The sequence below is a fragment of the Lampetra planeri genome, chromosome 4 (genome assembly GCF_965212315.1).
Source record: "Lampetra planeri chromosome 4, kcLamPlan1.2.h2, whole genome shotgun sequence".
NCBI classification, from domain to species: domain Eukaryota; kingdom Metazoa; phylum Chordata; class Hyperoartia; order Petromyzontiformes; family Petromyzontidae; genus Lampetra; species Lampetra planeri.
The window spans coordinates 6,336,840-6,408,928 of NC_136110.1; the positions used below are offsets into that span (position 1 = coordinate 6,336,840).

At 45.6% G+C, this 72,089-nt stretch overlaps 1 protein-coding gene across 2 annotated transcripts; it reads left to right on the forward strand.

Annotated features, from left to right (window-relative positions):
- The first annotated feature begins 12,230 nt into the window (after positions 1 to 12,230).
- Positions 12,231 to 59,159, forward strand: ERGIC1 (endoplasmic reticulum-golgi intermediate compartment 1). Of its 2 annotated transcripts, none has more exons than XM_078593136.1 (10): positions 12,231 to 12,559; positions 19,736 to 19,797; positions 38,450 to 38,522; positions 39,359 to 39,453; positions 43,743 to 43,867; positions 44,714 to 44,818; positions 45,730 to 45,790; positions 46,696 to 46,796; positions 50,975 to 51,097; positions 51,731 to 53,034. In XM_078593136.1, exons 1-10 carry the CDS (start codon positions 12,540 to 12,542, stop codon positions 51,854 to 51,856), a joined length of 891 nt encoding a protein of 296 aa, XP_078449262.1. In that variant the 5' UTR covers positions 12,231 to 12,539; the 3' UTR covers positions 51,857 to 53,034. The 2 variants fall into 2 exon arrangements, with proteins under 2 accessions (XP_078449262.1, XP_078449263.1); XM_078593137.1 differs by lacking the exon at positions 51,731 to 53,034 and adding an exon at positions 56,839 to 59,159 and having other exon boundaries at positions 12,236 to 12,559.
- Positions 59,160 to 72,089: the final 12,930 nt, after the last annotated feature.

Sequence of the window (72,089 nt, forward strand, 5' to 3'; positions counted from 1 at the left end):
ACATTCCTGAATCAGCGTTCTCTTCGTTATGTGGCACACAAAGACAAAGATCCCCTGTATAGTCATAACAGACTGTTGGGCTAAGTGCTATTAGCGAGCACCTATGAAGGCCGGCACGACACACGGAAGAGGTGGGTGATCAACACCAGGCCCGGCCGCTTTTGTCTTCCCAGTGCTGATATTTACACATTGCGCCAGGTATTGATTTCAGGCTGAGTCGACTTATGGGAAGCCCAGGACGGGTTGGAATATTATCGTGATGGGTCGCTAGCGGGAATCGAATGCGGGTCGGCGGGTTCGTAGCGCAGCGCGCTAATCACTGCGCTACCACTCCCCACATGTGGCACACAAAGACAAAGACCCCCTGTATAACCTTAACAGACTGTAGGGGCAAGTGCTGTTAGCGAGCACCTATAAAGGCCGGAACGGTACACGAGGTGGTGGCCAGCACCACGCCCGACCGCCTTTGTCTCCCCAGTGGCGATGTTTACACACCGCACCAGGTACTCATTTGAGGCTGAGTCGACCTAGGGGAGGCCCAGGACCGGTTCAGATAATGGCCGTGAGCGGGAATCGCCGGGTTCATAGCGCAGCGCGCTAACCGCTACACCACCGCTCCCCCTGTGGCACACGCGCATACACACACACACGAGCTCTATCTGAATTTGAATCATCGTTCTCTCTACGTCACGTGGAACGTGCTTGTCAATCATCAGGCGCGTGGCGTGTGCAACGACTAAACGTGTAATTGATTAGAGAACAACTGGTGAACGTGGAAACACGAACCGCGGTGAGTCTCGAGGACTGGATGCAGTGTTTGGGAAGCCAACCTTCAAGCGTCATCTAAAATTTTGAACGAATTGACCGCGTGTTTTTTTTTTGACACAGTGAGACCATGCGGGTGCAATTAAGCGCGTTAACGAGACAACAAGAAAAAAAACACCAAGCAGGTGCAACATTCGGATGAGAAGGTAACGCGAAGGCCGACATCTGTACTCGCATATCCACTCACACGCACGTGCCAAGGTGTCACGAGCCCTTCGGTCTTGCAGCGGGTACATTATGAGCATCCTCGCCCTCGCGTGCACGCCTTCTGTGCTTGCAAAGAATTTGGCGAGGGTGAGAGGTGTCAGTCAGGTTTTGTGTTTTGTGGGAGGGCTTCTTTATATGCGTGCCGTGTGATGGAGCGCAGTGTTGAGCGCACTGCTTTACCAACCCGACCGGCTGAGTTCGATTCCCAACCATGGCTAACATCGGCAGCGAGTGATATCTGAACCGGTCCTGAACCTTCCCCGAGATCGACTCGGCTTCAACTGAGTACCTGGTGCGGAGTGTCTGAATCAGAATCTTGTATTTATACTGGAGGAATCCGATGAGCTATGAAGTTATGTTTCACAGATGTCCAGTAAGGGTGTAAACGCCAGCACCGAGGAGACGAAACTTCCCACGGGCGTGGTGCTGGCCACCCACCCATTCGTGCGCCGCGCCTGCTGTTGTCAGAGACGCTCTCGCTAAAAACAATACTGGCCCCAACGATCAAAGTATAGGCGATGTTTGGGGTTGGTAACGGTGGCAATCCACCTGGCCCAGTTACGTGATTTGTAATGTTAACAGGAAAGGCTTGCCTCGTATGTAGCAACGCACGTAACTCCCTTGCACGCACTTATTTCCCGAGGGATGTGCAACCTCCGTCCTTCTTTATACGAGGAAGGACACGTGTTAAGCCAAGTGTGGCTAATTTAACGGCTATTCGACTCCTGGAAAGAGCCTAGAAAATGTGCTCTGCCCGCCCTTCCTCCTCGAGCGAGAACATCGGGGCAGAATATTATGGCCAAGAGATGGGCGCATATATGGAGTCAGGGAATGTTGAACACGATTAGAATCCATTGGCGAACGGCTCACGTCCGCGCGGCTATTGTTGGCGTTCGGTGCGGTTGGTATCAATTTGTTCTGGCTTCAAGTGATTATTCTGTGAGATGTTTTTTTTCCTTCTAACTTGGCAAGGTCAGGCGTGATCGTGTTTAACATTCGCGGTGAAAGAGAATGCCTTCTCCGCTCGAGCGAATATATATGGTGCAAAGATGCGTACTAGCGTGGCTATTGCGTCGTTACGTGCCGGACACGTGCTATACGTCACGTGCCGGACACGTGCTATACACACGGCCCTACTTAAACCACGCTGGCTGGTGCGGATTGGTGAAAGTGGTGCCTAGCGCCAGTCGACGTATCACTCGCCACTGATAGCATTCGTTGTTCGGGAATCGAACTCAGGTTTATGGCATGGTGGGCTGACCACAGCGCCACCGCTTCGAGTTCCACCGGCCTACTCTGGTTTCCTCCCACACGAAGCCAATCAGCCAGACATTAATGGCATTGGCGAAACATTCCAATGGAGCAGGATCCTACTGAAAAACATTCTTAAGACTTTTACGAGGCTTTCCTGGATAAACAAAGGGCATTATTATCACAACCGTTATTGTTCCCGATAAATGCCAATCAACAGACGTTGTAAATTGTTTCGGTCTTGTTTTACAAAGTTGAGCGGATGGAGTAGATCGGTTGATATGGAAACATGGAATGCCTCTTGCCTCGAGGCCTGGAGTTGCCAATTATGTCCCTGTGCCCAAATGCAATTACTGTCACTGGAGAGCATCTTCGAGTACAATGGGGCAGACGCTTGCACTATAAAAGCAAAGCGATTTGTAAGTGCTCCACGATGGGATGGAAACTCCAGTTTGCGTCCCTCCAAAATAAATACAAGTATGTATACGTCCATCAGGATTTATGCTCTCCAGACCAATACTATCATGCACAGCATTCGTCAAAGCAAGCGAATTCTGGAATGGTTTCGACATTATGGGTCTCATCGGCAGTCACTTGTTTAAATAAACGCTCCTGGGTTATCAGCTGTTATTGGCATGAGTGCTCTATATGAACGTAAAAAAACAAAACTGTACGTTGTCCTGTAAAGTCCGAATTTGCTTACTTGGAAAATGTTTCTGTTCGATATTATAAATCTGAGAAGCCAATAGGTTAAATCATGTTGGATTTTTTTTGTCTGTGTGGGGGCGCAGAACGGAGTTTTGGTTATATTTGTATTTTAATCCTTCCACTCATTGATGTGTTGTCCATGCTACACCACAGCAGTGCGTGATGAGAGTTTGTGCTGACGAAGAGGTGGCATGAGGAAGAAGAGGAAACTCCGACGCGTTTGTTTACCCGCTGGTAGCCGGGAGTTCGTTCCTTCCGTGTTACGAATTGAAGCTCTTCGAGCGACCCATGGCCATAGGTTTTTGCACATCCAACGCCAACCATCAATCTGTGAATGGCCAGAAAACCCAAAACGATAACAGAAGACTCCTCCTATACTACACGGCCGCCCTTTGCCCTTCCACAAATTTCAACGACAGATTAGAAGACCCTGAATTACAGATTAAATTAAGTGCGTTTAGCTTCGAGTGGATATCTGTGGCATCAAAGGGGGCTTTCAAAGCACAAAGCTGGGCGCCAATGGACCCCCTCCCCGCCCCCCTGTTAAAACTACAGTCCCCTCTTGTCGACCAGTAAACACGGCGCACGAGCGTGCGGTCCGGCCCCATATCAGCCGAGTAAACACGTGGCCAAATGGCGAGTAGACGTGTGTCTGTGTGTAATTAGGGGTTAGGAGAGACAGGAGGTCGTCACGGGGTGGTGGGTTTGAAAGTTTTACTTCTTCCCCCCCCCACCTCCACCCACACCATCAACCTCCTCTTCACGAAACCTCTCACTTTTATGTCCCCCCCCCCTTTCCCATCATCAACACCAACACTCGACCATCATTGGTTCTGCGGGCTCGAGTCAACCTCGGGCTAACTTGGAGTATCCACCAACCACCCCAGGATCGCCCAGACGTGTTGAGGGGGTCAGATTGGTCCGGGATTCACGAGTGTGTGTGTGTGTGTATTGTGACAAGTTAATATATTTGATGGAATACGTGTTTTTTCTTTGCTGTCGAAAGACATCGAGATGTGGGTTTGAACACCGTGGATGGTGGAATAAGGAATTCTGACCCCGGGGGCCCTCCAGCAAACCTCTGGGCGGCCCTGTTCATCGCAATCACCGCTCGACCATCATTGCTTTCGCGTGCTCGCATCCGCCCCGGACAACATCTAACACTCGACTCTGCATGACCACCCAAACTCCACCTCCACAGGCCATCGGGCTTGACTGCTTGAAATCCCCCCCCCCTCCGCCCCCATCGCATCAAAGGGAAACGCCAAATAAAAGGGAACAGATAACGAAGGTTCGACGCCTACGACAAACAGATGGTGACTGGAAGAGCAAGGCGAGAGAGAGAGAGAGACACAAACACAGAGAGAGAGAAAGAAAAGGAATCCCCCACAAAACCTTCCAGGCTATTGCACCATGCTTCGCTAGACAGGGGGAAAAAAGGGAACAGTGCACGTGTGGGCAGGGCGGATTCACGGACGATGCAATAGGGGGGGGGGCAACTGGCTGGCACGCTCGCAGTGATGTGTGTGTGGGCGCCCCCCCCCCCCCCCGTCTGTTGTGCGAGCGGCGTTTTTGAGAGGAGACGGGACCCACTTGAGTGCCACCAATTGCTGACTGAAAGAATCTACTCCCCAAACGGAAGTGGGGGGGGTGGAAAGCCCCAATTTAGCCTGGCGCGGCTTTATCTCGCAGGCTCTCTCACAGTCGTAGTTTCCACACTTCGCGGTCATGCTTCTCGATCGCACACCGGTACATGCTCATGCAAAGACAAAGACCCCCCCCCCCCCCCGTATATTCATAACAAACCGTTGGGGCAAGTGCTGTTAGCGAGCAGCACCAATGAATTGTCGGCACGGCACATTCGAGTGGGTGGGTGACCAGTAACCACGCCCGACCGCCTTTGTCTCCCTAGTGGCGATGTTCTACAACATCGCGCCAGGTACTCATTTGAGGCTGAGTCGACCTAGGGAAGGCCCCAGAACCGGTTCAGATAATCGTCACCGGTGTTGGCCGTGAGCGGAGATTCGAACTCAGGTGGCCGGGTTCGTAGCGCAGCGCGCTAACCGCTACACCACCGCTCCCCATATAGACAAAGACACAAACACGATAAAGTTCACATTTACGCACAATGGTGGAGCGTGTATCTGCTTAAGTTGCCAACAATGCAGCGAGGTATGCGTGTGTGGAGGAGGCGGGGGTGGATAGTTTTGTGCACAGTTCAATGAAAATCCCAGTAGTCCGCCTTCTATACGCCTGTGACAGATAGCCAAGCGAAGTCATCATGGTCGGGCATGCTCAATTCACTGTTGGATGAAGGCCTCCCCAACCAGTGCCAAACTCTTGCACGGGCCTGTAATGCAATCACTCGTGTCGTTCCTGCTGCACGTGGCCTGCCTTTATTGATTCATTTCCGTGGCTGGACGTAGGCCTGCTCTCTCGTGCGTTCACTGATTTGGCTGCCACTCCTTCATTAGTCTCGACCACCAACCATCATCCCTTCTCGCGACGCGTCCTGCAAGCCCAAGCAGTCGAAATGACTCATTAAAATTTTCATAAGTTCTCGAATCCACGTGTTCCTCAATATAATTCCAAGCGTGCATCAATCCATGTTTTTTCGCACACATTTCGGCGAATTGGCATGTTTGAAACAAGCAATTTGATATTCATTATGACTACTATGATGGAGGGAGCTATAGGTTTGATCCTCGGCCATAATCAAAGTCGGTGGGTACGGTGTAGTGATATCCGAACCCGTTCTTGGGTCTGGTAACTTCACCAAGACAGCACTGACCAGCGAGGTGAAAGCGTGGTCAAATAACCCTTTGCTTCCCTTTCCTATACTTTACTTTGCACTCCCATCGTATAAACAAAAAATAGTTAATTGTAACGTTCTGACCCGCCCCTATTGTATATTTGTGAAAGAATAAAGAGCTCCGTAGCTCATCGGATTTCTCCAGGGTAAATAAAGATTCTGAACCCTCCGAGTGACAACAATGAATAAATAGAAACACGGATGCTGTGACCCAAATCCCTTTGCATAATGCACTGTATAATGATTCATATTCCAATCCGTTATCTCTGTGTATTAATGGAGGGCCGGGCTACTCGTGTGCGTACGTTACGACCTCGTCTTTCTAAAATGCACGTGCCAATAAACTGAGAACCACTTTTGTGCGGGCAAATCAACAGTAGATGGAATACACCGTCATGGGAATGTGGAGTTAACCACCAGTGGCGAAGACAAATAGACCCCTTGGAGCCTTTTTATCAGACTGCTAAAGCAAGTCATTGGCGGCAAGCGCCTATTGAGGCCGAACCCAGCGCACGAGGTCATATGCACACAGTAAAGACCAAAGATTCGCCACAATTATAGCCCCAATAGATTACAATTGGGGCAAGTGCTCTTAGGGCGCACCACGCCCGGCCTCCTTTGTCTCCCTCGTGCTATTTTAAAGCGAAGTCGACATGCGCGCGCGCGAACACACGAGGACGAAGACAAGGATCCCCCCGTATAGCAAGTATAGCAAGTGCTGTTAGCAAGCACCTATGAAGGTCGGAACGGTACACGAGGGGGTGGGTGGCCAGCACCACGCCGGACCGCCTTTGTCTCCCCAGTGGCGATGTTTACACACCGCACCAAATACGCATTTAAGGCTGAGTCGACCTAGGGGAGGCCCAGGACCGGTTCAGATAATCGTCACTGGTGTTAGCCGTGAGCGGGAATCGAACCCGGGTCGCCAGGTTCATAGCGCAGCGCGCTAACCGCTACACTACCGCTCCCCACGAGGACAAGCACACACACATACACACACACACACCAAATGCACTTCTGAGAACAGCACCACACAATGAATAATACAAATACAATAATAATGATGAACACAATTTCCATAGCCATGCTGACTCCTTGACGAACGACAATGTCAAACAAATAAAGCACTAAAAGGGGAATCAATAACGGAGACTTATGTTTTAGGGGACTGTTACAATGTATATATATAATGAGAATTGGACTGGACTTTGAATAATCAGTTCGTGTTATCGCTGCACGCCATCGTGAAGATTGTTTTTTTTCCTCTCCGTAGAGAGAAAACGCTGACTCACACACGCTTACAATGAAAATACCATCAAAAAAATCCTTACAAATATTGATTTTCTTCAATGCATGCCCCGCTTTTGTGTGCTTCCTGCAATGACGTCACACACGGGTTTCAGTGTCCCGTGTAGTCTCGGATATGCACACCGGCACAGCCGTGTCAAGTAGACAACAGCAAAGCGGTGGAGTGGAATCGTGAGCAAATTACTTTTACCCAAACGCATTGTGCCACACCTTCCAAGGTCACGAATTGTAAGAAGAACAAACAGATATAACGTCGCAATGGCCTCGAGCCTGGTTCTAAATTCATTCAAGAATATAATTTATGCGCACAAGCCGAAGCATCCCATTTGTGTTTAGGCTGTTGACGTGTAATAATTAATTAAGTTAATCGTAATCATTAATTCATCCTAATTATAATTTGAAGCGCATCCCATTGTTGGCTGTGTTTTAGGGGACTGTTACAATGGATATTTAATGAGATTTGAACTGGACTTTCGCCCATGGATTACCCATCTTGTCTCCTTATCGTGGGGTTGATTGACCATCGAATTGATTGACCAACTTTGGTGACCAGGTTCACCCACTATGCCAGAGGTAGGAGGTGATTCAGTTATCACTCATCACTGTTGTTAGCCTTGGCCAGTTATCGAACTTTGGTTGCCAGGTTTAAAGCCCAGTGAGCGATCCGCTGCACCACCACTTCCCCAAGCTAAAACTGTGACTTGTGCAGTTCAAACAGTTGTATGTGTGTGTGTACGTTGAACGTCTTCGCAGTTCAGACGTAATTAACGACAATGAAGTGCTCAGAATTGTAGGTGAATACATATATTTTTTCAGAATAATCACAGAAGACTCGTTGTGACAGGCCACGTAATAAGGGCATCCCAGGTGTTGTAGGTTTCGGCTGCTAGGTGACTTGGAAATGACAGAGCAGTAACAGACTGAACCCATCTGTGCATAAATTGTAGTATTATACCTTCATATGTCTGGGGTCTACTCCAGATACGCTGGTTGCCTTCCGTACACCAAACTCTCATAATTTGATTGCCAAAACCTCCCAAGGCAGAATCCTCCTGCAGAATAGCTGTGCGACTTAGCGTGGCTTTTACGGTTAAAGAGCACGATTATTATTCAGTAACATTGCCAATTGGGAATGTGATGTGTTTGGTGATTTTGACAAGACTTCGACTTGGGTGCATCTGGGACATGAATGCACTGAAAAATAGAACGTTTCAAGTTTTTGGTCCCCAAAAGCAAACAGAAATAGATATTTTAAGGATCTCCTAGACAAAAGACGGCATTACAATTTTGAGGGCATGATTGAGAGAAATATGGTTAGATGAAGGTGAAAGAATGTCAAAGGCAAGGGCAATAGTGCGTCGGCCAAAGTAGAAATTGGCACCAAATAATATAGCAAATATTTATTCGCATTGATTAATTTATATGGCGAATAAGAGTTCATTATTTCAAATCCCACTCATTTCAGATGGTTATCAAGGATGTGAATGTTAGAGACTCTACTGACGTGAAGACCTATGTAAACTATACACACTACTGTAATGGCAAACACCAGGCATGAAGGCTGTGGTGTGATAGTGAACATTCAAATGAAAGGCAACACATGATGGTGATGACAGTGGGGTGATGATAACGATGGTAATATGCCACTGATGACGATGATAACAATGACGATGATAGGGATGTGAACACAATATTGCATAATGTTCCACAAAGCATTGCTCTCTGAACTTCCCAAACGAATAGGAGATTTCTCCTCTCCGCTGGCATTCTTGCCAAGTAGGGTCTACGGTTCTTATACGCGCCATATAAACTCCTAACACCCAGTGGGGGGGGGTTATTGCTGAAACCTGACGTGCACCATATGGGGAGCAGTTAAACTATCGCAGCATGACTGCAGTGGACAGCATGTGGCCAGCTCTGCAAACACAAGTACCAGTCGGTGGCCTCGCATCGTTTCATAGCATAGCACCTCCTCCCCTGCATTCGTTTGTACAGCTTTGTACAAACACACACGTCTGCTGGACTGCTATATCCACACACACACACGCACAATGGGACACGTGTGTGCTTTCCAACTTGGGTGACGTATCACTAAATACGTGGCCTGACATATAAACCCGCTTTTAAGAGCTATAGCAATTTTGGAGACTGGTAAAAACAATAGGCCACATATGGCCACCACAATTCAACGCCATAAAAATGTAGGTCAGGGGAGGCAGATATCTTCAGCATTTAATGCCCCATTTTCGGACCTCCCTTGCCGGTATCAAAATATAAGAATTGGTTTTACCCTTTCTGGCAGTAAAACTGGTGTTAAGATGTTAAAACACTTAACTGAAACCTTTTGCAAGGAATCATGTTTGCATTATCATCTACTTGTGGTGAACATGCAAACAAAAAAACATGCTCTGATCGCATATGCATTGTCTGGTGTGGACCAATCAGTTTCAGTTAGGTGTTTTAACATCTTAACACAACTGTTGTATTGCCAGAAAGGGTAAAAGCCTGTTCTTATATTTTGATACTGACAAGAGAGGTCCCATCATATAGCTGCTCACGCCGAGCTCTCAATGTCCTGATAGTGGCATTGTCTTTGTGCTGGTCGCCTTTTTGCGTCCTCTTAAGACTAGGCTCTCACGAAAGCTGTCTCTGGTGTGGACTAATCAGTTTCAAGGAATGCATATGCTATCAGAGCATGTTTTTTGTTTGCATGTTTATCACAAGTATATTTGGCATATGCAGACATGATTCCTTGCAAAAGGTTTCAGTTAGGTGTTTTAACATCTTAGCACAACTGTTTTAATTCCAGAAAGGGTAAAACCTATTCTTATATTTAATGCCCCATTGTTAAGGGCCGTCATCCGTTAGCCTTACATACAAACTTTGTAAGTGGAGACAAAATAACTGGGGCTTTGATGTCTTGCTAATCTCAGATATTTTGAACATAGTAGGTCTATTAGACTTTTTAAAAAAACACTGCATACTTGTTCTCATGTTGCCCTACCATTTGCATTTATTGCAGACATGTGTGTGCCTCAAGCTATCAGGCACCAAATTATTATAAAACGAACTTCATTCGAACTTTAACATATATTGATGTCATTATGTTAAGGAGAAAAATCTCACCGATGTAAATACTTATTTTAGGATGGTTCTGCATTGGTATGTTGGGACCACTCCTTTTAAAAATAATTGTTGCATATATGGGATAAATCCAATCCATATGAAGAGATACCATTTAAATATCCCTAAATACGAGTTCACAAACGACTTTTCTGTACCGTCATCTCCTGACTATCACATAGTCAACAAACATCACCAAATACCATGTACCAAAAACTCTGTTTAAAAAGAAAATATTATAATAGGTTAACAATGCGGTAAAGGAGCGCCATGTTGGCAAGATGTTAACTACATTACCAGGAGGTCGTGGGTTCGATCCCGACCCTGACACCTGTATATTTGGAGTTTGCATGTTCTCCCCGTGGTCGCGTGGATTTTTCACCAGGTCCTCCGATTTTTCCCTTCACATTTAGAATCAACATGCGTTTATAGTATTTTGCTACTATACATTTACACATGATAAGCCACTTCGTTGAGCTATAATTAATGGCCAAGTTGCTTCTGAAAAAGAGCTGTATAGTTCAGTGGGCCTTACCTGGTAAAATAAAAATAGTTATGTATCGTTTTTTGTTGTTAAATGACCCTTCTTCATTAGAGGGCAGAGATTGCTATAATGTAGTAACTATCATCCAATATATCAACTATCTTATAACATCTAAATACTGTAACATTTTAAGCACAGCGGGGTCACTATATGTCTAAGTTCTTAAGGCACCAACATATAAATTGTGTCTTCTCTGGTGAAGTATGTTCAAACAACCTCCACAGCTGAAACGGCGTGGGGACGTTCTTCATCCAGAAGTGGACAAATGTGCTCGCAAAAAACATCTACAACACCTCACCACCAAACGCACTGATCGTATATGGAAACATTTAATAACAATCCCTTCACTTCACTATGGCAAAGCTGTGATGCATGTTTAAGAATCAGCTGCGCATATTGCAACACATATAATGAAGACATTACAGAGAGGACATTTTATTTCAAAGCATCTTCATGTCTCCCACCAATTTCAATACAATTATTGCATCTCTCAGCACCCTCTTGTGTAACATATGGAGCCATCGCTGACACAATTTAATTCATTCGCATGTTGAGAATAAAAATAAAAAGTTCAGAGCAGGATTTCATTTCAGCCGGAGCTGTCCGGGCCAGATCTGCTGAATGAAAAACATATATTTCATAGCCCCAATCAATTATCGGTGGTTGTGGGGGGCGGGTTGGTGAAGTGTGGTGGGAGGGGCCCTGAAAAATATTCCACGAGAAATGAAGCTTCTTGGCAAGACTGTGATCATTTACAAGTCAGTGGGGTATCTAAAAGGAAATTTGTAATTTTTATAATTATTAATTTATTTCGATTTAAAGCTTTCGTGACTGCAGGGATTCATCGAGGCGACAGCGTCATTGAGACAGACCTGGTTTTCACCTGAGGACGGCTGCTTGCGTTGTGGCCGAAACGTCGTGAGAATTGTTTTATGTTTATTATTTTATTACTTCCCTTCTACGTGACTTTACCGAAAGAACCAAGAAGATATTTATTTATTTTTTACCTACGTGACTTTACCGAAATAACCTAAGCGTATGAATCCTTGCAGTCACTACAACTTCAAATCTAGAATCTATAAAGGGAAATCACCACCCTACTACAGTTTCGCTGCTGCTACTGCTGCGGCGTGTTCACGAGGAAGCGAACACGTGGCCCGTGGCACCCTCAACGTAATGCCGTGAACGCGGAAGACGTCGCCTGCCTTGGCTTGGTCAAACTCCCCCCACCCACAACTTTAAACGTAGTACTTTCCAAAGCCACCCCAAGTTGCAACGGAGGCAGGGCAATCCAAAGCGAACATGGGGGTGGGGGGGGTTGCTGAAAAACTGCAAATCGCACACGGAATAAGTGGTAAGAGGCAGCAGCTCAGAGCGTGGGGATTGGACGAACCGACTCAACCCCCCCCCTACCAACACACACACCCCCCTGAATAGCCAGCACGAATCTCCGTGTGTGTGTAACACCCCAGCTCTGCCCAATGAGGGTTTTTGGAGTGTGCACAGCGCCTTATGTGCATTGGCAAATCCACTCGCCCGTGCCGGGAACGCCGGGTTGCGAACGCGCCGACAACGCTTGTAGTACACGCAAGTTTCAAAGTTACACGTCGCTTTTGACGCTTCACGAGTCTAACGCCGCCTTCGCCATCATCATCATCATCGTCAGCGTCGTCTCTCTACGTAAACGTCGTTGTAGGAGTTAAATCGCCGAGCCGCTAGTTGTTTTGTGTGTGTGGTGTGTGCGACTTTTTTTTTATCAACATGCCTTTTGACGTACGAAGGTCAGTCTGAGTATAAGATACACGCTGGTAGACACACATACACACACGCGCGCTACCAGATATATTCGTGCTGCGATGTTTGTAACAATAGTGCGTTCGGCTGATGTTAATTGTCGCAGCGATTTGCATCCCCGCCGCCACCACCACCACCACCCTGTTCACTTTAAATTGGGGGGCAACTTTTGGTTGGAACGAGCGATGGGCATGTGTGTGTGGGTGTGTGTGTGGGGTGGTGGTGGTGGAAGGTGAATGAAGACCCGCATGGTTATTTGAGGATCATTAACCCACTTTAATGGCCCGCTTTAATCTCCGCAGAAGGTGTTTCAGCTGTTTGAGACTGGTTCAGCTGCCTTCTGAGAGGGCCCTCTTAGGCCAAAAGTTGTGGTGGTGGCGTTTTCAATTAGCGTTGAGTGGATTTCTGGCAGGGCCCTCTTCATAGTTCGCCCGATTGCCTCTTTTGCACCGCTTGAGTGTTGGAATGGCTGAGAGTTGTCGACCCACACGGTTTCACCCAGTATTCATGTACAGGTACATAGAGTTTCAATACGGGCAAAAAAAACGTGGCTTTATGTTTGTGTGTCTGCCTTGTGATGGGACTTTTTTAGGATGGACGTTGAGATTTATAGGGCCACGGGGTGGCCAGTAATGCCTGAATTGGTCTGTAATAAGGTAGGGTACTGATAAGGGGTTGACAGGTTTGTGATGCGTTTATGAGAGGGTTTTTTTATTGCGGTGGGGGGAGTGTTAGCTCACGTAAATATAAATGTGTCGTGCTAAACCCGTCACCACCCGACACAGACAAGGGTTTGCCAATTCGTTTGTACTAAGTTCAGCACGCCCGGTGTGTTGGAGAGTAAAACCCACGAACATTTACAATTCGAGTGCGACGTTTCGCCGGTAATTGCAACCAGCCTAATCAGGCGACAGCCAGAAATAAATGTTGTGGGTTTATTCTCCAACACACCGGGGGTGCTGAACTAGTAACTAATTGGCATGTTACGTTCACGTGACAAACCTTACGAATTGGCTGTGTCGGGTGGTGACGGGTTTAACGACACATTCATATGTACGTGATCTAACGCCCCAAAAACACATCTTCTGGATAATATTGGTCGCGAAAGCCTACGTCTTAATCTGTGTGATACGTTGTTGATGAATGAAACATTGTTTACTTTATGACTGCTTGCTTTACAACTCGTAACTCTTGTGTAACTTCATGATGATACCATGACCGTCATCAGGAAACAATAACGCAAAATTAGTCAATATAATCAATTTACTATTATTTGGGTCTTTCGGTAAAGTCACATAGATAGGTTGAAAGAAAATAACAAAAAAGAATATGAATTCCTGCAGTCACGAAAGTTTTAAGTCAATATTATACTGTGGCGACTTGAGAAATACCTTGATCCAACGGTAGATTGACCATGACAATTAGCAATATCCTTGTGAACTACATGGCATCAAGTATGGTGGTTATAAGACGAAAGATCTGTACATTTCGTGAATAATAATCTCGACTTCTACAAAGGAGCATTGCGCTTGTGTTGTACAACAAAACTCCCCGGTCTCTTTAATCACACCTATGTCTTAAACACAATACCGCATTGTTAGACGTCAATTATAATTGCTCCTAAGAGGGTGACCCCGGTGCCTGGCATCTATAATTAATACACTCAAACAGCTTTATGACCCCTGGCCTCTGTTTTGTGTGTCTGGAAGATCCGTGTCTACTCCGCAGACTTAAAAGCAAAATCGTGACTGCCGACACGCATACAAAACCCAATATGCGTGCCCTGTTCTAAACGTTCCTATCAACGTCCAACCCTGTGGGTAACAGCATACAGGACTTTGTCTCGAATTGCTATAAGTAATTCTAGATTTGAAGCTTTCGTGACTGCAAGGATTCATACTCTTAGTTCTTTCGGTAAAGTCACGTAGGTAAAAAATGAAATTAAAATTAATAAAAATAAAACAATAAAAAATAAAAAATCACGACGTTTCGGAGGCAACACAAGTCTCCGTCATCAGGTGGGACCGTCACAGCCAGATTTGACTTTACCGAAAGAACTAAGAGTATGCTATAATTAATTCCGATTATCATAATCACTGTGCCAAATTATCCGATCACACTCGCCAATTCGATAATTTCCCGTGGTATTTACATTGCTTTAGGAGGGCATGTGTGTTTACAGTACCTGGAACTAAATCAGCGTTAAATCAACACGAAATGCAGGTATTTGTAGCATTTAAACAAACTTATAATACAGTAACTGCAGCAAATATCTCACTTGTACAACCGGTAGATTTGGTGTGTTTATGCAATTGCAGTGCTTGTGTTTGCCCAGTGCTGTGTGGCACTTGGTGATTGGCTAACAACTGAACGTGTACCCCTCCCTTTGGGCAGGCAGAGAGTACAGTAATATGCAATTCTTTCACTTGTCTGACCTATAGGGATGTTGGCGTTGTCGTGTCTTCTTGTTTCATAGTTTATACCCAAAGCCCCCTTTTCTTCAATCCACTGCGAGACGAGGGCCTCCTCACGCCGTGTCAGTCATGGGGGATTGTTTCCACCACGAGGTTTTTTTTTCTTCTTCTAGCAATCACTTGCCACTGATGCGAGCCGTAGCAGGGAATTGAACCCCGGTTGTGGGAATTCATAATGCAGTGTGCACTCAACCACGGAGCCGCCAATGGCTTTTACACACAGAGGGCTTAGCTTGAAGTAAACTTGTGTCATCAATATGGCGACAACTGGCTTTCTGTTTTGTCTCATTTGCAACGTACAACCAACCCCCTGCGTCCCCATATTCCTTTTGGCACATGCCAGAGACGCATACTTCGCTCCAGACTCAGCTGGTGAAACAACCAGGGTCACGGTAAACTTCTGGGTCATAGCAAACTCGCAAGACTGTTATCGCAACTGCTGAACAAGAAATACATTGTATTTATTTGTATATACTCCTCTCCACATTATTTCCGGATGGGTTGCGGATGGGTTTGTACAAATCAAATCGGACGGCTGTTTGACTGGAATTCACTGTTCAGAAGAAAAAAAACACATGAGAGCACTCATTTGTTTACATGCTTATGCAAATACATTATTTGTAAATGCACATCCATTTTTTTCAATCCACTGCTAGACCACCAGGGCCTTTCCATGCTGTGTGGGTCATTGAGGTTATTGGACCGTACTTCACTCTGCTAGTCAGTGCAGTTTAGCGAATGCAGGGAGCGTAGACGTGAGGACATAGAAGGACAGTACAAGAATATATTTTGCTGCACGGTGGTCACCCATCCAGGCACCACTATCCAAGCCCCAATTTCACTTGGCTTCCGCGATCTGATGAGATCGGGTACGTTGTGGGTGATTTGGTCATAGGCATGCTCAATTGCCGTATAGGATTTTGTAAATGCAGTGCCTTCTATCAGATGCTATCTTCAGTGTCTTATCACACTGGCACAGAGCCTGTATGTTCAAGGATAAGACTTTTTGCTCTGATAAGAAACTAGTGTGTGCGAGAAAGTGCGGCTCCATGATACTGTGTTTGGAATATGTTTTTTTCCCCCCCATTACATTTCCAGGTAGTGATTGCCATTTAACTTGATTAAAGGGTTTCTCTTTATCACTTGCATACAAATGTAGCTTCTGTATAAATTAAACGGTGAATGCAACCTCCAGCGAATGTAATTTTTTACTAAGATGGTTTTCTCTCTTTCCAAATTTAACACCTTGGGCTGGAGCAATGGGTGCACAGTGGGTCGCGAAATGTGCAATGAACTTGGCAACCTGAGTTGGATTCCTGGCCACAGCTAACATCAGTCAGTGGCAAGTGATATTTGAACTAGTCCTGGCACCAAACATCACCATTCTGCACTGACCAGCTTGGTGAGGTATGATCAAACAACTCCCATGATTGACATCGTGCCTACATTATTTTATCCACCAATGGGTTGACAAAAGGCTGCATATAAATAAGCTAATAAATAGCTAAATACCATCTGCAGCAGCTAGCAAACACCAGCAGCAACCAGCAACTTTCTATAGTTGCTGGAGAAATGCGAGCTGCTCCATGCGGTTCCTGAAGAAGCTCCCAGCTCATAGAGCGAAACGTCAGACATCGTGCCGAACGATACGCGGTACAGCCCAAAAACATACCGGAGAGCAATATATATTTTTCGTATTAGTATGGTCTCATAATTCAGGATAACCACTTGCTTTTATTAAACAAGCTGAGCATGTTTACACAAAGCGTCACCCCTGGCATCACATTATAGCCAACACATAAAGAAGTAACCACGAGACCAAAATTTTCGTGCATGTATAGGAATGCAACATGGCAAGAGGTACATTTCCATGCATGTCCTGCAGTATTTGGCTGCTAGAAATTTCCACGTGATAAGCCACTTCGTTGATCTATCATTTGTGGCCAGGTTGCTTCTGAAAAAAGACCTACAGAAATATAGCTCAGTGGGCCTGAGTTCGTAAAATAAAACTAGTAGTTTACATTGTTAGTTTACATGCCACCATCACTAAATAATAGTGATACATTATGTAACGGCCCCTTGTCAATCTACTGCAATGGGAAGGCCTCCAACTGGCCGTGTGCACCGTGGGGGTTTTCTGATCATCCTTCACCACGCTGATCAGCGCAGGTTGGTGAAGTGGGGGTCCAGAACCGGTTCAGATGTCGCTCGCCACGTGTGCTAGCCATGACAGGGAACGAACTCTGGTAGAAAGGTTTACATCGCAGTGTGCTAACCAATGTGCCACGGTTTTTACCTTCAATCGTCAATACCGGACACAAGCAACCCTTTGTATCCTGGTTCTGTGTTTCTGTGTTTGCGTTGTTTAATGTATAAAGTAAACACTGTAGGTATGTATGTTGAACTTCTTTCGCACCATACGTGGCCAACCCAACTAGCGCTCCAGCACAAAACTAGTTGAATAATTGTTAATTTCTACATTCGTCTTGTGCAAACACGCACAAGACAACTTGCTTTTTTTTATATGGAGACTGACAGTGCCAGAGGATTGAGAAATGAGAGGGCACAACATCATTGTTTGGGATTTGATTTATTTAGTTTGTGATTTATTGATTTAAAATATTTAGCAAGGATGCCCAGTCAAGATGCGACAGTGCAGCGCGCTTCTGTTGATGCCGTGGTGCCACGTGCCATTTACTGATTTATGTTCAATCGGGCGGTGAAAAATACTCATTTCAGAAAACTGTAAATAACTTTTACGGTGGCCAAAATTAAATCCCATCTTCTCTGCTCCTGATATATTGTACCCGTGACTTTTTAGATAACCATTCTTCCCCATAAAATGTCAAACGTGAAAATAAAACGGAAATAACTTTACCGTATATTGACGCCAAGGTTTTTTTTTCTTCTTGCACCATGATTGTTGTACGTACCATCTCGCGACCTCCGATCTGCCTCAAGTGACCTCCTTAAGCCTCGTCTTTCGCGCCCAGACGAGGCAACGTCGTCGCTTCTCTGTTGCCACTCTGGTCGCCTGGAATTCACTCCCTCCTCTCACCGCCTGGTACATCGGCGCCGCACATCGGCATCAGTGCCACCACACGTGTCGGAAATCTGAAGACTTTTTTTCTCCAATCCAGTCTCTCGCCGCTCCCCTGTCCATTTCAAGTGCAATTTTCGCACGTTGTAGATTTAAGGATTAATTAATTTGTTTCGTTTTGCGATATGGCCACGCGAAGGTGTCCCATTGAACAACTATCCATGTTGTCCACGTCTCTAACGGAAAACACAATACAGTACACATGTACCTGTACAACCACTTGTCAATCCACTGCTGGATGAGGGCCTACCCATGACGTGTGGGCTTTGTTGAGGTGGTTATTCGCCCATACTTCACCACGCTGGTCAGCGCCGGTTAGTGAGGAGCATAGATTTAGAATTGGGTGCATACAAATACAGTAAACGATGGATTTTGCTCCACTGCCTTCTACTGCTCCACATGGAGCTCCACAGCAGCCTACAATAATGTTAAGCGTGGTGGATGCCCATCCAAGTACTATCCAGACTCGGCCCTGCTTTGCTTCCGAGGTCTCACGCGATCAGGCGCATTCCAGATGATCTGGTCATCAGCCGAAATGTTGGGTAAGAGAATAAATACATATTTAGATGGAGTGTTAAAAATATCCCCTTAATTGCTAGTCGACATCTATTTTTGCCGTTAGAAGTATGATGAATGCAATTAATTGGGGATCTCTATAAAATGAAAAAAAACATTAGTTTGTGACATCGTACTTTAGTCCGTCTGGTGTGTCATCAGTGGTGATGGTTACTGGCGTGATTTCAGTTTGTGTCATGGCACAACTCACGTTTGGCAACGGTCCTGACTGTGCGTTCGGTTGGGAGTCGGTATCTTGTTTTGGTAAACACGTTAGGCAAATGGCCTTGCTCGCGTGCAATGTGTTGTGACTGCTAACGTGACATTTCCACGCTCGCGAAAAAACAAACTGTGCTTCCCTGGCTGTGCACGTCTGCTCTGATTGCGTTGATATCATTAACGCACTTTGCACTTGCGCATAAATGGGCCAGCACAACAGGTGGGCAGTTCATTTACTTAATTCCTTGGACACATAATGAGAAGGGGTTCATTTATGCAATGAAAATCGCACTGACTCGCCCATTTATCACAAAATACCGTACCCTCCGAATGATAAGATTCTCCAGGAAGAAATGTCGATCCCAAACTTCTAATTCATAAAAAGAAACCTTGAAAATACGACGCTCTGGCAAAGTTTTCAACAAGGTTGTAAAATATAAAGTAATAAAATAGATAGGGTGGACGCTTGTAAAAACAATCTGGAGAATATGGCAACAGGAGAAGTTTGTAGTGGCAATACATTTGTTGACTGTACTTGGTGCCACCAAAGTTATTAAAATCTGGCCGAACGTGTGCTACAACTGATTGACGTGGACTGGGTGGCAACAAATATTTTGCACGTATTGCTTCTGTCCTTCCCCCACACCTCAGATGAGCACGGTTGGCTACGTACGGCGCGAAAGAAGTTCAACATACAATATCCAGGAAGAACATGTCTTATAATCTGGGGAACATGGTAACACATAAGCGTGTTTAGTGCTATCGTTGTTCTGTATTTCGATTACAATTCCATTCTCACCCCCACTCTCTTTTAGGTTGGACATTTACCGTAAGGTTCCAAAGGATCTGACTCAGCCAACCTACACAGGGGCACTGGGTGAGTCACTTCCACGTTTCATCCTTATCTGGTTTTCATGGACCACTCAGACGAAGCAGACACATCCGGATATGGCTGGTTGTCACACAGTCCTATCACAAGTGCAAATGATTCATTTAAAATATATATTTTTAATCACATTCTTGTTGCGGTTGCCATATTAATTTGCAATTCCGTGTCGATGTTCGTTCATCGGTGAATTGCAGGGGGGGAGGGGCAATTGCCGCCTTGTGGGAAGTTGAGTAAAATTGTTGTGGTTATGTTACGCTTGTTCATGTGATTCCATCGTCACGTTCACCAAGTATAATCATCAAACTAATAAGTTTATTTTTTTTAAAAGCCCATTCCAGGTACGGTGCTCTTCTATAACATGCAGTCTCTTTTTCATCTCAGCCTGGACACCTGTGAAAAAGAGCTTCATAGCTCATCGGATTTCTCCAGGATAAATAAAGATTCTAATTCTGAAACCAAATGTCCCACTCATGCGTGGGGGGGGTCAGCTGTTTTGATTTTCTTCCTCTGTGTACTTGCATATTCTATGCCTTAAATTTCGATTTAAAGCTTTCGTGACTGCAGGGATTCATCTTCTTGGTTCTTTCGGTAAAGTCACGTAGAAGGGAAGTAATAAAATAATAAAAATAAAACATAATAAAACAATTCTCACGACGTTTCGGCCACAACGCAAGCAGCCGTCCTCTTCGCCTGAGGACGGCTGCTTGCGTTGTGGCCGAAACGTCGTGAGAATTGTTTTATTATGTTTTATTTTTATTATTTTATTACTTCTATTCTATGCCTCTTCTCTGGTAATTTAATATTCTGTGCCTCTTTCTATAGTTGGATAGCAACCAAATGGCACATTTCGGATTGACCTTTTAACGTGTTGAAATCCCACATTTTAAGAATCCATTTCACTCCTGGCACCCATCCACCCAAACAAAATTATGGCATTTTAATGCCACAGAGTAATTTTGACAGTCGCTCGGCTTGATTACTTTGACCCGTGCACACTGACTGACAACTGATGTGACCACTAAGCTCTCGCAAGGTAAGTATTTAGTGGTTCATTTAAAATTTGCCAGTGCTGAGCTTGTTCTCGCTCGTCCCTAGCAGCACTATGAGCCATAGCTGCAGCCCACGAATTGGCTACTCTGGCTGCTGCAATATACCGTGATGGTATGATACTATATTTTATTTCGTGCTTAGAGGATCATTGCACTATTGGTATTCACGTAACATTTTTATCGTCGCGTTTTTTTGTGCTTTGCTCTGCACTTCCACTGCAATAAATGTTACTTCGAAGTTTGTCAACTGCAGGTCGCTCAACTAAAAGCTTGCGGAACACCTTTCTAATCGTTGCAATTTGCGGGGCTCATAACCCACACGTTTAACATTGTTTTGTAATAATGCATTGGCGGTAGTGCATGAGCACAGATATTGCAAAACCCGACACAATCGTCAATTACGTGCCTGTCAAATATATACATATGACGGGCACAGTTGGCTACATATAGTGCAAAATAAGTTCAACATGCATACATAGTTTAACACGTAGGCTTTCGCGACCAATGTTATCCATAATAGAGGTTTTTTTTGGGTTAGATCGTGATCTAACCCAAAAAAACAAACCACTTATGGATACATAATTCGTATATATATATATTATGTCTACACACACGTATATATAATAGGTGTCGTTTTGGGCAATGGCTCATTTTTATATGACTTGGATGATGTGGTCATTTGCACTGAAACTAAATGAAATAATCCTGCGGGGAGTCCGAGAGGCAGGCCCAGACAGAGGTGCCATGCAGCGGTGAGTCAGATGATGAAGGACAGTGGCGTGGATGTGGAGAATTGGCCCAGGACAGGAATGTTGTGGAGAAAGAGGAGCGAGGAAGCAGGCCCCCATGTGAGTGGGGGTAATCTCAGGAAGAAGACTGGTGATCGGGGATGCGCATTCACCCTTTCCCGTTCCGAGGCGACTGCAAGGTGCAGGGTCGGTGCCGTTCACCGCTGAATCTTAGAGCATGCAAACGGTCCGGCGTTAATTTTATTTAGAGAGGCGTAGCGCCGTTGTTTTTAAAGACATTGCACTCAACAATGAGAATCGTAGCGACACGACCACACTCTACTATAGCTGGCACCAAACTGTGCCACAAGCCCTCCCACATGGCCTTGTGGGAACCTCGCTACCGATAAAGTTATACTTATGTTATATTCTTTGGGTCTTTCGGTAAAGCCACGTAGATGACGATTGCTTGCGTTGCGATCGAAACGCCGTGATATGTTTATTATTTTTTCTATCTTCGTGGCTTTACCGAAAGACCCAAAGAATATTAATTCCTGCAGTCACGAAAGCTTTAAGTCAAAATTGATTTTATCTTAGTTTTTCTTCCGGTTCCATACATCATCAGAATGGATTTGGAAGAAAAACTGATGACATACACGTACATCATCGGAACGGGAAAGGGTTAATATGCTTTATAAACTGCATGCGAATGAAGCGTGCGCACGTGTAATATTGATGGTGTACTCGTGGTTGGCACTACACAGAGGATGCAGGTCTGGTAGTGCACCTGCCGTGTGCATTACAGCCACGGTGTGACGGCTTTTGCTTCACTTTATTGCGTGCGGTTGTGGCAGAGATGACTCGGTTGGGTGGAAGGCAGCGGCTTAACACGTGTGCCGTGTGTCACGCGGAATGGCGTTGCACTTTTGCCAAATAGAGTTCGCAAGACCCATCGCTGCCCGTCACCGTAGTTCTACGGGTAATTCTGGCATCTTCATACCTGCCCCGCCCGTTTTGGACGATGGTGGGAGCAAACCACGAAAGCCAAGTTACGTTAGATAATAACGTGTGAAAAAAGTGACAGTAACCCACGAAGCTTATAATAATTCATGCCCACGGCTGGACTGCAGCGTTCATTCCTGTAATAGTTAAATTTGTATTATCTCGTATGTGTTTGCACGGTTGTGTATGCTCTGATTGCCTAAGTTGACACATGAGGATATATTCAGCATATAATTTGCGTATATTGTAGGTAATCAACATTAGCATGCTTGATTCAATGAATATACGAGATCACAACATACTGTGTTAAATGATCAATTAATGCATCATAACATGCCTAATGCCCACAACCCAAAATTTGGGATGTGTTCCCGATATTCAGATTAATCCGACAAATAAAAAAAAAATATCCATAATTGTCCTTAAAAATCCCAAATCCAAATTTTGGTGAAGACCTGTGAAGGTTGGCCAAGCGCGCTGGTGGGCAATTCAGACAGAAAAACGACTGCCTTTGTCTCCCTAGTGCTGTTGTTTACAGGTACTCATTTCGGTCGCAATTGATGTGTGGTTATCAGTGGCCGGGAATCGAATTCAGATGGTTCGTCGCGCATCACTAACCACCACGCCACATAGACACAAGGCACAGAGACAGCTATGATTCAAGCATTTGCGCACACATTCAAATAGTCAAGAAAGACCACGAAGGCATTTCAAGTGGGTATGGTGTGACCATGCATGTAATTTAATACTCTCGCTTGATTTATTCAGAATTCCTGATTCTTGTGGTTGTGAGTCAGGTGTTGTTTTTCTCCTCCACATGAGAGTGCGTTTCAGCAGAATGGTTATTCTCATGGTAGTAATGGGAAATAACTGCTTATTCCAAATAATTGTTTTGGCACGGTTGTTGAGCAAAGCCCCAAAATTACAAGTGCCGATCAACAAACAGCCCTATTTAAGTACGGTGTATAATAACAGATAAGGGTTAACATGTTTCTTGAAAGGAGCGAGGTTCAAAGAGCTTTGAACAAGAGACGATGGGAGGGGATTCCAAAGTGGAGCAGTTTGAGGGAAGAAGCAGAAAGAGGATCGTTGTGACCTGCAGCGTTGATGGTGGTGGTCGAACACCGCGTGGATAAGACAAAACAGTCTGGTAGATAGGAGCTCTCAACGTGGGTGGAGGAATCAATGAGTGATGCTCATGGGAGAAATAACCTTGGTAGGAGCAAAAGGAGAGTGATAGGGAGGTGATGGACCGCAGGTGAATCATTGGCTGGAGTGAATCAAGAAGTGCTGGATTATCAGTCATTGCTTCATTTGAAATTATATCAAGTAGTGTATTCCAACCTCAACCTAATTTGTGTTGTATACTTTACGCATTTTAACTCGGCGGTTTCAGCCGTGGGCAAAGAGAAGCTTAATTAAAACAAATGGACTCGCAGTGCAATACTTAGATCAGCTCTGTGTTTACATAATTTGTACTTTGGAACAAATCAAATACACGTCACGAGACTAGCTGCATTATTTCTAGATTATGTTAATGTTGCTGTACAGCCATTTGCCTACCCACTGCTGAACGAGGGCCTACCCACGCCATGCGGGGGCTCGGGGGCTTATTTGACCAGACTTCGCCGCATGGTCTCTGTGGGTCGGTGAAAATGTGGAGCATAGGTGTGGGAGCAAAGAAGTACAGTACGATTATGGATTTTCGTTTCTCCACTGCCCACTGCCGCTCATTAGAAATCCCCCTGGTGCTGTACTTGGCAGAACATCCCAATGATTATGCCGCAGCTGCTTATTGTTATTAACGCATGCTTCCGATTTACTGCATCAACTTCTCAGTAGTACAAGCCCACTCCTTGGCGAGTCCTTGACTGGAAGACACGCCCATGACCATCTCAGCTGATCTCATCAGGTCTCGCAAGCTAAGCATGTTTGAGCCATGTTAGTGCTTGGATGAGAGCCTGCTTGGGCTGTGAAGTGCATGACCGGGAGATGGCAGTCGAGCAACGGATTTTTTAAATCTATCTGTGCAGAACTTTAGAGTGTTTTCCCATCATATGCATGAGTTTTTTTTCTTTCCGGTACTCCGGTTTCATCCCGTATTCTATGCACATGTACAGCCCTTTTGTCAATCCACTGCTGGATGAGGGCCTTTCCAAGCCATGCAGTTGTTGGGGGTCATCTGATTTAAATCACTATACAGGTCCGTACAGGTTGATGAAATTGGGTGGGCATAGAAGTATAGTACAACATTTTTCTGCACTGTCCCATAAGCAGTGTCTTCTTATTTCTATGTTGGTGCACTTGTAAACATTTCAGGCAAGGGTTTGGTGCTAAAACTTTACGAGTGCATGGCTTCTGGGTACTGGGTAAGTTTTTGTACGCAAATGCCATGCACTCATAAATGAAATTGGCCAAACATCCTTTTGTAGGATGCTGATTAAGTCGTCTTAAAACTCGGTGAGACTTTCCTGGGTTAAGGGCATTCGAATAATGTGAATGGTGAAACCTTGCAATGTACTTTATTGCTAGCTTTGACAGAGGTTGACCTAGATGCCTTTGGGATACGATACAGCAATCATCATAATAATAATAATAATTTACAGCCCTTTGACAATCAAATGCTGGATGGAGGCCTCCCATTGTCCTATCATTTATGGGGTTGTCGACCATACTGCACCACGCTAGTCAACGGGGGAGGGGGGGTTATGGTGAAGGTGGGGAGCAGAGACGTGGAAGGAGTGGTTAAAATGTCCCTTGGCAATGATGTCAGCCGTGGCTGCGTATATCGGACTCGGGTCGCCGAGTTCATAGCGCAGTGCGCCAACCGCTGCACCACCACTCCTCCCCCGCGACTTAGATGTCACTTACCGAGTTAGTCGTTGATAGTGAGCAGAACCCGGAGCCTGTGTCTTGGTGAAAACGCGCAGTGGCTTGTGGATATCCAATGCGATATTTGGCTCAGCTTGTTCATGGCGCATGCTCGTATACTGGGGAATGTCGTCCGGGTTTCTGGTGAGTGCATGTCAGTAAACCAACCGGCAAGGCTCCCAGTACAAAAAAAAACCCATCGCAACCCCAGTGAGTATTGTTGATGCATTTTTACCTGCTTAAATTTTACTGCTTTCATTCATTTTGGCAGCAACACAGGAGCACCTGAATGTCAAACTGGAAAACATCATTGCGAGCGGTGGGAAACTGGCACAAACGTTGCCAGACAATCTCAGAGTAGACACCAGGATGTTACCTGTAAACGTGTAAATGGGCTCCGTGTTTGCGCTCAGGAGAGTGTGTGTGTTTGTGTGCCGGACACATCTGTGCAAAAGATAATTTAATAGCTCACTATTTCTCCAGTATGAATACATATTCTGCTTCTGAAAAATATTTTGATGTGTGCTTTTTAAGCTTACCGGTGTTATTTTGTAATAAGTTCTGTAATTTGGTTATTGCTCAGTTTATTGTGCAGCAATACCTGCCACTTATAATACTATCACTCGCCGCTGATGTTAGCTGTGACCATGAATCAAACTTGGGAGTGCCTGGGTCATAAGCGCGCTGCGCTTACCACCACGCCACCGCTGCACGCAAAACAACACATTTGTCGGCAACGCTGCCCTAAATATAAATATAATAGATGGGGAACATTTCAAGGTAATGGGCATTCTTCACAGCAAGAGATATCTCTTTTAGAGGAATGTTTTTGTTTTCTTTGATGGATGTGTGATATTTTAATCGTACAAAATTACAAACTGGGAATTTTTATTGCAAAAGGTATACGAGCAGAAGACAGTTGCCCTGGCCGGCTTAAAGAGATCCAGAGAACGGCCGATTTTTTGATGCGACTGCTGAGGATTTGTACAGTTGGCTTGAATGTTCAGTTCATCCTGCTAAATCGCCTCCCACACAACTCAAGAAAGACCAAGATCTCCCGTATAGCCTGGATCGGACTTTTGGGGCAAGTGCTGTTAGCGAGCACATATGAAGGTCAGCACGGCACACGAGGCGGTGAGCGGCCAGCACCACGCATGGCCGCCTTTGTCTCCCTCGTGGCGATGTTTACACACCAGAGGTCGCAAACGGGTTTTGATTCCCTACCCGTACCCGTACCCGGCCGCACCAGGGTCGCAAACGGGTACCCGTACCCGGCCGTACCCGTACCCTACCCGTACCCAGCCGGGTACGGGTAGGGTACGGGTATCGGGTACCTGATTGCGACCTCTGGGATGAAGCCATATTGCAGGCGCGGGTGGGTTGATTCTAGGAACTTGAATTGTGAGAAGAGACAAGACGTTGGGAAATGAGTGACAAACAGTTACTCACCAGTGACTCATGGCCTACCCGTACCCATACCCGGCCGCACCAGGGTCGCAAATGGGTACCCGTACCCGGCCGGGTACGGGTAGCCGGGTATCGGGTAGGGTACGGGTATCGGGTACCCGGTTGCGACCTCTGTTACACACCGCACCAGGTACTCATTTGAGGCTGAGTCGACCTAGGGGGAAGCCCAGGAACGGTTCAGATAATCGTCACTGGTGTTGGCCATGTGCGTGATTCGAGCTCGGGTCACAGGGTTCGTAGCGCTCGCTGCAACCACTTTCCCTTCCCTACCAACACACTCGCACATTGAGTCACCCACACCCCCACCGTCTCATCAAGCCAACTCTCTTGTCACTTCACTAATCACCGCGCTCCTCAAAATTCCAGGGAGAAAACTTCCCGGCGCGACAGCCCGTTAGGCGGAATGCCACCACCCCCCCCGTCAGACACGGGCGGCCGCCGTCTTCCGTAAGGTTTTTGCCCGATGCTTTACAAAAAGACGTCCTTGGTGTAAAGACCCGGGCTCCGCCTGGACTCGTCGTAAATTAAGTCTGAGACGCGGCGAGGGCAATTGTGCACCCCACCACCACCACCACCACCTTGCCAATGGGGTGGGTGCGGCAGGGCAAGCATCTCGTCTCCTGGAGGCAAATGATTAAAAATTGATGGCTGAGCTATAAACAACACGGCGAAGGTGCCTTCGCCAAGACAATTCGTTTTAACACGTAATGTACGTGGGAAGCGCTGGCGTGTGTTACATGCGATTCTCTCAATTTACAGTTCTATATTTATTCGTGTGATTATGTATATGTTGCTGTTGTTGTTGTAAAGTGGGTTTGGTGTGTGTAAAAAAATATTTGTTTTATTTAGTATTTGTTTGGTTTTTAAATATCACAACAACTATAAATAGGCACAATTGTAATTTCTCATCCATCTTGATGTAGTTATTATCAGTGTTCTCACAAAATATTGGATTCCATTGTATGTTTATATGTTGAACTTCTTTCACACCGTACGTAGCCAAACGTGCCATTTCGAGGTGCAGAGGGGAAAGACAACAAACAAACCATTTCAGATATGACTTATGGGTTGGATAGTTATGTATAAACAATTCATAATTACATTTTTCCTTCATACCAAAACATTTATCTGAAAATAAATGTGTACGGTTGTTCCGTATACGTTGTAAAAATATTATATTGCTGCCATAATAATGAGAAGAAATGGAGAAGCGGTGGTGCCGTGGTGAGCACGCCACGCTATGAACCTGGCTATTTGAGCTCAATTCCCGGCTAGATATCAATTCCCAGCTTGCATCAGTGGAAAAGTGATATCTGAAGCAATCCCGGGCTCCCCATTCACCATCCCGCTCTGTCCGTCAAGGTGAGGTACGGTCAAACATCCCCCGCAACCGACGCAACCTTTGGAGGCTTTCTTCCAGCCACTGGACTGGCAAATAGCTATGAGTGGTGAGTAATTTAATAATTAAATACGCTCATGTGCAGTTGCTCGGTGGGTTATTACGTCGGAGGAGGATTGCGCGAGATGGCCACAAACTTGGGGAGGCCCTCTCTCCAGCAGTGGATTGATCATGGCTGTTAATGCTGATGAATGCTAAAACAAATCTAAAATGTATTCTTCACCGCAGTGCAATTGCTACGATGGACCTGGTTGTACCCAGCTTCACCGTTAGTGCTCAGGAGCGTATACCTTTTAAATTGTACCTCCACGTCGGTGGTTGCATATTTTGAAGATCAGAGTGAGCAAAGGCGGGTGGCCATAAGGCATACCTAAAACATGAGCTTCGGTCTGTGTGGGCGAATGTGGTAAAAAAAAAAGGGGGTAAGTGGACAAACATTAATTTGTTCTCCGTTGTATCATCGCTCCCACTTACTCATGGGCCTGCGAGGATGCGTCACGCACGCAGCGTATGAGAAAGGCGTGTGCAAATATATATAACGCGTTACGAACGAGGCAAATGGCGCATGCTCGCCTGTGCTCTATCGACAACACTGTGGTACAGATGTAATGTTTTGTGGAGCCTTGTGCAGGAACATCTGCGGTGTGTGCGTCCACATCCCTATGTCCATCAGTACCCAAGCACCAGCTTACAATGAGTAATGCGCCACCCTGTAAATGCACGTGTTACACGCCTCCCACGCTAAACACATGCATTCTAAAGTTGTGTACTCACAAGCCACAAGCATGCTTATGGCCTCCACAATCCCAGGCAATGCGGGTGAGTGATATGTGCCAACTCTTGTCCCCGGGCAAATTCCGATTGATGAATCTTACGAAGAAGCTGGCCCACACACAGGCCCGTCTCACATACTCTTTAGGTGTTGAGCGTGAACGGGAACCATAAATATGCCGGCCGCATCTTCGAAGGGTTGACTCCCAAAGTCTCAGAGCTCTCCGCAGCAACGCATGCGGTTTTGATGGTCCCGAGCCAATTAACTCGAAGGCGCAGGGATGCCACAGATGGGCATGTTCTCCCATGGATGGAATGCATCGTCAGTTTCCTGTCCAGTTGTGGCAGTTTTGATCTGCAGATGATCGCTTTGCAAGAGGGCAGTTGAATAATTTTGGACGTGCAACCAGAGACAGCCACATTTCTGGCATTGTCCCACTCGTGCTAGACCAATATCTTAAAACTCTCATTCAATATCTTCATTTTGGCAAAGGGGTCCTATAGTTACGTGGGTAATCGTTAGAAGAAGTTAAATAGTCAAGTAAATATTTAACTGCGGTTTAGTTTGTCAAGCAGTTAGGACTGTCATTCAGATTGAAATAATTTGACCACCGTTTTTTGCTAAGAAAGTAACGCTCGTAAAATGTCACTGTGTCGCACGTACTCGGATGAAGATTTTCATCCACGCTGCGATGGTGCAAATGGTGCTTTCATTTTCACGTGTCAAACCTTTCCGCTTATTCCATAAATAAAGCCAGTTTCTAAAACTGGCAATAATTACTTTCGTAATTGCACACCTTATGTATGACTATATTAGGATTATTTTGAAATTCTTACTCTTGAGGTTGCTTAATTTATGGAAATTGCCCAGGAGTTACCTACTACAGACTGCCAGTGCCATACCTATATTAACCATCCACTTTTTACAACTATTTGTTTCCCCTTCCACAGTCGGTGGGTAGCTTTTTGTAAGTGGGTAAACTGCTTAATGGTGCCGGGTTTAAAAAATGTTCGTTAAATCAAACAGAGACTCCTTTCAAACAAGCGATGTGAGATTGCAGTGACCTAAACTTTGAAGATATTGTTTAATCACTGTTATAAAAAAAAACTTCGGATTGCATTGAGAAAAAAAAAAGTCATAAGGATTTTGGTGGTGGGTGGGACCAATGGTGCAATGGTTAGCACATTTATTGTATGAACTCGGTGACTTGATATTGATTCAAGGCCATGGATATCAATGATGAGTGCTATCTGAACTGGGCTCGAATCACCTCCACCTTATTCACTAACCCAGGCTGGTGAAGTATGGTCAAGCAACCCCCATGACGGACTCGATGTGCAGAGAGATCTTCATCCAGCAGTGCATTGACATAGGGATGAAACTAATTTAAGGACAATATCGTAGATCCGCCCATAACATATCCACCTTTACCGTTAACCACCCGCACCCAGTGCAGCATTTGTGCTTGGTCTCACCATCATTTTCTATAGATGATCACAAATCCAATCTCTTCTCACTCAGCAATGTATTCTTAATCTCGTGTACATTTGCATACTTCTAAAGTGCAGTGAAGCCTTGTGCCATTTATCCAGTGGCGTAACTTTCAATATCCCGGTCTTTACATATCCGACCTTTTCATATCCGCCTATACCTTAGTCCCCAGAGAGTCGGATATGCGACATTGTACTATATTACAAATATTCTTTGGTTCTTTCGGTAAAGTCACATAGGTATAAAACAAAAATCACGACGTTTCGATCGCAACACAAGCGGTCGTCCTCAGGCGGAAAAAATATAATCCAGCAGTGGAACTGCTGAACTGATAATAAACAAAACTTCAACTTTTTATATGAGCCAGAACCTGATTTTGTCTTGTACTTCTTTGAACAAGAGCTGGCCAGGAAGGTGAATGATTTCACCGTGCCCAGCATGAGACGTCGATATTCTGGCAAGCACTCCACAACCAGGCGTCGGTCAACTCGATGTGTTTGAATCACACGAAGCAATGTGTGGTTGTGCCACATGTGGTCCTGCCTCGCCAGGCAAACGGTACGCACCAGAGGTCGCAACCGGGTACCCGATAACCGTACCCTACCCGATACCCGGCTACCCGTACCCAGCCGGGTACGGGTACGGGTACCCGTTTGCGACCCTGGTGCGGCCGGGTACGGGTACGGGTAGGCCGTGAGTCTCACTGGTGAGTAACCGTCTGTCACTCATTTCGGGTAGGGTACGGGTAGGGAACGGGTACCCATACCCGGGTACGGGTACCCATTTGCGACCCTGGTGCGGCTGGGTACGGGTAAGGAATCAAAACCCGTTTGCGACCTCTGGTATGCACTGACATCCTTCACCAAGGTCAGCTCCCTTCTCAATAAATCTACAGCTGCAGTACGGAATCCATTGGCTGTTCGTTCCGTGTCTTTCATTTGTATTTTTCCATACTTATTTTTGTTTCATAGCTCTCCCACGTGTTGTTCGGCTTGTTACTTTGTTTGACCGGCACGATATCTTGACGTTTGACTCCACGTGCCGAGGCGCTTCTTTCAGGAATTGAATAGTTCCTGAAATAATCGTGGTTAACATTTGCTGAAGAAGCCACCCCCCCTACCACGAAAACCTACGCGGTAAGCGAGACAGGTGACGTGAACAAAGAAGTGCAGGTAAATAATTTTCCTCTCGTCTGTGGCGCTCATTATTATTTAAAGCACGTGGACAGCATCGCCTTGAAGTGAGCACTTCTGCGCGACTCCATTAGCCGTGCCCTGGCCTCTCTGCGCCCGCCGATGACTCTGCCGTGGGAAGCCGTTCCGCGCAGCCTTTGCTGCCCCACCTCTCTCCAGTGGCTCGCTTAGTCACTCATCCTCCCTCCCTCCCTCTCTCCTCCTCCTCCTCCGCTTTATCCTGGAAGCGTGTTCCAACAATGAAGCGCTCACTCACTGCAGCCAGCGCCCTGGGATGCAGGGACGTGTGGTCAGGGGAGGCAGGGGAGGCACAGCCTCACCTGACATACTCCAATGAAAATAGCTGTTACCAAATGTTTAAAATAATAATTAAAAAAAATTACGATTTTTCCACTGATCTGTGTTATAAATGTAATTTCTGTACGATTCCAATCATTTTTATAGTCAAAATCGCCAAATTTGCGGAGCTTCGCTGCAAACACAGGGAGAGATGAGAGGTGAGGCAGCGACGAGCTCAGCCTCCCCTCTGATTGCGCAACCCCTCAGAAACCAGATGGAGCGTGCCTGTTACTATTCATGTCTTCGCTTTCCATACTCCAGGTAACTTATTTCACGTATGTGTATAAACATATTTAGGCTCGCTGGTCTCGTCATGAAACTGCAATGAAAAAACACCCGGGGAGGCAGCTATCACATCTGCCTCACTGAGGGGGGACGTGTCTAACACGCCCCCCTCAGTGAGGACACGCCCCCCTCAGAGAGGACACGCCCCCCTCAGTGTGTGAATCTGGCTCTGACACGAGCCAGTGCCTCCCCAGCCATTGACCTCATCGCACGTCACTGCTGGGATGGTAGATGCAGGGAAGGAGATAAAAGTGCCGTAGTCTGCTACGGACCCGTGCGCTCGTTTCAATAATTCGGGGCCCGCTGTCCGCACGCACGTCCGCAGGATATGTTTGTGAAAGCCGCGGGTGGTTTTCATGTCGCCCAGAGTGTTGTGTGCGTGTGCGCAGACCGGCGTTGAGCGGCAAGTGCAGCGGTTAGCGCTACGCTGCGGCTACGAACCCGGTGACCTGGCTTCGATTCCCACTCGCGGCCAACACCGGTGACGATTATTTGAACCGTTCCTGGGCCTCCCCTAGGTTGACTCAGCCTCAAATGAGTACCTGGTGCGATGCATAAACATCGCCACTGGGGAGACAAAGGTGGCCGGGCTTGGTGCTGGCCACCCACCCATTCGTGTACCGTGCCAGCCTTTATAGGTGCTTGCTTAACAGCACTTGCCCCAACAGTCTGTTACAGGCTATACGGGGGATCTTTGTCTTTATTAGCGTTTCAGATTGTGCCAACCACACCTTTTGGGAGTTAATAATTGTTGACACTACCGTGTCTCTCTGATTATATCTTGCAGTAGAGTATTGGGCAATCGATACTTAAATTAAATGTCCAAAATATCACTGCTGGATCACGTGAGATGTTTGCAAAGTGATTTTTTTTACAACAGCTTATTCTCCCCTCGCTGGAAATACCCTCACGTCACGGTGTTCTATCTTATTCACACCTCACCCATAGGCTCATTAATGATTGGCTTTGAATGTCATGCTCATCCCCATTGGTGTAAAATGCAGTCTCCAACTGTTATCAACCTGATCTCGCTGGCCTCTCCATGTGCTTTAAAGAAGGCCCATTGCCCGAAACGTTGCCTATTATATTCTTAGGTTTTTGTTCGGTAAAGTCACGTAGGTAAAACATCAAAATTAATGAAAATAAAATAAAACAAAAATCACGACGTTTCGGAGGCAACACAAGTCTCCGTCATCAGGTGGGACCGTCACAGCCAGATTAGCTGCATCAAGTGAGGCAATGATTCAAGATGTAATCCCTTATTAGCAAGTTTGGAGGGGGGAGGAGAGGGGGGGGGCTCATCAGAATGTGGTAGCCAATGAATGGAACGTATCGGGAGGGAGGGCCAAAAAAATGGGCGACGGCTTGGACGCGGTTGCTGCACACGCCAACACAATGGACAGAGAGGGGGAGGGGAGGTCTGATACACATGATAGAACAAAGGGACGAAAATGCCCATGTTTATACCAATGCTGGCTGAACAATGAAGAGAGTACTGTTAAAAATAACTGGGGATGTTAACACTCGGTAAAGTAAAGTAAAATAGTGCCTGTCAGATAAGATGGCCCAAAAAAGTGTAATTAAGTCTTTTTTGCGTGGTTGATAACATCTTTCCAATGATTACTCAGTTTGTACCCATCATCACGGTTGAAATTATGTCTGTGTTTGTATATTTGTATGGCTTCGTGTACAAACCTTTGATGGTAGCCGGGAGGTTTGCAGAGAACCTTGGTCTGGGAAAAGACAATTTCATGAGAGCCCACCGAGTTGTAGCAATGATCGGCAACGGCAGAAGAATCAGTTCTGCCGTGTTTCAGATCTGACTTGTGCTCGCGGACACGATCAGAAACATGACGTTTCGTTTCTCTAATGTAGCAATCACCACAAATGCAACTCAATTATTTTATTTTATTTTCATTAATTTTGATGTTTTACCTACGTGACTTTACCGAAAAAACCTAAGAATATGATTCCTTGCAGTCACGAAAGCTTCAAATCTAGAATTGTTGCCTATTATATACATTTTCCTTTGAAGGACACGGTGCTATTGACAAAGGTGTTGAGTTTCACGTACAATAGAACGCCTGTTAACGATCACCCTTGTTAACGACTCATCGCTTAACGACGGGCCTCCATAGAGCCCAATGTGTAGTGTATATTGTATTGTATAGTAGTGTAGTGTATATTGTAGTGTTTAGTAGTGTAGTGCCTCCATAGAGCCCAATGTGTAGTGTATAGTTGTGTAGTGTATATTGTAGTGTATAGTAGTGTAGTGTATAGTAGTGTAGTGTATATTGTAGTGTATAGTGGTGTAGTGTATAGTGTAGTGTAGTGCCTCCATAGAGCCCAATGTGTTCGTTTACCGACCATTCCCCTGTTAACGACAGGCTGTTGTAGGTAAATATTATTAAATGCATTGATTAACCATGTTTCTTTTAATATTATGTGTTTATAATGTTGTTGGTATCTTTATGTATTGTTTATAAATATTATAAAGTACGTTTTTTGGGTGAATAGGGTAACTTTCGATGCTATCGGAACGAATTAAGCCTTTAACGTGTATTTCCTATACTCGCTTAACGACCAAATCACTTAACGCCCGGTTTCATGGAACCAATAGCCATCGTTAAGATGAGTTCTATTGTACAGTACCTTATATATTTTTTTATTTGTCGCCAGTTATCTTTTTGTGGAGAGGTGGCATTGTGGTTAACGCATTGCTCTCTGAACCTGGCCTGTGTAATTCCTTCACACCCATACGTGGCCATAATGGTGAAGTATGACCAACCACTCCCATGGATGACGTGGCACGGGGGATGCCTTTATCCAGCAATGGATTGACGAAGGTCTGTGAAAAATGCCTTACGATATATTTAGTTTAATATTCTATGTTTTGCCATGTCAAAGACCGAGGTTAACTTAAGCATAACCTTGAATCAATAAGCACCTGTTATTTGTTTTCGATGCCACTGAACAATTTAAATCAAAACATGAACCTAAAGAAATATTGTTTGCCATTTCCGAACCATCAAAATGTATTGCCGAACAATGAGTTGAGCTCTTCCAAAAGCTGGCTTCAACCTTTTGAAATAACACAACTTAATGCACGCACATATGCAGCTGAGTAATATAATTCATATGGGCACCAACACAGCCACCAACAGTGAGTGAGTCACCAATTATTCAGTTGTGCTCTGTGGGTGTAATCAACAGGCCCGGGCATGCTGCGAAACAGCTGCCTCTGCCCACAGAAAGGTGAAATGTGAATCAGTAGAAAATATGCTAATATATATATAAAAAAGGGAAATTTGTGAATGTGTGTCTGTTGAAAATGTTTAGCGTACTTCCCGACATGCAACAAACTTGAAATTTGCCATGTGGGTACTTTCCAGACTGTACACCATGTAAAAATTATGAAAATAGACTTTTGTCTTTTTTTGAGGGGGGGGGGGGGGGCGCAATAATGCATATATTTTGCACGGCAAGTGAGCTGTGACGTCACATCTCTGTCATGTCACCCGCATGCGGAAGGGTCACGCAGTGTGCCTGCTGACGTCACGCATCCTCCCCCCCCAACCCTCCGCGAGTAAAGTGCCATACAAATGTGTTGCAGGTCTAAGGCGTTCTTCGCTCAGCATTGCTGCTTTATTATTTCAGTCGTTTACTGCCGTACGCACCCTGAAAGTTGTGTGTGTCTGCATCAAGCGCGTGTATGTGTACCTATGGACACGCGCACGTGTGTGTGTGTGGGGGGAGCGGTAGTGTAGTGGTTAGCGCGCTGCGCTACGAACCCAGCGACCCGAGTTCGATTCCCGCTCACGGCCACCACCGGTGACGATTATTTGGACCGGTCCTGGGCCTCCCCTAGGTCGACTCAGCCTCAAATGGGTATCTTGTGTGGTGTGTAAACATCGCCACTGGTGGGACAAATGCGGCCGGGGATGGTGAATCCAAGTCCCGGGCGAAGCCGGGTAGTACATTATTATAATATATATAATAATATAATAGTAATATATATAACGGTACAGGAGCTGCAATCATAATTTACAGACGTTTGTCAATCTTCTGTTGTATTAAGGCCTCCCCCCGCAGGGGTCGTGTTAGTCACGGGAGTCGTTTGACCATACTTCACCACGCTGGTCAGTGTGGCTTGGTGAAGGTGATGGTGAGGGCCGCTATAACCGGTTCAGATATCACTTGCTACTGATGGCCGGAAATGAAACTCAGATCGCTGGGCTCATAGTGAAGTGCATTGCCTGTTGTGCCACTTGTTCCACCCCAGATAATATACGCATCATTATTATATGTAATCCTCAGTTCAATGATTAAACTGAGAATACAGGAATAAAATTTCGTGTCTAAGAATCAATGGATTCGTATCACCTCTTGCAGCCACTAGATGCGTCACCATTCACCACAATTTTAAAACAAGAATAAAATTTTTTTTTGAATAATGATCCTAAATTCATTGAATTGCTGGTTGGATGGGGATGTGTGGTGCGGTGGGTGGGGGAGAGTGGGGAGGGCACAGTCAGAGGTTAATCCTACCACCCCAAGTATACAATGTCTAATATCACTTCAACATGATCTAGCATGTATTCGGTGTGACAAATAACATTGCATTGCCAGCAACTCTTATATAACCAATGTGACAGGAGAGCTGAGGGCTACCGCATATTGCGATGGAGACATAGCTTAGTTGGTAGGGCCAGCAGGGGACCCCAACCATGAAAGCACAAGTTCAGATTTTGTCCACGTGGAATCACAATCCCTCAATGTGATATTTTGCGCTGGCTTTGACAATTTGTTATTGATGCTGATGAACAACTGAACTTCTCTTCTCGATCACTTAGCTCCATGCGTTGAGGTCTAAAAAGTGCTGTACTGTTGTCACTCGCTGACAAAATGTCAGCGAGTGGGGACTGTACCACCCCATCACGGAGATGGAGCAATGTGATTAGCTCGTGACCAGGGGATGGACTTGTCATCGCGAGTAATATCTACAATGAAAGGAAGAGGGATACACGAGTTAGACAACATACACAAGTCGAAGGCCATCACATGGACTGAAGACTTTATTGAACAGTGGATAGATCAAGGCTTCCTATTCTTGGGTTTTTTTCGGTAAAGTCACGTAGGTAAAAAATTAAAATTAATAAAAGTAAAATAAAAATAAAATAAAAATCACGACGTTTCGGAGGCAACACAAGCTTCCGTCTTCAGGTGGAAGCTTGTGTTGCCTCTGAAACGTCGTGAGTTTTTATTTTATTTTTATTTTACTTTTATTAATTTTTTACCTACGTGACTTTACCGAAAAAAACCAACAACATGAATCCTTGCAGTCACGAAAGCTTCAAATCTAGAATAGATCAAGGCTGTTGCTGCTGATGATGATGATGATAATGATTGCAATAGGCATCCTGTCTGTCAATCCGCTCACCTCTTCTCCTCGATGTGCGAGACGGAACTGGGTCTGGCAGAGCAGGCTGACCGGAACTCTGTGTGCCGGTCCACGTCCCGTCTCCACATACGCGGACGCTGAAAAAAAACACGTTCATCCTGCTGCATTCACCGTTTGCACTAACAAGTCGAGTGTCCTATTACTCGAAGAGGATTTCAGTAAAAGAAGAAAAAAAATATCCGAGCGTGTTTGCATCGCGAGTAATTAAAGCGACGGAGATGTACTTGCCGGGATGCGATGTTTGCCTTTGGGTTTTCCTGCAACTGTGCCATAGATGTATGCACTTTATCCCTAACTGTGACATGACGCAGATTGTCCACTCGTGCTACAAATGCCATTATCAACAACAGGCAGACGCCGCCGCCGTCGCCGCCGCCCCTGCGAAAGCTCTCGGGGAGCTTGGTGGCAGCGCGTTTGTGGCTGTGAAAATTGCCGTTTGTGAACTGTGATGGGTGGTTTTATTTTCATGCCAGAAAATCGCTGGTACACGGGTAATCAATATTGGAGAAAATAAGTCTAAGGCTCATTTGTAAACTGCATTGTGATGTGGGGGCGCGGGTTGGGCCTGTGCGTTGTGTTCCAGTGTCCATTTGCTGCTGCGTGTTCATTCTCTTCCTCTTCCTCTCCGAACTCTCGGGGTTCATCACCACTGAAATGTAAGTTGTTGATGCACACGTCGATGCTGTCTTTGGCACCGTTAATGGACTATAATTTAATTTATACCAAGGGAGAGACAGGCTACGACCAAATGACCTTCGCATTACTCAGAATGTACCTGGTAGCATCAGATCTTGGACACGCAGCAGGATATTGATCCTGGTTAATACTTGGATGGGTGACCCCTATACCAGGGCTTGCCAGGAGTTGTAGGCGTGGGAGCTGTGAAGTGTGGCCAGGAGATGGCAGTGCTAAATGCCTCCCCCCTCGAATGCGTGGCCGGTTTTTTCCCGGGTTCTCCTATCTTCTCCCACATGAATGCAAATGCTCATTCATGGGACTGGCCAAAGTTCATAATGCAAGGATCGTCTTTAAAAGAGTATTCAGACTCAGCGGTGCTTTCCTGAGTAAGGAACTACCATTTTATTGGGTGAAGTCCATTTATAGATACCCCACTGTCTTTTAAAGTCCCTTTTTAGGAGAGTGGAAATAGTACTGGGAGAGTGGAAAAAGATGTCATGAGTGTATTGAGATTGGTTGGGAACATGCAGAAAAGCTTGAATACAAATGTTACATGACTCACATCTTGACATTTTTTGGCCAAAACCGAAAATGTTAAATTATTATTTTTGACTCTGCAGAATTTATTTTTTCTCTTGGTGTTAAAGTGCACAATGTGCTTACGTGGAATAAACCCACTGTTTTTGTGGCAAATGATTCACTCGTGCAGTCTCACTCTTGCCTCTTTAATTGGCATTTCCTCGGGAATATTTTATGCTGTCCGTGTTGATGGGCGGATTTTTTGTTGTTTTATGTTGCCGTGTTGTGTTCACAGCGTTAGTGAGCTCTACGTGGACAACCCGGAAAAAGACAGCACGGGAAAAATAGAAGTTAAGCTGAATATCAGCCTCCTGAATTTACAATGCGATGGTGAGTAATAATGCACCGGTGCATGCTTATATATGTACATACATGCATCCACCAGAAGGTGCATCGCAAGATGCACGTCATCTCGGTGCATCCTAAACCGCATCCGCACAAACCATGGCAGATGCGGATACCTGATGCACAAATAAAACATTTTAAACTATCCAGTTTGCGAATATGGTCATCCAGAACAGGCCGTACAACGTACAATGACGCAATGCCCGATCCACCAATGTGACGGAGACATCACAGCTACGCACTCCGCTGCTCCGAACGCGGTTATCTGGCTTGACCACCTGAATGTGAAAATGTAGTTGTTGCTTAGCATCTACATCAGCCATCTGAAACAAGAAGAAGATTGCAAGACGCAATAAAAAAGATATTAAGAAAAGGTAAAGGGGCAGCCCTGCAATTGCTTGCTCACGCCACTGCTGGCGGACGGGCCTTTAATACGGGGAGCTCAAGAGTACTCCTATAGAGAGGGCATTTTGCCCGCGACTCAAACACGCTGTCCAGAAGTCTTAGAAGAGGGTGAGAGTACCCACACTTTAACCCACCACACATGGCCTGCCTTTTTCACCGACTGCGGTGTATACACTGGGAGATTATGCCGGCGAACTCCACATTTAGACAATGGCAGAGCAAGGGAACGTAGTGCCACGTGCCATTACCATTCGCAACGACTGCTTGTAAAATAGCCATGTAATGCCTTAATGGAGCCACCACGTGGAATGCTTTTGAATGCAAAACAAACAGAGCCACCTTGTAAACGAGCTTTTTTGTAGTTCAATGGACTACTCTGTATACAGTTACTCAATTGAACGTGAACAAGGACTTCTTGTAAAACTACACACACGATTCAGCTTAATGGGGGCACACACAGGCTCTCTCTTATCTGCAGTGGCACCACTACTTGTGTATCCCTAAGGATATCTTAATCGATATGAATGACATTCACTCGGTATACAAATATAGTAAGAGTAAATGTCCTTTACACAAAACTCATTGGGTGTCAAAACTCTATATTTTTTCACGAGGGTGCTGATTTGGAACGTTTGCCCAATTACATTTTTCACGAGTGTTTGGCTCCATGTGAGAAGAAATTTGAGTACCAATAGAATGCTCGCGGATTTGAGAGAGTAATGCTCAAAGCGCCGGACGGATGGATTCATAACGTCCTCGCTGCAACGGCCATCTCCTGGCCATATTCAAGCCGATACCTACTCTGAAAAGCATCGTGTGGTGCGTGGATCAGATGCATGCATGTATGTAGAACTTCTTTGTGTGGTGCGTGGATCAGATGCATGCATGTATGTAGAACTTCTTTGTGTGGTGCGTGGATCAGATGCATGCATGCATGTATGTAGAACTTCTTTCGCACCGTACATTAGCCAACCGTGCTCCGGACACAAGATGAAGCCAAGTAAAAACTAAAAATATCGGGCTTCATGTAAACGCACTGCTCATTAAACTTTCAGGCAAAATAAAGCCGGATAACAATTGTGCGTATTAGTGCAAATTTTTTGGGGTATTTTTGGATTGTGGTTTAACGCATATATTCCACAATTTAAACTTCCACATTTGTCTTTATAGCCCTTCTAAAACATAATTAGAAATTAAATAATTTGCCTACTCAGTGAGTTATTATTATCGACTGTATTTGTTTAATTCCGGAACTTTAATTGAATGTCAGCGTGTTGCACATTGAACAGCGGAGGCGTAGAGTTTGGCAAATCACCATTGTGTCTGTGTATATAAAGAAGGCCTATTATAGGAAACATTATTTTTGGTGCCTTGGAATGTTTTGACAATTACGTTGTGATTCAGACACTAGAATACTTTTATAAATTGGCACATAGCTGAACTTACGTAATAGACAGAAAATAACTTAAATGGTTGAGGAAACATTTAAGTAATGTGCAGAAAATAGTAGTGATCTCATAAGCATAATCCAAATTGATGATGTCATATTCATAAAAAATATATAATTACAGTCTTTGCACCTCCACTAATGAATTGTGTGATGATAAAAATATATTATTGGGCCTTCTTAGCTAGTTATCACGACGTCGCTTAATTAAACAGAAACCAAACTTTGAAAGGCGATAACACACAACACTCAAGCTAAACAATGACAGCTGTTTAAATAAAGGCATCACAAGACAGACCTAAATGTTGGGAATCTTGGGCTGTGAGTTGACAGCTCTGATCTGGCATGTGGGCACAATGACAAAGATCTCCCATATAGCCTTGACAGACTGTTAAGGCAAGTGCTGTTATCAAGCACCAATGAAGGCCAGATTGGCACACGAGGAGGTGGGTGACCAGTACCACACCCGGTCGCCTTTGTCTCATTCGTGTCGATGTTTACACACCATACAAGGTACTCATTTGAGTCGACCTAGGTGAGGCTCCGGACCAGTTCAGATAATAGTCGCTGGTGTTGGCCTTGAGCACGAATGGAACTCAGGTGGCCGGGTTCGTAGTGCAGCGCGCTAACTGCGACAATACCGCTCCCTTTGTGGGCACGCCAACGTGTACATACTCGGCAAGCAGAGGCCTGCTCGCAGGCAAAGCGCCGAACCCATTCCAATTCCACAGAAAGTGATCTCCCCCCCCCGCCCTGCTGCAAACAGAGTGTGACTCTTCTGACAGTGACACACCGTGCCTGAAATAGCATCGGGCAGCAGCTTCGGATGACTCGACGTGTTTCAGCATAATTAAAGAATTCTTTTGCAGCTGCACCCAGCGGTGCCTGTGCCTTCCGGGGTACCACAGACTGACAAGTTGAGAGGCTGGGAAAGGACTCAGAATAGACCTCTGCTTCACTCACTCTTGTTCGGATGTGGGCTGTGACTAGCCGTGGCTCTGTGAGAAGCACTAGGTTTGTTCATCAGTTGTCGAGTTGTCGATAACCATGTACAGAGACCCTATTATTGATTTGAAAAGTCATGGGAACAACAATCAAATCCAGTTCCCATTGCAGCAACGGTGGAATAAGTCGGCACTCGAGAAAGTTCAAACCGTGCAGCACGTTTCAATGTTATTTGTCGCATGCCAAGCCTTCACATGATATATATACACATATACATATATATACAAATCTGCAGCCCTTGGCTGGATGAAGGCCTTACTGTTATACTGGGCATGGTACGCGTCTGAACATACTTGACTTCGCTAGTCAGTGTGGGCTGGTGAATGATGGTAATTCATGAAACTGCAAAAAAAAAGTTACGACCATATAAAGTACCAACTGTGGCTCTGTGAGTTCCACACATCATGCAGGGCCTGTAAAGCTAGAACATGATGAGGTTTGTATCTGAGAGATCAAGGGCTCGCATTGCCCCGTGTATTGAGCTGTGAAATAACTTTGAATCATCCACTGGTATTCAGTTAGGAGAAAGTGTGTTGCTGTTGATTGGGAAAAAGTCAACGATATTTGATGAACGCCTGGCAACAATGTCTGGTTAAATATAAATGAATTCATTGTTATTCTTGGTTCTTTCGGTAAAGTCATGTAGATAAAAAAAGAAAAAAAAATGTAATAAAAAAAATAGCTTTTCTTATTTTCAACGTATTAAAAAAAAAGTTTTTTTTGTTTTCTATCTACGTGACTTTACCGAAAGAACCAAGAATATGAATTCCTGCAGTCACGAAAGTTTTAAGTCAAAATTTAATTTATTCTGCGTAGGGTGTAGAGATGCAGTTGCCATGGTGGCGAGATGTTAACTACCTCGCCAGGTATACAGGTGGTTATGGGTTCGATCCCAACCCTGACACCTGTATATTTGGAGTTTGCATGTTCTCCCCATGGTCGTGTGGATTTTTCTTCGGGTCCTCCGGTTTTTCCTTCCACATTTATAAATATGTGTTTAGAGTATTTGTCTGCTATACATTTCCACATGATAAGCCGCTTCATTGACCTATCATTTGTGACCAGGTCACTTATGAAAAAGAGCTATACAGATCAGTGGGCCTTACCTGGTAAAAAAAATAAAATAGTGTTTTTTAGATGCTATACATATCAAAGCGGATTTTTTTTTGTATAGCATTTGCCACGTAAACCTGGCCTGCATTTTCCCGAGGTCCTCAGTCTAAAATGATGACTTGCTACGGCGTGCTCAGAATCCGAACCGGGGAAACCAGCGGCCATTCACAAAGTGGTGGTTGCATCATTGCTCACACGTGTGCCGTGCCGGTCTTTGTGGCCTCCGGCTTAGCGGCGCTTGCCCAAGACGGTTGTCTCCGTTGCTTAACCGGGAGTTTTTTCCCCCCCCCCTCCCCCCTTCCAGTGGTGGGTTTGGACATCCAGGATGAGATGGGGCGGCACGAGGTGGGGTTCATCGAGAACTCAATAAAAATCCCACTCAACGAGGGCAGCGGCTGCCGGTTTGAAGGAGTTTTCCTCATTAACAAGGTGTTCAAACGTCACATCCTGCGGCAATTTAAATTTGGGCTATTTTTACATTATTATTGATGTTACGAGCCAAAGGGAAAATATATCAACATATGCTTTTTACTTGTACGCGGCAGGCCTTCATCAAAGCCTCACTTGAAGAACCAATTTTAATTAATAAATATTTAACCCCTGTAGAGGTTAGAAAGAGTAAGGTTATAAACAAGAGAGTACCATTGCACGTTAAATAATGAACACATTGTGAAATATGCCTCTGCACATGAAATACTTTGTTTATTGGCCTATGAAGTTGTTTAACAGGCCTGACTGCTGACAAGAAACACTGATTATTATCGAAACCGGTCCACAGTCTGCCTGCAGAAAAACAATGGCCTGAACGTCCCAAATGTCGATGGACAGAAAAGAGAGTGAATATATTTTACGTGCAGTGACAGATTTGTTGTGTTCGTCACTTGTAATTACGGTGCCTGATGGGAATGATGCGATTCACGCTTGAAAATCATCAAGCCGACCGGCATGTAAGTAATGATACAACGATGTAGCCATTACAGCTATTACAGCCACAAACCGATTCTCGCGGTGCAGCAACGTTCGGTCCCCCGTTATCTGTAATCCTATTTCGCAATTGACAAGGCTCACTTCACAGGCTGTCTCGCGTCTGCGATGGGCTCCCCTGCGGGGGCGGGGGGTGGCGGAAATTGCAAATATTTCAGGTGGAGGGCTAGAGTGAGAATGAAAGTGCAGCCTGCGAATGACTTATTTTTTTTGCGATCAATATACAGTACGGCCTTATTTTCTCTTTTTTTTTTTTTAAACGTCGGCAAAACGCGTGTCTAATGCTTGCAGGTCCCGGGCAATTTCCACGTGTCGACGCACAGCGCGCTCATGCAGCCAGAGAAGCCGGACATGACGCACACGATCCACAAGCTCACCTTCGGAGAGAAGATTTATGTAAGCACGAGAAGGCAGAGAGGTTATCTCTGTGCACACAGGCTGCATCGCTGCTGCCGCCGCTGCCGCCACTGCCGCCACTGCCGCTGAGGAGGACTGATGTTGGAACGCCACGGGAAGTGCGGCTGTTTGAATCGCAAGGGTCATTTTGTGACTTGGGGGTGGAGCGGTGGCCAGCGGTGGTGTCGTCAACCCATTGGGGGTTGGGGGGGGGGAACTGAGCACAAATTATAACAAAAATTGTATTCAAGTATTTTCGGAGCGGCCCCCCACCCCCTTTCAGTTTCTAAGCTCCTAGTGAGATGAGAGAAGAGATTGTGGACAGCAGGAAGAGATTTAGTGGAGATGAGAGAAGAGATTGTGGACAGCAGGAAGAGATTTAGTGAGATGACAGAAGAGGGCTGCAGGCAAAATATAAATTCTTGAGAAATTTTGATTTTTATGTTTATCAGGATCTGAATTCGAGCTGACATTTGGTGCATCTTTTTTTTTATAAATCTGGGGATCCTCTTCAGCTGCTTGGGGCCTCAAGCTTCCGCTTACTTTGCTGATGCCTAGCGCCATAGCCGGCGGTGGCACAGTGGTTAGTGCACTGCCGTATAAACCCGGCCACCTCCGTTCGATTCTCAGCCGCGGCGAGCATTAGCGGCGAGTGATATCTGAACCAATCGTCCTGGGTGCCTTTTTCACCGACCTACACTGAACGGCACGGTGAAGCATGGTCATACGACCTTCATGACGTATATAGTGCGGAGATAGCTTTACGAAGTAGTGGGTTGTCAGAGGGCTGTACATTTCTTCGTGATTTGCAACAAGAAAAACGCTTGCAAATTAAACATTGTTGGGCTCTGCGCATCGCATTCTTTCGTAATGTTTGATGTTTTTGTTGTTGTTTTACTTTGTTTTTAAAGGGAGCAAACATTCAGGGTGCATTCAACGCTTTAAAGAACACCGATCGCATCGAATCAAACCGTGAGTTTATTGTACACGGCGTTCCCATTCTGACGCGCATTCACATTCTTCGAATTTACTGAGTATTACGTTCAATTTCCTTGGCGTACACACAAGCAAATGAAAACAATTAAGTACATTATAGAGACACTACGAATCCAAATGATAATTTAAGTAATATATGGGTAATTATACACTAACGGAATAAAAAAGGGCAAGTGCGTAAGAACATTTAGAAACTGATGAGTGATGCCTCTGTCAAATTATCCGATTTTCAGGAATTGCACGGCATGCTGTGGTTCCATTTCTGTACAATTGACATTTAACCAAATGTAAACATGATAAATATTCAAATTTATCTTTCTGGAAGCTCGAGTTGTGACTGTGCACTCGCCAGCGGTTTCCATGAATTGTCACGATTTGAAGCACGGCTCATCTCCCTAACATCCCAAATACCACGGTGGCGAGAGGGGCGCCGTGGTGCTGTGATGTTAGATACCTCGCCTGGTATGCAGGAGGTCGTAGGTTTGATTCCGACCCTGACTCCTGCTGTATATTTGGAGTTTGCATGTTCTCCCCGTGGTCACGTGGATTTTTCTGGCAGGCCCTCTGATTTTTCCCTCCACAATTTAGAAACACACGTTGAGAGTGTTTGCTTGCGATAAAATTCCACGTCACAGGCCACTAAGTTGGGCTATCATTTGTGGGCAGGTCACTTCTGAAAAAGAGCTATATAGCTCAGTGGGCCATACCTGGTAAAATAAAAAATTGTGTAGTTTAAGTTGAATTGATATAAACCCACATAGAATGTGGTTATCCGACTCGGCAGCAGTGCCCACCATGAAATGTAACAGTCAGTCACCTTTACGGACTGATTCAGGATAAACGATGAGCTGTAGTACTTGTTTTTCTTATTTTCTTCACAGCCCTCTCCTCCTACGATTACATCATCAAGATTGTGCCGACGGTCTATGAAGACGTTAAAGGACACCAACAACTCTCTTACCAGTACACCGCAGGATTCAAGGTCAGTTGAAGGAGCTTCTTGGATGGCAGTGTACCATGCCAATCATTGTCAACCATGGTCAATGCGCTGCTGGATGAAGGCCAGAGGTCGCAAACGGGTTTTGATTTCTTACCTGTACCCGGCCCCGGCCGCACAAGGGTCGCAAATGGGTACCCGTACCCGTACCCGGCCGGGTACGAGTACCCGTACCTGTACCCTACCCGAAATGAGTGACAAACGGTTATTCACCAGTGACTCACGGCCTACCCGTACCCGGCCGCACCAGGGTCGCAAACGGCTACCCGTACCCGGCCGGGTACGGGTAGCCGGGTATCGGGTAGGGTACGGGTATCGGGTACCCGGTTGCGACCTCTGATGAAGGCCTCCCCAAGCCACCGCCTCCTCTCAGGATCCTGTGATGTAACAATCCACTTGGCACCTGCTTGCACGCCAGCTGATTTTCATGGGTCCCACCTCCTCGGTGGGTATCCTCTAGGATGTTCGTTCCGATCCTTGGTATATTGTCACAAAAAAGTGTAGCAATGGTTAATGATGGGCTGCTAAAGAGGAAATCCACTACCTCAAGTGCCACGTCGTGAGATGAAGTGGCCAGTTGTAACTCTTCCAGGGCTGATATGTAGAATGTCCCATCGCAGAACGTCTTCCGAAATCTCTACACATGACCCCTTTATCAAAATCGAGGTGTCGTACTTTCCCGTGCGCCCTGCTGTAGAGATATTTGTTACGTGGTTGCCGAAACAATTTTTTTTTTATTCCCACAGCGGAAATTGTTAACCAAGGAAAGTAAAAAAGTTATTTAATATAATTGGGTTTTTCTTTTGTACAGTCATTGGTGGCCGGGGTGAGAATCTGAACCCGCTGCTACTTGGGAGAACCCGGTTGAATCACAGATGCTCACGGTGTTTAGACCCAGGTCTCAGCGGCACACCTGTGTCTTACGTTTTCAATTTAAATTAAAAAAACGAATCTTTCCGTGCATCGTATGTGGTTTATAACTGATGTGGCGACCGTTAAAAATGTTCATAGCAAGGTGTTAGAATAATACACAGACATGTAGCAGCTTGTTTTTATAAAAAACATAGTTTCCCCCCTCATTCATACAGGGTGGCCCAAGAATGAGTTAATCCACAATAAGCGTACATGGTTATTTACAGGACATATATATTTTTTATTCTTAATATAAAAACGACAATAGGTATTTGCATCAACATCATAAGCATGTGTTAGTCCAAAAGTCGAGGCACATTTTTTCAGACAGAGATGATGAGCAGGGCCCTCGAGTTCCTCCGTGGTTTTTCAGCCACTGCCGCCTACTCCAAGCTTGGGGCTCTTCCAGCTTGAAATCAAACTACAACTAAACCATTTATATTTTACCAGGTAAGGCCCACTGAGGTGTGTAGCTTTTTTTCAATAGCGACCAGGCCATAAATGATAGCTGAACGGAGTAGCATATCAAGCGGAAATTTATCGAAGTCAAATACTCTAAACGCATGTTTATAAATGTAAAGGGGAAAAACCGGAGGATTCGTAGAAAAATCCATGCGACCACGGGAAGAATATGCAAACTCCAAATATACAGACGTTGGGATCGAACCCACGACCTCCTTTATACCAGGCGAGATAGTTAACATCTCGCTACCGTGTCACCATTTTTTTGTTAACACAGAAATCAAATGTCTGTTAACTTTTCAGATTGTTTGCCTTCGTTCTTTACACATTTTTGGACGACACCCGCTCTGCTACGCGATGAGAGAGATTCGGTAGCAGAAATCCGTTTTGTCTCTAGTCACCGTGTCTCTTTCATCTTTGCCCGGAAATGTAAATGAAAGCTAAATAAAGGACAATTACTAAATTATTATTATTAAAGTATTTTTTAAAATTAATTAGATGTATACTAAAATAGTTGGAAAATAAGCCTGGCTGTGGCACGGTGTTAATGTTATCGGCTGCTCACATTTTGTTTACGCCTCCTATGTAAATATATCAGCTATATAATTTAATATAGCACCAATAAACTTTGCACATTCTATTTTAGTCACTGCAGAAAAAAAAGATGAGGCTGAGCGTTCACTTCCTGCACGATGTGGGTTATAATTACGCTCAGTAAATACATTGATTTGATTATCAACATGTGCAATCATTAACTTCCACACCAGCAAAGGGCCCACATTTTCATTTTCCTCGCTGTTCAACGTTACATTTATCATGAAGGCCGCCCCTAATGTCCTGGTTTAGTTTAGTTGGCCTCTGTAAAGTGTCGCTGTCAAATGTGTAATAGCTAACGGAACTGAATCGAAGCTAAGTTGTGCAGGAGGGCGTGAAAGCAATTTGCTAATTGATGGCAGCAGCAGCAGGTTTGTTTGTGTAACTGGGACAAATTCACGGCACCCTCTCTTGAGAAAAAAAAACCCCCAGGTACAGTGCATGGTGGCCCAGTGAGCTGACGGCTCGGAGAGACTGGATACGATACGCAGCGGATCTGTTGACAAAGTCAGTCTCTGTTTACACACAGGCACCACTCGGCTTTAAAAATGTCCATTTCCTTCCGGTTCGGCACGGCTGGTGTTTCATGTGGCTTTAAAAGGATCACAGTTGTCTTTTAATCTCCAGCTGGGGGGCGGGGGGCAGGGGGGGGGTTGGGAGGAATGGGATGGGATATGGGCCAGGAGGAAGAGAAGGGGAGGGGTGGGTGGATCGGTGGGTGTGTGTGTGGTGTTAGGTTCAGGCAGAGGGAGAGGTGCTGTTCAGTGGGGATATTGAATGGAGGTTACGGGAGCCACCAGTTGGGGGTGGTGGGGGCGGGGTGCGGCGGGGGGGGGGCATTTTCCTGATTGGATTTCACGCGGCGCAGGCCGCGAATTTGGCTCTCGATGCTCATCAGCAGATAGCACCTGCCAAGGCGCTGGCCACTTTGATGCAAGGCAGTCGGTGTGGAACTCGGCCACTTGACTGGGGATGTGAATTGGCTTACTTGTGAAAACGACCAAGCACTTTGTTGCCAGATGGGACATTCGTCCAGGAAGTGTGTGTCCCCTTTTTTTTTTAAACAGCCGCAGGCCATCAAGAGAAATGGCCCTGCGGTGTGATATTAACTGGGACCTGAAAGGTTCCACAAGACGTGCAGTGTGCATCACTGCCTAAATCCTTAGCCAAAATGTCAACGAGTTTTAGAGAAATTACACTTAGCATCTGCAAACAAAGGAGGTAAGCATCGAGCTACGTGCGTATATGAGTCATCCCAATGTTGCTGCCTTTGTTCGTAAAGATTAGTTGGGATTGAAAGTTATTTTGAAAAAAATCTACAATTGTCTTCGATTGTAGGCATGTCTGCTTCATTGTCACATTGCGTGTTCTCCCTTGTGCCTCAAAAACAAATCTAATTACCAACATATATCCTGCTCGTTATTAAGGAAGGGAGCTAAAACTGCTCAAAGTGGCTTTGCGGGGAATGTCAAAAGGAACGAGAGGTATTGAAACGAAGGATCAATTTTTTTTGCCGAGGTGGCATTTGCCCACCGGAAAGAATTCCAATTATCGTTATGATGTAAGGATACATTTAAATCTATTAATCTGCTTAGCCCATAAGGGGATTAAGCTGAGCTTTTTTTCTTGGTGCCATTCCGGCCACTGTTTAATGGCGGCATCGTTTGCGCACTTCCGCGCCATTCTCGTAAGCACCCTCGCACATGTGCGCGTGTTTTCTCGTGCCATCCTGGGGTGGTGTCATCGCGCGTTTGCGTGCGTGTGTGTGTGTGCACGTGTGTGTGCACGTGTGTGTGCACGTGTGTGTGTGCACGTGTGTGTGTGCACGTGTGTGTGTGCGTATGTATGTTGAACTTTTTTCGCACTGTACGTAGCCAATGTGTGCTCATCGGAGGTGCGGGGGGCCTGTTCCGGCATTGACGTGCATCCATGTGCCGAGCGGTGGCGCGGTGGTTGGTGCACAGCGGTGATTAAATTAACCAGTTTTGGCCATCCCCTAGGTCGACTCAGCCTCAAATGAGTACCTGCTGCGGTATGTAAAACATCAGCACTGGGGAGACAAAGGTGGCCGTGCGTGTTGCCGGCCAGGCCACCTCGTACGCCCACGGCGGCCTTTCTTAGGCGCTCGCTAACGGCATTCGCCTTACTTGTTGTGGCTTTGTGCGTCCACCCCTGTCCACCCCACGCGTGGTCAGGAGTACATGGCATACAGCCACACGGGGCGCATCATCCCGGCCATCTGGTTCCGCTACGACCTGAGCCCCATCACTGTGAAGCACGTGGAGAGGAGGCAGCCCGTGTACCGCTTCATCACCACGGTGAGTGAGCGCCGGCACCATCAGTGTTGCTTGAAAATGGTCGGATTTTTGTTTATTTGCGCACGAAGGACAAAGATCTCTCGCATATGCATGCGAAGTCAGTGAGCGTATAGGAAAGGCGCTGCACCCCAGTGCTAATGGTAACACACCCCACACGAGTCACTAACTCATGGCTGAGTAAACCTAGTGCCAGTCACAGTACGGGCTCCAACACCGCTTGCCGACTGATGTTAGCCATGGTTGCAAATCGAAACTTAGGTCACTGGCTGTGCTAACCAGACTGCGTCAACGCTCATCAGAAGCACACATGCACACACATGCACACACATGCACACACATTGTCATGTATATATTGACACATCCATAGACATGTAAATTGGCAGTCTCATGCACACAATGGAGGATGAGCGATCTACCAACTCTGCATCTAAAATCATTGAGTCCAGGGCAGCAACGTTCGCGCGCCCAAAAATTCGTTCTCCGGTTTTATTGTTGAAAATTAATTAGGTATCAAGGGAGTCGGTGGGGGGGGTGGGAGGGGGAAGTGGTGGTGGGGGAGGGGAGGATTTGTCCAGCTCAGAGATTGACTTTGGTGACTCACAGTTGCAAATTTTTTTGTATCCGGGTCAGCAGGGGTTAATTCCCACTGTCCTCGTGAATCATGCACAGCATTCGGAGCACGCCACCGGCTGTTTAGACGGGAACGGGGGCGACTCATCCCGTCCGACTCGCCCCACGGACGCGATCGCCCTCTCCTGAGGACTGCGGCCTCGGAGGCGAGTTTGTCCCCTGCTAATCCCGGCCCCAATGCCACCATCTGTGGTCACCTGGCTCTAAACCTTGTGTGGTCACCTATCCCGGCCCTGGCCAGGTTTGGACCGTGCTTGTTGGCTTGAAGGATGCCAATAAGGTCAGGCTGCAGGAAGGTATGCCCTCCGTGGCCGTGGCCTCTGGAAAAAAGACAAGTTGCCGTGAGTGGAAGGGGATCTAAAACATGCACGTTTGGGGAAATGTGTCGCGGCTCCGGCCATCTGCGCAGGCTGTGGCGACTTTTTAAAATGAAATGCCACGAGCTAAGCTGTCACATCCTATTCTCACTTCCACTCACTTTGTGGCATCTGCCGCCTTCGGTACAGAGAGCATTGGGTTCTTGACACGTGAACAGGTGTTCACATGTCAATTCTGTCGGGACGCTGATACTGAAACAGCAGCTGAACAGTGGCAAGAGTGTGTCGGTGAGCGTTGTTTCATGAATATATTCTTTGACGGTATGTGTTGGTATATTAGAATACCGAATAACATTCTTATTTGCACTAAAGATGTACATCAGGGTGCTGGTGTACACAATAACGTTCAGTCACCGTTGGGAAAGCAGTGTACAGGCAATGGCCTCCATCTGCCTGTATCCCCATAACGCAGCCGAACTTCTCTTTTGTCCTACGGAGAAAATTTAATTTCGCAAAATTGATACCTTAAGTGAAAATTATACCGTGTTTTACCCCTCCATTTTGATCGCCGAAAAACGATTTAAGTGCGGCTCTCTGCACCGTTCTCTCTCTCGTTTCCTCCGACACCATAAAAAAACGCGCACACACACAAAAGCCACCGTTCACCATCAACAAATGGGAATGGCGTGCTGTGGATGCCACCATTTGGCAACACTGCCAGTGACATTTCTGTGCTTGAATTTCCGGCGCCGGCAAAAGCTTTGGCGATAAACCCACCGATCTAATGTGTGGCGCCCGTTGCCAAAAGCTCTTTGTTTAAGCGAGAGCGCACCTGCTTCACACACTGCTGTGATAAACATGCTTGGGTGTGAGACGGCGGTGTGGATTAGCACAGTCAGGCACTTTAAGGTGCTGGAAGGGTGCCGGGGAGATGCTGGGCGGGTTTATGGGACGTTGCGGGGAAAGGAGCAGGTGGTGGTGCTCGTAGTGATGGTGCTGCTGATGGTATTGGTGGTGGTGGTGCGGTGGTGGTGCGGTGGTGGTGCGGTGCTGGTGCTGGTTGTCGTGCCGGTGGTGCAGCTTCTGGTTGTAGTGGTGGTGCTGATTGTTGCTGTTGGTAGAGGTAGTTGTGGTGCTGGTGTTTGTGGTGCTTGAGGTAGTGGTGCTGCTTGTGGTGGTGGTAGTGGCTAGCACGCTGCACCATCAACCCGTTGACCCGAGTTGGATTCCCGTTGAATCGGTCGCAGGCCTCCCTGAGCTCGCATTAGCGTGAACATCGCGGCTAGAGAGACAAAGGCGGCCGGGCGTGATGCTGGCCACCCCCACCCCCTCGTGTGCCGTGACGGTCTTCTTCATAGGTGCTTGCTCACAGAATTTCACTCAACAGTCTTTTAAGGCTATCCGAAGGATCTTTGTATTTTGCGGTGGTGCTGGTAGATGTGGTGGTGCTGGTGGTGTTATTGTTGGTGTTGGCAATGGTGCTGCTACTGCTGCTGTTGATGGTTGTTGCTGTTGATCTGCTGCTGTTGCCGACACGACGCGGAAGCTTTGGTCGTGGGAGCCGGCACCGGGGGGGCGGCGGTGGCGACGGGTCGGGCGCTCGGTGGCCGGGATGCTGACGGCAGTTGACGTGGACCGCCCCCCTCCCCTCGCCACCCCGCCTGTCGAGCGTACGCACTTCCTGTGACGGCACCACCGACTCGATTACAAGCGACCGTGTCGGCCACCCCCCCCCCCCCCGACGTGGCCATCCGCATGCCGAACTCGATACAGACAAGAGGCTGGCCCAGGGCTCTTCCCGGTGCTGCCCTTCTTGTCTCTGGCTTCTCCGGACTGAAACCCAATCCGGCCGCTTTGCATGAAGCACAACAACAGCAAAAAAAGAAGAAGAAAATTCCCCTCCACCCCCTCCGTGGAGGCGTTCATTGGCTCCTGTCTTCATGCGGATGTTAAAGATTCCATGACACCCTCGGGTTGGACTGGGCCGTGGCTAAATTCAGATGCCCTCTGCAAGTGTTGCATTATGTAGGGATGCGAGTACGCGGGTCGTGGGTTTGTCCGTGCGTGAGTGCGTGGATGTGTATGGTCATAAGCGCTTATGTGAGTGTTGATTATTTGTTATCGACTACTTTATAAGCAGGCGAGAGCACGGTGAGACTTACCGTGTGCTCACCCAGGGAGGACCTGGGTCAAAGAAAGCAGTGCAGTAAACGTGCGATGAAGGTCAATAGCAGTGGCATACAGAACCTTAAATGATGCAAAAAGCATTAATCATTAATGACAGTCGAACATTAGACTTTAAATAGAACTTTAGTTTAAGTAGAATATGGCCTGTCACCAAACCGCACTGGTCAGCGTTGTGAAGTATGGTAACACAACCCCATGAGCAACACAGTGCAGGGAGGAGGTCTTTATCCAGACGTGGATTGACAGAAGGCTGTAAATCATACTCATTGTATTAAGTACATTTTGCACACGGCATCAAGTAATGGTAAAAATCACTTGCATTCATACTAACTGAAGGATTGGTCTTAATTTCCATGACATACAGTGCGAAAGAAGTGCAACATACATGGCAAGGATTGGTTATTAAATATAAGAGATGTGGTAATATTACACATCAGAAGGCACTATCAAAGCCTGTTTGGAAATGAACTCGTGGAATATGTTGTACAGATGAAATCTTGCGTAAATTCCGTGCCATCGTTGTACATTAAAACTATCACTGTTGGTCAAGGTCAGTCCACTGCTGGATGATGGCCTCCCAAACCACCGCCGTCTCTGATGATTCTGGCACGTAACAATCCAACCAGCACCTGTGCAATGGGGAAAAAAATAAAACATTCTTGAGATGAAGCCCCCAGACCTTACCTGAAGAGTTGTATACGAGTCATCGTTCTTCACGAAAGTCTCCGTTAGACAGACATTACATCGGCATACGAGTCATGTGAATTAGTGGATTTGCAAATGGCTTGGCTACCACCCTAGAGACGCGTCATGAACAAGCCCACTCACTTCTCTTAACAGTTTGAAGAATGTAATTAAACTGCATATGTTATTGTCTGTGCGCTCCTCGTGCAAATGTAGTAAATTGTCACGTATTTAAATTTCGATTTAAAGCTTTCGTGACTGCAGGGATTCATCTTCTTGGTTCTTTCGGTAAAGTCACGTAGAAGGGAAATAATAAAATAATAAAAATAAAACATAATAAAATCATTCTCACGACGTTTCGGCCACAACGCAAGCAGCCGTCCTCAGGTGAAGACCAGGTCTGTCGGGGAGACAGCGTCTGAATGTTGGTCAAGGTCAGTCCACTGCTCATTCAGACGCTGTCTCCCCGACAGACCTGGTCTTCGCCTGAGGACGGCTGCTTGCGTTGTGGCCGAAACGTCGTGAGAATGATTTTATTATGTTTTATTTTTATTATTTTATTATTTCCCTTCTACGTGACTTTACCGAAAGAACCAAGAAGATTGTCACGTATTATTAGCATTCGTGAAGGATGATAACTAGAGCATCTGGTTTCAATCAGCATATAAAGTTTGTATAATTGTATGATAGTTTGTATAATAACTGTTCTCAAAACATTTGAAACAGTCCTGTAATATGTTTCTAGTGTCCGCACATGTGAGTGTGTTTAGCCAATGGGGTCTGCATTCAGTTGATAACCCTGCATTGATTTAATGAGCGGGAGATAATTACTGAGTACAAACTCACCAATACAAATAAATCATTTCGTGCCATGAGCAATAGTAGAATTTGTAGTAGAACAATGTGTTGATTGCCTCGTGTATTTTTAGGCACGGCGTCTTACATTAATCTAAATTTGTTTTGTGTTACATGGGGAAAGTGGCCCCATCGGAAAAAGGGGGAGGAGTGTGGGTGCCCTCTATCGTTCCCCAGGCAAGGGCTGTGATGAAAATAAGAGTTTCATCACGGTTATATAATTTCGGAGCATGCGCCGTCGGAACGTGCATGCAAGGCTATTTATCATTCCGTATCAGGTTAGCTTGAAAGTAACTCGCTTGCCAATGCAACCTCCAAGGTATCGCCAAGCCTGCTGTTATGTACGCCTGTTAGTTGGGGGTAGGATGATTTGATGAACTGTTGCAATTCCGGATCTTGATTCTCTTTGGGGGGTGGTGGGGGGCGGGGTGATTTTAAAAGTTCATTGAATGATAGCTGCTAAGGTGACGTGAACCAATTACGTAAAACATGCAAAAAAAATTACATTTCTAAACCCTCTTCAATCCACGCTGTTGGATGATTGCCTCTGCACGCTCAAGCCTGGATTTGAACCTGGCGTCTTAGCGGCTCCCGCTCACTGCCCTGACCTCAGAGCTACCTGGCCACCTCCGGCAGTGTCGCCCATTAACAGCACAGCCTGAATACAGGACAACAGTACGTTGCCAATGCATTGTTCAGGACCACCACGACGATGGGATGCCGTCGGTCAGCACACTGGATTTGTAATTCGGACATCATCGGTTTCGAACTCCTGGCGCGGCAGTTGAAATAATGGTGCGAGTTAACCCAATATTCCCACCTCTGTCCATCCAGCAACATTTAGTGGTTACGCCCCATTGAGTCGAGTGGCAGGTCGCGTGCGGTCAGATAAAGTGTGAGTACTCCCTGCCTCTTCCAGGACACTTGGCCAACGTGGAAGAGTAGGCCAAATGCTCTGTCTGTCAATAACTCTCTCTTCGTGAAGGCTCTTCCGTGAGCAGTGGCACGAGCAAGACACCTTTGTATCGCCTTTCTGCCAAAAGGCTGCTTCTCTGTTTTCCTCGCCAGATATGCGCCATCGTGGGAGGTACCTTCACCGTGGCCGGGATAATCGATTCGGTCATCTTCACCGCCTCCGAGGCCTGGAGGAAAGTGCAGCTCGGCAAGATTCAGTGAACGTTGCCAAGCTCCTCCGACGTGGTCCGGCCCTCCTGATGAACCCCCCTCGGACTCGTTGTTGGACTTTTATTTAATTATTAATTTGCTGGGAAGGTGGAGGGAAGTGAAATTCGGGGGTTTACTGGGTGGAGGGTAAGCGGCAAAAAAGCATTTCTGTATAAATCCCCCTGCGATGGGAGTAGTAAAAGGCTTAATTTCAATTGGCACCGTGGCCTCAAATGCACGTCGTCACACTGCAAACTTTAAAAAAATATATTTAGTTTTGGAATAATTTTTAAAACACTGCTCTGTTTCAACGTAAAGTAATTCATCTAAATGGGTGGAATACAGATACTGAACATTATTTAAATGTACTTGTTTTCAGGCCAAAGGAATGTTGGCACATTCCCCAGCGAATGTTATCAGTTTACTAAAATAGGAATTGGGAAGCACTCGCGCTTGAGTATTGCATTTTGTAAATAATAGATTAACTAAAATAACATTGGTTGCAAGCCATTTGGCTATTCCAAAATTATCTTGTTTAGAGAAGTTGGTGACTATATGTAGAGAAGTTGCCTTCTGTTGCGTCCACATCGCTTCATTTGTTTTGCAGGTTGTGCCGGGGTTTTCTCTTCTTGCATTTAGCCTGGTTTTTAAAAACGTTGTGTGCAGATTTAAACAGTCATTTTTGGTGGACACATTTTAACGGCCTCTTTTCATTCAAATTTAAGCCCAAGTCAGGATGTTGGCCTGGCTAAAAAGATAGCGTGTCTACGGCAATATTCTTTTCCATGTTCATTCACCAAAGGGAGGTATTTATTTGGGAGGTGGAAGAATCTAACGGTCACCGTTGAAAAGTCCTGCTTTTGAATGCATGCCATAGTTTTCGATTCGAATAGGCCAGCAAGGATGGGGGCATTTCTTCAAAACCCGACCTGACAGTTGGCTTAGCGGCAGAGCGAGCAGTTCGCAATCAAAATTTTACGAGTTCATATCGTGCTTGGGAGTTGACACAGCCCATCATCCCTCCGGGGTTGTTAAAGTAAGTTACCCACTTTGTGAGGGAAGCCAACAGCGGTTGTCTTTATGTACAGACACATCCCCGCCATAGGATAGTGTGGAATGCCCACCACCGGCTCAGCTGTCAACAGGAAATGACGCGTGTGAATCCCCCGCAAAGATGCGGTGCATTCAATTTACCCCAATGCTTGTTTTGCGAATGACGAATGATAAACACTTGTGTTGTCACGACGCATTAAGTAGCAACAGTTCGGTGGCAAGTGACAGACGTGTGCATCGCAACAACATTGCTTTGGTAAATCCTTCACCTTGACCTGAGCATCTTTCAAATTGTCCGCTTTGCCGTTCGTAGGCTGATTTGAATAGGAAGATCGGATTATTTAATGGCTACTTCCGCCTCTCATGTTAGGTGAAAGGGAAATTCTCATTTATGTAGAGAAATTCAACTTCCGTTGTGGCAATCGCTCTTTAATTTTACTGGCACTACTCTGCTCAAGTACAGAGAGTCTTTATTCTGAGTGATGTGTCGTTCCTCGGGGATGCAGTTTCCAGAGGTGTGGACTCGAGTCATGTGACTTGGACTCGAGTCAGACTCGAGTCATGAATTTGATGACTTGCGACTCGACTTGGACTTGCATAACAATGACTTTGTCCCACCTATGAGATGTGGACTCGAGTCATGTGACTTGGACTCGAGTCAGACTCGAGTCATGAATTTGATGACTTGCGACTCGACTTGGACTTGCATAACAATGACTTTGTCCCACCTCTGAGATGTGGACTCGAGTCATGTGACTTGGACTCGAGTCAGACTCGAGTCATGAATTTGATGACTTGCGACTCGACTTGGACTTGCATAACAATGACTTTGTCCCACCTATGAGATGTGGACTCGAGTCATGTGACTTGGACTCGAGTCAGACTCGAGTCATGAATTTGATGACTTGCGACTCGACTTGGACTTGCATAACAATGACTTTGTCCCACCTCTGGCAGTTTCTACTGATATCAACCGGCCATGAATGTCAGATATATGTATTTTAAATACGCAATAGTGAAACACTAAAGCTGGCGCCATTCAGATCCTCGGTTCCAATCCAGGCTGCTGCCTGCGATTGAACCTCATGTGTAGTGAGTTGATGGTCCGGTCACCAATAACTGCACAAGCAATCTTCTTGGTTCTTTCGGTAAAGTCACGTAGAAGGGAAATAATAAAAATTAAACATGATAAAATCATTCTCACGACGTTTTGGCCACAACGCAAGCAGCCGTCCTCAGGTGAAGAACAGGTCTGTCGGAAAGACAGCGTCTGATTCAGATGCTGTCTTTCCGACAGACGCTGTCTTTCCGACAGACCTGTTCTTCACCTGAGGACGGCTGCTTGCGTTGTGGCCGAAACGTCGTGAGAATGATTTTATTATGTTTTATTTTTATTATTTTATTATTTCCCTTCTACGTGACTTTACCGAAAGAACCAAGAAGATGAATCCCTGCAGTCACGAAAGCTTTAAATCGAAATTTGCACAAGCAATCTGTCGCATTCAATTTGGTTCTGTGCTCAATTTGGCTAAATTCCCGCTCTGAGAATTAAACATATATCTCGACTGGCATGCGACGAATCTCGCTCTCATATGCATCTAACACTTTCTAACTGCAGTTCGCATCAGTGGAAGCTTTGAGTTGGCTTTTGAAGACTTTTCGAAAAAAGCTTACACACTTTGGTGCATTTGTTTAATTTTATTTAAGCCACTGAATGTGCTTTGGTTTGAGTAAATTGTCACGATTTTCTGATGTATCTGGAAGAGCTTATTTTGCTGACATAGCGTGTTGAGGTCACATAAATAATCGGAAATTAACCCTGGAGGCCATGCCTGTCTTGGGCAAGTTGTTTCATTACTCTCCATGGGACGCAAGCACTGATATTATGAATACTAATTGGCCTTGCTAAATATTTATCTTCTTCAGTGTGTACTAATTAACAAGGAAATTATTGGGGCCACACCTAGTGACCAATAGAAGCCATAAAAAAACATTGAAACAATACCCAAGTTAAAATATGCACCAATGAAAACCATATTTACGCAGAAAGTAAATGCTCATTTTGTTTAAACAGGGTAATAAGTACAGTTTGTGGCATTAAAAGGCTACATAGATGTCAAATATTTTGTTTTACATGTCTAGCAATTTATGGTTAAACCAGGAATTATTTTTATTATTATTGATGAACTCGACCTGTTCATTTAAGACATATATGGATTCCTTGCTCTGTTTGCCGAGCCGTTTATGAATAACAATTGCAGAATTCTACCTTCAACTTTGTGCAGAACTACTGGACAGTCATTGAATGTTCCGTTTATTTAATTGACATTACGACCACAAAACTGAAATTTCATATCCTGTCTGCGCAATGGGGCTGTTACTGACGCATTATGCAGGGACTGTTGCAGTAAAGACTCGTTGCAGTAAACAAGATCGTGTTCCACCCACGCACATCTCTTGCAACTAAACTTTGAATCTCTGCTAAATACACTCCACAACCTTCGTTGTTCCAAAGTTTCTGCACTAAAAGATGCGTCTTCTTCTTAGCTGTAAAGACAGCCCAGTTCGTTGACAATGAAATGTGAATCCATGTTCATGTTGTGTTTTTTTTGTCGTTGGTGTTTTAAATGGTGTGCCTTAAGTATGTTTCCTTCAATAAAGAGTAAGTTAAAGTGTGTGTTAGGAATGAATGATCGCGCCAATATGTGCACGTGTGAAAGTCAAGGTGGACTTTTAATGGTCTTGTTTTGTCTAAGTTAAGAGTGTGACAAACCAATGTTGCTTGATAAGATAAAAAAAAACAATCTGCTGATGGACTATGAACTATATATATTTGTTTTTACTTGTGGAAACATAACTGAAAATTTATGGTGCAATATGAGATTGTGCCTGAGACTAATTAACTCACTCTTCCTGTGTCTCAGTGTGATTTCAAGCAGGCACGTTTCCGTGCCTACGTTGCCAACACACCTTTCAGCTTTGTTCTTTTGCCCGTTTTTACAAGTCAATGTCCATATCTCTGATCCATACATAACGGGAAGAGGAACGCTTGGTTTAGTGTAAAGTATGCAAGCTAAAGACGCGGCATTGACTTGAGAAAAGTAATTTGGCTTGGGCAGGACACATCACTAGAAGGGAGAACGACTGCCGGTGACCAAGACGAACGATGGAGTGACAGCCACAGCAGAGAAGTCGCCTGATAGGATGTCGTGCACATAAGACGGAGCAATTAAATCCGTTTGTGTGCAGGCAGGAGCAAGACGAGATTGTTACATCGCGAGAGAGTGATCTACTTTAGGACGATGACTTGGGGAGGCCTTCATCCAGCAGTGGATAGATCATGACTGATGATGAAGTCAACATTGGTTTCACGACAGTGACCTCGCAGGCTTTAGACGAAGTTCGCTCCAAACGCTCGATTCTTCTCTGAACAACCGTGCTCCATTCACAAACTTCCCCAATGTTTTTCACACACCCCCCCGCTCTCCCCATGGTGCATCCCTGTGCTAATACCGTCTTTCCTTTGTGGCCGAGCCACTGGGCTTATCTGTCCCGACGTCCACGGTGGCCACAGCTGCTCCACACCGATAGAGATGTGCGCCGCGTCCGCGTGGTATCCAGCGCACGCCGAATGCGATCCCGCGGTGAGCTGCCGATTCACGCGCACACGCGCACACCGGGGCACCCGCACGCATTCCGGATGTCCGCCAGAAATGTCAGTCGCACAAATGTGGTTTCGAGGTAAAAAGGCGAAGGGGTGCAGCGCTGATGATATTGCACTCACGCCACCATCCCCAGCAAGCGTGGTGACTTAGAAAAGTGTCCTTGGTGTGGCACGCGTCGTAAGAAGGGATGGTTCTGCCTCGATGGTCGTCATCCGTTCGGTCGCCAACGAACGTGGTGATGGCGGTCATTTATTTATTTTAAAAATGCGCTAATGAACCTGGTGAACCGAGATCGATTTCCAGCAACGGCGAACATGCGTGAGCGAGTGGTGATACGCGAACCGGTCCTGACCAGCTTCGGGAAGTTATGGTCAAACAACCCCCTGTGACTAACATAGCATGGAGAGACCATCCAATTGTGGTTGTAAAAGTGCTGCAGATTGGGATGGTGGTGTTTAACAGTCTCGGACCAAATCACCCAGAATGCGCTCAGATGTCACTGGATCGTGCAAGCGAAGCCGGGATCGGGATAACATTGGCGGGCTAACATCAGTAGCGAGTGATAACAGAACCGCTCCTGGCCCTCCCATGCGCGTTGCCAACTTCACATCTTCCAGAAGCATACTTAACCTCCATGAAGAGCATAACACGTACAGGCATTCACGTAGGGTCGGTTGTAAAAAAAATAATGAAGCGAGCGAACAAACCTTTTTCAACAACAGTTTATTATTTTACATGCGCAGTGCATCCGCGTGTTTTTAATGCACGTCCCAATGCTGTGCTGCCATTGTCGAAAATGATTCACGGTCACTGGGAAGGAAATGCGACATGGTTAAACATGCCACTGAATCCTCCTGGGCACCAAAGCTGAAATTACATGTGGCCTTGCGGTAATTACATGCCTGGCTCCTGTAAAAATTTGGATGAGGTCGGACAGAAGGTCATGGTGAAAGGCCGATGTGCACAAGGCTGTGGCGTTAATACGTCGAGTTAGTGGCTTATTGTTACATGTTTTTCTGCATTTTATTTTATTTGAAGGTTTTCATAATTTTGTTCGCCACTCAATCTTCCACCTTTCCCCCCCCCCCCACCCAAGGAGGGGGATGTGCGCTTGAAATGCAAAAAACGTTTACAGTTCGCTTCCGGAGGTGTCATTGCTGCTTAAAAACAAGCCTGGCGAACCATCAACATGATTACATGCGACACAATAAAAATAGAAAAGTAAATAACGTCCTTGTAACGCAGGAAAACCTTGTCGGGTGGCAATACTTTTTGTTTGTTTTTTTTAACGAGGGTCCTGCTGCATTGTGATGTTTGCGCAATCCCATGAATGAAGAACGTTGGCTTCATGCGAGACGAAACCCGGAGGACACGGAAAAAAACCCACCGAGCATACGAGGAGGGCGGCACTCGCTACTGGCAACTCCCCGAGCACCTTACAACGAACTGCGCGTTAACAACATCCGGCAGGCCCCGATGGTCATCCGTTGAAGTACGAACCAGAGCCACAGCTCATCAGAATCTTCACGTATACTGGAGGAGTCCGATGAGCCATCAAGCTATTTGTTCGCAGATGTCCATGGTAGGGGGTGGGTAAGAAAGTGACAACAGCAAGCAATACAACACGATAGGACATCTGACAGGATGGGTCACATTGATCAGGATTTGGCCAAAGGAAACCTGGCAACCAACACACGTGGTTAATGACTACGTTCTCCCCTGAAAATTTAATTTTGGCAACAAAAATGTAGCATCGTTAAATACAATATTTTCTCATACTAAAAGAAAATCCTAGAAAATTCGGTGCCGTTTATTCTTGTTTCATATATAAATGAAATGCACGCAGTTTTAAAACTAATTATGAATGCGCATTCTAATCTTGCTAATACCGTCAAACAGAAATTGTGTTTCAAGAGTTTGCTACTGTGGGAAGTGTTGACCGTGCATCGTACTTCCCCAAGCGCGTGTTTTCCTAACGGGTTTTGTGGTCAAATAAAAATAAAACAACAAGACCGTTGCCCTGGGATTCCATGTGCTGTGTTTGCTGTAAAAAAAATAAACTAAGCAGTTTTCCTTTAGTTACTCTTAGCTATTGGAATGCATTTCTCACCGCGTTAAACGGTCACTGAAATACCTCGCCTCTGACAAACCCACTCGTTCGCTCTAAATGTGCCCTGGAGGTGGAATTGTGTTCGTATTTGGATGGGCGATCACCTGGGGGTGGGGGAGGGGGGGCTTGATTGTGGCCACGGGGCATGCGACGCGTGACACGGAGCTGGCGGCGCAGTCCCCTTGGACTGGCGGCCCAGCCGCAGCGCCGTTCGCCGCTTGTCTCGGAGGTTCGCGGTTCGAATCCTGCGGCCGCCCAGCTGATTGATTGATGCTGCGTCGTGTAATGACTACGAAATAATACACGTCGTCTACTTTACAGTCTGATGTTAAAATCATCCCCGGGTGCTATTTGCAATTGAGGGCCGTTGCGTGCCGGCGTTAGGGTCAAAACTTGACAATGATACACAGCAAGTTGCTCATTTGGAATATGCTTGGCAATCTGCTTGGCCAGGACCACCCAGGAAATGAGTCGCGAGACTCGGCGAGGTTTTGGCTGGGTAAACAAGTGCAACGATTACTCAATTCGAACGCTCGGCTGATTTTCCCTGGGTTCTCCTGTTTCCCCCATCACACGAAGACAAACAAGCACTCATTGATAGAATCGGCCAAACATCCTAATGATCTAGCAGGTCCCTCCGAACCAAAAAAAAAAACAAAGATTCTTACGACTCAGGCTTTATCGAGTCAAAAGGGCAGTATTGTTATTATACCGCAGAAAAGGTCAAGTTTTATATGCGACCTTCATTTCGCTAACCGGTTGCGTTACTCGCTCCACAGGTGGCATTTCCCCAATAACTTGACGCACGTTTACCAACGCTCACATTACGTCGCCACGGGCGGTGCTGCGGTTTTTTTTCCTCTTATTTCCCAAGTGACCTACCCCCCGTAAGCGGCCGCACGGTTTACGCTCGAAAGAAAAACAGGGGGGGGGGGGGGCAGCTCCACGCAATTCGTTGCCGTGTCGCAATTCTCAGAAGGGAAGCTCGGTCTGGTTTCTGACGACCAGAAAGAACCCAAAAAAAGGAAGTGTTCAAACCCAAACTGTGTTTGTGTGGCAGTGGAAACTGGGAAGTCCTTGGTTTGGGGTTTGGGGTTTGGTGGGATATTTTCTTGCGCGCTCAACGTCGCTGTGACCCTGCCCGCTGGCCTGGGCTCAGAGACGAAGGGGAAGAGGCATTCAAAAGAACAACAACAATTAGTTTTATTTATTTAATTTGTACTGATATTTATATATATTTTTTATATTGGACACTCGATGATGTTTTTAATGCAAACGTCGATGCACGTGAAAGGATCGGAGCGAAAACATCGGTGGGTTTTTTTGCGAGCTATTTTACAGGAAAGGACAATGTTAAATATTAAAAAGCAATGTTTATTATCGAAGAAAATAGTGACGAGATAACCCCATAATATTTCGAAAAATATGATGATGAACATTTCTAAAGGAAAATACACTCAATCGCAATCTTAAGTCTGCTTTCCAAAATATGTCGAAAATATAAGTATGATATTATACACAAATGTGTTGGTTCAGGGCCAACACTCAAGCAAACAGCAAATTAATTCTACTTATATTAACTTTACACATATCTACAATCTATACTGTCAACCACATTTGGAGGCGGGATCAATAATTATAATTGATTTTTTTTATCAAATATCTTCATGAAGGTGGCTGATAGCTAGGCGGAGGATATTTATAAACACAACCTCAAGAGGTAAAAACATCGAAGTTCTGATGTCAACAGAGGGACCGACGCGGATGTTAAAGCATCGATGTATCAAAACCACAACACGAATATCACCAACGTGTCCATGTTCTTTTTCCCCCATCCCTACATACAGCACTTCTCTATCCACTGCTGGATGAATGCCTCTCCGTGCTGCTTTGGTTATGGACATGGGGAGTCCTTGGTCCATCAGTGAGAAAGGACTGTACTCTACATTATTTTTAAAAATTATTATTTATACAGCAGCAGTTGATTACAATACCATTACTCTACCACTTTTTCTTCTTGGTTCTTTCGGTAAAGTCACGTAGAAGGGAAGTAATAAAATAATAAAAATAAAACATAATAAAATAATTATCACGACGTTTCGGCCACAACGCAAGCAGCCGTCCTCAGGTGAAGAACAGGTCTGTCGGGGAGACAGCGTCTGAATGAAACACCACCACGCTTGGAGCGTATATTTAAGCTGGGTTGGAAGGGAGGAAGGGCGCCTTGCCAAAAGAATTTGCATATCAAGAGGAATTTAGCATATTTATGGCAAATGCAGGTATGTGATTAGTACTACTTGTGATTAGTACTACTTACTTCCCTTCTACGTGACTTTACCGAAAGAACCAAGAAGATGAATCCCTGCAGTCACGAAAGCTTTAAATCGAAATTTGCTCTACCGCTGTTGTTTACAGAGGTTCGTAAAAAAACGTATGGCTACATGGCTGGCTATACTTCATTGTACAACGTTTTTTCTTAATCCACTACTTCATGAAAGTTTCCCGGTAACGTGTCGGCAAGTGGGGTTTGATCGATCACACGTCACGGTGCTGGACGCTGCGGTGTGGTCAAGTGGTGGGGTGGAGGTGGTGGAAGCTAGAACCGGATTCATCTTCTTGGTTCTTTCGGTAAAGTCACGTAGAAGGGAAATAATAAAATAATAAAAATAAACCAATAAAATAATAAGAACCGGATGTTGACACGACTCTCCGCCGATGTTTTAACCTTGGTTGGAAATCGAACTCAGGTCGTGAGGTTCATCGCACAGCGCGCGAATCACCGCGCAACTGCCGCTCTGCCCGTTGTGTTGTTTGCGTTGTCTGAAATTGTTTCTGCTGCTGCTGCTGCTGCTGTGAATACGACTTTATCAGGAACGATGACGTGAACTGTTAGCTCATTGCAGAATACACATGTAATGGTACATGGGTTCACAGATTAAAATAGATTATTACGCCCACAATACAGACAGTTCATTGAGCATGTGCGAATATCTATTATTGATGATGTATGCGAATGATATGCTCGTATCACGTTTAGGTTAATGGAACAAACAAGACCGAACGATACCGAGAAACAGAGAATAACAAGCACGTGTTTTCCAATGGAATCACGACCTTGGATTGTGACAATTTATCGAATCGGGGGGGGGGGGGGCTGGGGGGGAAGAGGAGGGGGGTACATTCTTATTTTTACTTGTCTTTTTGCAGAGTGAAGCAGCAGTTTGAGTATTCTTGGTTCTTTCGGTAAAGTCACGTAGAAGGGAAATAATACAAATAAAATAAAACAATACAATTCTCACGACGTTTCGATTGCAACACAAGCAATGACTTTACCGAAAGAACCAAGAATATGAATCCCTGCAGTCACGAAAGTTTTAAATGGAGCAGTTTAAGTGTTTGGTAAAATGAGAGCCTTGCAACGTCAGGTACTGGTCAACATCAGCAGGGTTCCCGAAACCCGCTGCCATGAGCCGAGTGAGCGGACAGGTGGCACAAGTGCGGTGCTGGAACAGGCGGAGGAATGCAACAGTCGTTTTATCCTTCAATTGCAATAGATTCTCTCACTCGAGGTAGACGCATCGAATCGTGCGTTTACAAGGATCAGTTGTTTTCTGCACGTGGAAAATAATACGCAAATCTTACTAAGCGGGCTAACGGGGCGAGCGAAGCCGGGCACGTGAAACGCAACGGACGATGAGGGATACAAAGAGGCTTTGAAAATATTTGTAACGAAAAAAAATAGATCCTCATGAGATGCCACATCGAATTGTGACAATACATCGAACTGCGGGGTGCGGGCCGGAAGGCTGAATTGTTTCATGTCTATCAATGAAGATGCTTCAAGGAAGAAGAAAACAACACGTCCATGGGGGTCTATTCCTTAATCCTTAGAACGGTCTCAGATACCTGGGCCCAAAACAGCAATGTCCTGCCCCCCCTCCCTTACCTGCTGTGACGAGCCCGGTTTGCCTGATATCGTCGATGCCCCTGGTAATGCCGTCCAGAACGTCAGGATGTTGCAATGTACGATGCGAGGGAGGATGTGGAATAACGTAACAAAAATTTTATACGGAAAAAAAATTGAATGAAGGTGCTTAATTAGCAAGCAAGTCAGCCGAGATTAAACCGAGTTCTCAACAAAGGCTTGCCAGTTGATGGGCTCAGCCCCGTCACCAATGCCTGCACAGGGAAAACCATTGCAATCAATGTGGTCTTGCACTTCGTTTGGCTAAGAATGAAAAGTGAGAATTTGCGCCGTCGTTGCAACGCACGCTGCCATCACCGCTAGCACGATTGGGGAACATTTTTTCGGGGAAACGACAAAAACATTTTTTAGAAATCACAAAAATTATGAGAATGAAAGAACACCCCAAAAAATATGAATTGAGGAGCCGTTCATAATTGCATTGACAACGATTATTACATGCAGAATGTATCTGCGAAAGTAATTAGATTAAAGCCGAAACACTTAATTCCTCGGTGTCTGTGACATTTGCATGCACTGCTGTCATGGAACTGTTGTGAATGAGCACAGATATAGCCAAGGGCAATATCCATGAACGTATATTAAGTGATGCATAAACACTGGCCCTCCCAGACTACTGTTACGGGAAGATCTCCGCTTTCTTAATTGTGTTATCTCTAGGGTGTGTATGTATGTTGCACTTCTTTCGTACCGTACGTAGCCAACCGTGATAATCAGTGGGTAATACCACACGTGACTCAACCACATTCCAGTGCCAGTTTCAGCAGCTTGAAACGCGCGTGTTACGCGTACACGTGCGTGAATGTCTTCAAGACGTCGCAACGCCACCGCATTTTACACGCAGGCACGCATGCACCAAGTCGTCTGCTGGTTGGGACGTTGTTTCGTTGAAATCGCCGCACCCTTTCGTCTCACAATTGTTTATTTTCATGTTAGCACTGGAAATCACTCGCCACCGTTTTTCAGCCTTGACCTAGAATTGAACTCAGGTGCCGAGATTTCAGACGCAGTGAGTGCACCACGACGCCTCTCCCCCCCCTCCCAACAGGCAAGTGGTCACCTTGACGTTACTATTTGGGCCAGGGTACTTAAAGCAATGTTTTAACACTTATATATGACTATCGTTTATAATGAAAAAGGTGCACTGTAACATGATAGCAAATCCATCATACTTTTTTTGTTAGATCATGTAAATATGTATTTAAATATTTATTTACGCGATCTAACCCACAAACAGTGGCGGCTCCTGCAAAATCTCTCAGGGGGGGCAAATGTCTGGATGATTGATAAGGATAAGGTCCACCCATGCAATGGATAAATTAACAGCTTAAGCATGTAAAGGCAACTTCACTTCTTTAATATTAATGAAAAATAAAGTGACTCTTACAATACATCTTGTTTGTTTCTATACTCACTATTAATACAATCCACTCAAGTTTCTTTTATTAAAGATTCCACTAGGTGGCGACATTATATTGTTGGATGAAACGTGCTTACGTATGATGACGTAAGCACGTTAGTGCGAGCCCTCCCGGAAGCCATAGAGAATGCATTGCAGCGCCCCCGTTAGAAAAAAAACATCTTTGAATGTAAGTCTATGGGAACACTCGGGGCGATTCTCAGCTGGAGGGAAATCGCCCAAAAAGAGGCGGTACTCCACAGAACGTAGCATGACGCTGATTGGACTATATCCAGAGGCTGACAGTGACGGCTAGCATGACTCTGTGGTTGAATGACATTGGTGGTGCGTCGCCCAATCGCCCTAATGAAGAAACCGCCCCTGCCCACAAACCTGTATTATGGATGATAATGGTCGCGAAAGCCTACGTGTTAAGATGATAACGCATGTATGTTAATAGCTTCAAAAGAGTCTCCGATTGTTCGCCGTCGTTGTCAACGCACGCCTGGAATCTTCTCCAAGCTGCTCTCCAGAGCCCGGAGGCACATTTCCTGTGGTATTGTTACAAATTCTCAGAAGTGTTCACATGTTTTTGAAGCACCCTGTATACAGTATATGGCATGGCGCACATTCAAACGAGTGCCGGCCGTGGTGTTAGTGGTTTGCACACTGGACCAACAGTCCAGAAGCACACAGGTTATATCTCCCGGATCAGCAGCAGGGTTCGTAGTGCAATGCGCTAACTACTGTGCCACTGCGTCACCCCCATGTATTATAGGTCGCTAATTTGTCAGCACCTGATTGGGTGCTTGTGGATAATAAGGCAGCCTGCGCGCTTGAACGCCGTATGCACGTTCCGCTTAATGTGAGCAGTGAGGACAAATTGGACGTGAATGGTAGTGACATCCCACATTTATTTCAGTCTGTCCGACACCGTTGATCCACACGCGATGAGAATGAGAGAATCTCTGCTTTATTTTGCATATGATATGGTGTCTGTGCCATCAGCATTTGCTTCACCTGGTAAGGTGTGCTCGGTGTTACGTGAAAAGAACAACGCAGCTTTTAAAAAAATGGATGTGGCAGTCCGTTAAGAGAGTGATACCCACACAGCAGATTTTGGTACAAGTTTGAGAGTATGATCAGCCTAAATAGCATTTAAGCTCAAGTTGAGTGTGCTGGAGGTCTTTTTATTTGCTTAATTATTTGAGTTGTAAATGCATTCCCATTTCGGAGACTGGTTGCAGAAACCAACGTGAGTTTAATGCGGGCAGGCGCGCATTATTCTCATTCATTACCCATCTCGGCACACAGGGAGCAGAGGTTTTTGATTTAAACATGTTGGAAAAACGCAGCACCATCGCGCCTGGGGGTGTGTATGGTTGGCGATGGAGTGAAAGGTTTGATGCTGCGGTTGGGTGCGCGGATGAGTGGGTGGGTGGGTGAGTGCTTTAGTGGTGGAGTGACTGGATGGCTCAATATAGACGTGTCTGGGTGGTGCAAAAAAAAAAAGTCACAGTCCTTTGTCAATCCACTGCCGGATGAAGGCATCCATACACTGCGTCCGTCATGTGGGTTTGATCGCACTTCGCCACGTTGGTCAGAGGCGTTTAATAAATAGACAAGGGGCAGGGACCAGTATTGGTTCAATTATATCACTCGTCATTGATCCTAGATTTGGCTGGGACTTGAGCTCAGGTCACCGGATTCACAGTGTAGTATGCTAACCACTGCGCCACCAGTTCACCCCATGATGCTCGGGTGGTTAAGGATGGTTAAGTTCTTTGATAGCTCTATGGCTGAGCAATTTCTCAAAACGCCAAGGTTCATAACCTTAGCTTCCAAAATGTAATTCGATCTCACACACAGAATATGTACCTTTCCTCTCTCTCTCTCTAAGGATATTATTTTCAGCATTATATACAAAGAGTCACGGTTAAATTGTTAATGTTAGTACACATCTCGTGCTGTCGTGAGTGGGTTGAAAATACAGACATTGGGACAACGTTTACAATCTGAGCGTGAGCAGGGCTGGGGCCACGCTTGCCAGCAGCACTTTTCAGCGGAAAGTCGGAAATCAGCGCTGATGATGCAGGGCTTTTGTGTGTCAAAGGATCTTTAAGCTACGACACTGTGCCAGGCGTGACATACCAATGCCATTTTCTTTCACTCTCTCTCTCCTACTGTGTAATTTGCAGGAATTAAATCCCCCCCTCTCTCTCTCTACTCGCTCACATTCCCTTGTGAGCTGCGATGGCGTCACACCACTCGTGACGGCGTCACGCTGCCGGTGTAATCATTCTTGCACACACACTTTCAAACTGCACTGATAATAAGGTAATATCTTCTTGTGTTTGTATGTATATATATACAGATATGACTGCGATTTTCCGTCTAAAAAATAGATGTGTAAAAACTTAAACGTATAAAATGTATCGCTGTGTACGCGTGAGCTCGGGTCTCCTTGGATGTTTTTACGTGTCAATTGCTTCTCATCTGGTTATCAATAAAGGATTGAATGAATCTCTTGAATGTATGTATAAATGTATATATTTGTCCTTTTCCGTAGAATATTTACATTATACTCGTAAAAAATTACGTATATTAGGTATTTAGCATGGGACCTCCTTTGCCAGTACCAAAATATAAGAATAGGTGTTCCCATTTTTCTGGCAACAAAACAGGTGTTAAGATGTTACAACACCAAACTGAAACCTTATACAAGGAATCATGTCTGCATTAACACAATACTTGTAGTCAGAATGCAAACAAAAAACACACTCTGATAATATATGCATTGTCTTTGAGCCTAGTCTCAAATGGTCTAACTCCATTTGATACTAGGCTACAAAGAAAGCTGTCTCTGGTGTGGACCAATCAGTTTCAAGGACAATGCATTTATTATCAGAGTATGTTTTTTGTTTGCATTCTGACCACAAGTAT

Bases quoted from the DNA above. Each gene is read 5' to 3' on its own strand.
- ERGIC1 (XM_078593136.1), top strand. From the start codon at position 12,540: ATGCCTTTTGACGTACGAAG. The intron at 39,454-43,742 runs GTGAGTAATAAT...CCCCCCTTCCAG, and splicing joins CCTGAATTTACAATGCGATG to TGGTGGGTTTGGACATCCAG. The intron at 43,868-44,713 runs GTGTTCAAACGT...TAATGCTTGCAG, and splicing joins GAGTTTTCCTCATTAACAAG to GTCCCGGGCAATTTCCACGT.